At 37.1% G+C, this 72,089-nt stretch overlaps 1 pseudogene; it reads right to left on the bottom strand.

Moving 5' to 3' along the window:
• Nucleotides 1-39,298: 39,298 nt before the first annotated feature.
• LOC118905975 lies at nt 39,299-48,275 on the bottom strand (annotated as a pseudogene).
• Between the last annotated feature and the right edge of the window lie 23,814 nt (nt 48,276-72,089).

Below are 72,089 nucleotides of genomic sequence, written 5' to 3'. Positions count from 1 at the left end.
CCTGTCTTACTTAGGCTGTTTCTTCTGCTCTTCAAGGATGGGAAGCAGACTGTGGTCCTCCATGCATCTGGTTAGAGATGAGCTCTTTGAAGAACCCACTGTCCAAGGCACTTTCCAAAGTCTAGATCTGGGAGAGAAGAAATAGGATTCTGATTCTGATTGTGGGTTAAGCGAAATTTTCTAATCCAGCTTGAACAGGAAGACCTTGTATTTTGGGTGAGGAAGGCAATGCTATATTAATCCACATTTTTCTTCTATGTCTTTTTCTCACTCACTTAGAACCAATAGGAAGAAATATATTTGTCTATTGCTAGCACCTCCAAATTCATAACAGTTATATATTAATTTCCTTCAAGGAAGTTTTCTTTTTTAATGTAAAAATTCTATCCTTATTTCAAAAGGGAGTTCATAAGTCATTAATCTTAGAATAAAACAAAACTCATACTGTCTTACAGATGGCCAAGAGGCACATGAAAAGATGCTCAACATCACTAATTATTAGTGAAATGCAAATCAAAACTACAATGAGTTATCACCTCACACCAGTCAGAATGGCCATCATTAAAAAAATCTACAAACAATAAATGCTGGAGAGGGTGTGGAGAAAAGGGAACACTCAGGCATTGTTGGTGGGAATGTAAATTGATACAGGCACTATGGAGAACAGTATGGAGGTTCCTTAAAAAACTAAAAATAGAGGGACCACAGATTGGGGATTAACCAAGATGGTGGAGTAGAAGGACATGCTCTCACTCCCTCTTGCGAGAGCACCAGAATCACAACTGGCTGCTGGACAATCATCGACAGGAAGACACTGGAACTCACCAAGGAGGATACCCCACATTCAAGGACAGAGGAGAAGCCACAGTGAGACGGTAGGAGGGGCACAATCAGAGTAAAATCAAATCCCATAACTGCTGGGTGGGTGACTCACAGACTGGCGAACACTTATACCACAGAAGTCCACCCACTGGAGTGAAGCTTCTGAGCCCCACGTCAGGCTTCCCAACCTGGGGGTCCGGCAACGGGAGGAGGAATTCCTAGAGAATCAGACTTTGAAGCCTAGTGGGAATTGATTGCAGGATTTTAACAGGACTGGGGGAAACAGAGACCCCACTCTTGGAGGGCACACACAAAGTAGTGTGTGCATCGGGACCCAGGGGAAGGAGCAGTGACCCTGGGGGAGACTGAACCAGACCTACCTGCTGGTGTTGGGGGGTCTCCTGCACAGGCGGGAGGTGGCTCTGTTTCACCGTGGGGACAAGGACACTGGCAGCGGAGGTTCTGGGAAGTGCTCCATGGCGTGAGCCCTCCCAGAGTCTGCCACTAACCCCATCAAAGAGCCCAGGTAGGCTCCAGTGTTGGGTTGCCTCAGGCAAAACAACCAACAGGGAGGGAACCCAGCCCACCCATCAACAGTCAAGTGGATTAAAGTGTTACGGAGCTCTGTCCGCCACAGCAACAGTCAGCTCTACCCACCACCAGAGCCTCCCATCAAGCCTCTTAGATAGCCTCAACCACCAGAGGACAAACAGCAGAAGCAAGAAAAACTACAATCCTGCAGCCTGTGGACCAAAACCCACAGTTACAGAAAGATAGACAAGATGAAAAGGCAGAGGGCTATATATCAGATGAAGGAACAAGAAAAAACCCCAGAAAAACAACTAAATGAAGTGGAGATAGGCAACCTTCCAGAAAAAGAATTCAGAATAATGATAGTGAAGATGATCCAGGACCTCAGAATAAGAATGGAGGCAAAGATTGAGAAGATGCAAGAAATGATTAACAAAGACCTAGAAGAATTAAAGAACAAACAAACAGAGATGACCAATACAATAACTGAAATGAAAACTACACTAGAAGGAATCAATAGCAGAATAACTGAGGCAGAAGAACGGATAAGTGACCTGGAAGACAGAACGGTGGAATTCACTGCTGCGGAACAGACTAAAGAAAAAAGAATGAAAAGAAATGAAGACAGCCTAAGAGACCTCTGGGACAACATTAAACGCAACAACATTCGCATTATAGGGGTCCCAGAAGGAGAAGAGAGAGAGAAAGGGCCAGAGAAAATATTTGAAGAGATTATAGTCGAAAACTTCCCTAACATGGGAAAGGAAATAGCCACCCAAGTCCAGGAAGCGCAGAGAGTCCCATACAGGATAAACCCAAGGAGAAACACACCGAGACACATAGTAATCAAAATGGCAAAAATTAAAGACAAAGAAAAATTATTGAAAGCAGCAAGGGAAAAATGACAAATAACATACAAGGGAACTCCCATAAGGTTAACAGCTGATTTCTCAGCAGAAACTCTACAAGCCAGAAGGGAGTGGCATGATATACTTAAAGTGATGAAAGGGAAGAACCTACAACCAAGATTACTGTACCCGGCAAGGATCTCATTTAGATTTGATGGAGAAATCAAAAGCTTTACAGACAAGCAAAAGCTAAGAGAATTCAGCACCACCAAACCAGCTCTACAACAAATGCTAAAGGAACTTCTCTAAGTGGGAAACACAAGAGAAGAAAAGGACCTACGAAAACAAACCCAAAACAATTAAGAAAATGGTCATAGGAACATACATATCGATAATTACCTTAAACGTGAATGGATTAAATGCTCCAACCAAAAGACACAGGCTTGCTGAATGGATACAAAAACAAGACCCATATATATGCTGTCTACAAGAGACCCACTTTAGACCTAGGGACACATACAGACTGAAAGTGAGGGGATGGAAAAAGGTATTCCATGCAAATGGAAATCAAAAGAAAGCTGGAGTAGCTATACTCATATCAGATAAAATAGACTTTAAAGTAAAGAATGTTACAAGAGACAAAGAAGGACACTACATAATGATCAAGGGATCAATCCAAGAAGAAGATATAACAATTATAAATATATATGTACCCAACATAGGAGCACCTCAATACATAAGGCAACTGCTAACAGCCATAAAAGAGGAAATTGACAGTAACACAGTAATAGTGGGGGACTTTAACACCTCACTTACACCAAGGGACAGATCATCCAAAATGAAAATAAATAAGGAAACAGAAGCTTTAAATGACACAATAGACCAGATAGATTTAATTGATATTTATAGGACATTCCATCCAAAAACAGCAGATTACACGTTCTTCTCAAGTGCGCATGGAACATTCTCCAGGATAGATCACATCTTGGGTCACAAATCAAGCCTCAGTAAATTTAAGAAAATTGAAATCATATCAAGCATCTTTTCTGACCACAATGCTATGAGATTAGAAATGAATTACAGGGAAAAAAACGGAAAAAAGACAAACACATGGAGGCTAAACAATACGCTACTAAATAACCAAGAGATCACTGAAGAAATCAAAGAAGAAATAAAAAAATACCTAGAGACAAATGACAATGAAAACACAACAACCCAAAACCTATGGGATGCAGCAAAAGCAGTTCTAAGAGGGAAGTTTATAGCTATACAAGAAAAGTCTCAAGTAAACAATCTAACCTTATACCTAAAGAAACTAGAGAAAGAAGAACAAACAAAACCCAAAGTTAGCAGAAGGAAAGAAATCATAAAGATCAGAGCAGAAATAAATGAAATAGAAACAAAGAAAACAATAGCAAAGATCAATAAAACTAAAAGCTGGTTCTTTGAGAAGATAAACAAAATTGATAAGCCATTAGCCAGACTCATCAAGAAAAAGAGGGAGAGGACTCAAATCAATAAAATCAGAAATGAAAAAGGAGAAGTTACAACAGACACTGCAGAAATACAAAGCATCCTAAGAGACTACTACAAGCAACTCTATGCCAATAAAATGGACAACCTGGAAGAAATGGACAAATTCTTAGAAAGGTATAACCTTCCAAGACTGAACCAGGAAGAAACAGAAAATATGAACAGGCCAATCACAAGCAATGAAATTGAAACTGTGATTAAAAATCTTCCAACAAACAAAAGTCCAGGACCAGATGGCTTCACAGGTGAATTCTATCAAACATTTAGAGAAGAGCTAACACCTATCCTTCTCAAACTCTTCCAAAAAATTGCAGAGGAAGGAACACTCCCAAACTCATTCTATGAGGCCACCATCACCCTGATACCAAAACCAGACAAAGACACTACAAAGAAAGAAAATTACAGACCAATATCAGTGATGAATATAGATGCAAAAATCCTCAACAAAATACTAGCAAACAGAATCCAACAACACATTAAAAGGATCATACACCATGATCAAGTGGGATTTATCCCAGGGATGCAAGGTTTCTTCAATATACGCAAATCAATCAATGTGATACACCATATTAACAAATTGAAGAAGAAAAACCATATGGTCATCTCAATAGATGCAGAAAAAGCTTTTGACAAAATTCAACACCCATTTATGATAAAAACTCTCCAGAAAGTGGGCATAGAGGGAACCTACCTCAACATAATAAAGGCCATATATGACAAACCCACAGCAAACATCATTCTCAATGGTGAAAAATTGAAAGCATTTCCTCTAAGATCAAGAACGAGACAAGGATGTCCACTCTCACCACTATTATTCAACATAGTTCTGGAAGTCTTAGCCACGGCAATCAGAGAATAAAAAGAAATAAAAGGAATACAAATTGGAAAAGAAGAAGTAAAACTGTCACTGTTTGTGGATGACATGACATTATACATAGAGAATCTTAAAACTGCCACCAGAAAACTGCTAGAGCTAATTAATGAATATGGTAAAGTTGCAGGATACAAAATTAATGCACAGAAATCTCTTGCATTCCTATACACTAATGATGAAAAATCTGAAAGAGAAATTATGGAAACACTCCCATTTACCATTGCAACAAAAAGAATAAAATACCTAGGAATAAACCTACCTAGGGAGACAAAAGACCTGTATGCAGAAAACTATAAGACACTGATGAAAGAAATTAAAGACGATACAAATAGATGGAGAGATATACCATGTTCTTGGATTGGAAGAATCAACATTGTGAAAATGACTATACTACCCAAAGCAATCTACAGATTCAATGCAATCCCTATCAAATTACCAATGGCATTTTTTATGGAACTAGAACAAATCATCTTAAAATTTGTATGGAGACACAAAAGACCCCGAATAGCCAAAGCAGTCTTGAGGGAAAAAAACGGAGCTGGAGGAATCAGACTCCCTGACTTCAGACTATACTACAAAGCTACAGTAATCAAGACAATATGGTACTGGCACAAAAACAGAAACATAGATCAATGGAACAAGATAGAAAGCCCAGAGATAAACCCATGCACCTATGGTCAACTAATCTATGACAAAGGAGGCAAAGATATACAATGGAGAAAAGACAGTCTCTTCAATAAGTGGTGCTGGGAAAACTGGACAGCTACATGTAAAAGAATGAAATTAGAATACTCCCTAACACCATACACAAAAATAAACTCAAAATGGATTCGAGACCTAAATGTAAGACTGGACACTATAAAACTCTTAGAGGAAAACATAGGAAGAACACTCTTTGACATAAATCACAGCAAGATCTTTTTTGATCCACCTCCTAGAGTAATGGAAATAAAAACAAAAATAAACAAATGGGACCTAATGAAACTTCAAAGCTTTTGAACAGCAAAGGAAACCATAAACAAGATGAAAAGACAACCCTCAAAATGGGAGAAAATATTTGCAAACGAATCAACGGACAAAGGATTAATCTCCAAAATATATAAACAGCTCATTCAGCTCAATATTAAAGAAACAAACACCCCAATCCAAAAATGGGCAGAAGATCTAAGTAGACATTTCTCCAAAGAAGACATACAGACAGCCATGAAGCACATGAAAAGATGCTCAACATCACTAATTATTAGAGAAATGCAAATCAAAACTACAATGAGGTATCACCTCACACCAGTTAGAATGGGCATCATCAGAAAATCTACAAACAACAAATGCTGGAGAGGGTGTGGAGAAAAGGGAACCCTCTTGCACTGTTGGTGGGAATGTAAATTGATACAGCCACTATGGAGAACAATATGGAGGTTCCTTAAAAAACTAAAAATAGAATTACCATATGACCCAGCAATCCCACTACTGGGCATATACCCAGAGAAAACCGTAATTCAAAAAGACACATGCACCCGAATGTTCATTGCAGCACTATTTACAATAGCCAGGTCATGGAAGCAACCTAAATGCCCATCAACAGACGAATGGATAAAGAAGTTGTGGTACATATATACAATGGAATATTACTCAGCCATAAAAAGGAATGAAATTGAGTCATTTGTTGAGACGTGGATGGATCTAGAGACTGTCATACAGAGTGAAGTAAGTCAGAAAGAGAAAAACAAATATCGTATATTAACGCATGTATGTGGAACCTAGAAAAATGGTACAGATGAGTCAGTTTGCAGGGTAGAGGTTGAGACACAGATGTAGAGAATGGACATATGGACACCAAGGGGGGAAAACTGCGGTGGGGTGGGGATGGTGTTGTGCTGAATTGGGTGATTGGGATTGACATGTATACACTGATGTGTATAAAATTGATGCCTAATAAGAACCTGCAGTATAAAAAAACAAACAAACAAAACAACTAAAAAAAAAAAAAACAAACTAAAAATAGAAATACCATATGACCCAGAAATCCCACTAACCGGCATATACCCAGAGAAAACGATAATTCAAAAAGACACATGCACCCCAATGTTCATTGCAGCACTATTTACAATAGCCAGGACATGGAAACAACCTAAATATTCATCAACAGAGGAATGGATAAAGAAGATGTGGTACGTATATACAATGAAATATTACTCAGCCATAAAAAGGAATGAAATTGGGTCATTTGTAGAGACATGGATGGACCTAGAAACTGTCGTACAGAGTGAAGTTAAGTCAGAAAGAGAAAAACAAATACCATGTATTAATGCATATATGTGGAATCTGAAAAAATTGGTATATCTTATTTACACAGCAGAAATAGAGACACAGACATAGAGAACAAATGTAATACCAAGGGGGAAAGGGGTGGGATGAATTGGGAGATTGAGACTGATATATATACACTATTGATACTATGTATAAAATGGATAACTAATGAGAGCCTGCTGTATAGCACACAGAACTCTACTCTACTCTATATTAGATATCTCCCAATTTCAGTCAGAGTTGTTCCTGGACACTGTGGAGAGCCAGTAGATGGGACCCAGCTGTGGAGAAAGTTATATAGTATCACCTAAGAGCTGACACAGGTTATTGTGCTTCCCCTTTGCAGTTCTTTCCTAATCTAATCTGACCCAATTTGGAAACTGGGAAGATTCTATAAAACTAAGTACCAGTAATTAACCAAGGAATAGCTCATGGTAAACTGAATTATTTTAGTATTAGTTCATGAAAAAAAATTAATGAGAAATCCAAAGCCAAGTGGGGCATAATCTTGAAATTTTCCAGTAGGATATTTCACCAAGAATAAGAGAAGATTTTCCTTTTGGGCTGCTGGTCCTGCAGATGGAACTAGCTCTTATTTATCTTCTCCGTACCTTTGGATGTTCTCTTCTAAAACAGTGGTCTCATTAATGAGTTGTTCTGGTGTATAAAAACACTTCTGCCAAATTCTCACTAATCACAGTGGGGTCTATAGCATAGCAGAAATGAGTCCAAAGAGTAAATTCTCATCAGTTTTCAATTCTATGTAGGCTTTAGTTACAGTATATGGCAAGATCACAGGAAACACTGACAAAAGTATAAGGTCTACTCTATATAGGCATGTTCAGAAATCTTATTGAACCTTTGAGATCACCAGAGAATCTTTTATTGCAGAATTTTCAACTAGAAAGATGTCCATGTCGCAACCATAAGAACCTATGAATATATTAACTTATATGGCAAAAACGACTTTGTAGGTGAGATAGAGTTAAAGATATTGATATGGGGAGAGTAGCCTGGATTATCCAGTGGGGCTCAATCTAATCACATGGGTTCTTATAAGAAGGAGGCAAGAGGATTAGAATCAGAGAGAGATGTGAGAATGGAAGCAAAGATCAGAGAGGAAAGAGATGTTTTGCTGCTGTCTGTGAAGATGGTAGAAGGGGTCATGAACCAAGGAATGTAAGAGGTCTCTAGAAGCTGAAAAGGCAAGGAACAGATTGTCCCCTAGAGTCTCCAGAAGGAACGCAGCCCTGCTGCCACTGATTTTATCCCAGTGCAACTGATTTTGAACTTTTGAACTCCCAAACTGTAAGATAATAAATTCAAATTGTTTTAAGCCACTAAGTTTGTGGTAATTTATTACAGCAGTAATGGGAACAGAGCCATTAACAGAATGAGAGAGATTTGGAGGGACTGTTGCTGCTGGTTCAAGGAATTCATTGTCTATTTTTTCCAGAGGTAAGACAATGAATCACTGTTTTTAGCCCATTCTCATTTACCCAAAATGCAACAGTAAACAGCAAGGCTTTTTATCTTTTTTATTTTTGCTTTTTCATAATTTCATACTAAGTACCTAATTCTGTTTGGGTTAGGGAAGTAAGGATCAGGAAACAGTACTTGGGGAATTGTTTTAATGGAAATAAACTGAGTTCAGTTTTAGAAATGGGAGTGTGGGGACTTCCCTCGTGGCACAGTGGCTAAGAATCTGTCTGCCAATGCAGGAGACACAGGTTCGAGCCCTGGTCCAGGAAGATCCCACATGCCGCGGAGCAACTAAGCCCATGCGCCACAAGTACTGAGCCTGCACTCTAAAGCCCCGAGCCACAACTACTGAGCCCGCGTGGTACAACTACTGAAGCCCGCCCACCTAGAGCCTGAGCTCCACAACAACGAGAAGCCACTGCAATGAGAAGCTCACGCACCACAACGCAGAGTAGCCCCAGCTCGCGGTAACTAGAGAAAACCCACACGCAGTAACGAAGACCCAACGCAGCCAAAAAAATAAAAATAAAAAATAGGAATGGGAGTGTGATGTGCCTATGGAGCTGTCCAGAAGGCAGGTATAAACATGAAACTGTATCTCAAGAGAGAAGGCTACGCTGGAAGATAAAGATTTGGAAGTCACCAGGTTGTAGCTAAAGATCGAGCCTGAGTGACATCCTCTGTGGAGGGGGTGTAGCTTGATAAGAGAGAGGAGTCAACAAGGGAACCTTGGAGCATCAATCTTTAGGAGATGGGTGGGTGTGAGGAAAAGGTTCACTCACCCGAGAGAACTCATCAGGGTACACCCTATTCTTGTAGGGCTTATACTATTAAAAATTAATTCATTAATTAGGATTCATCTGAAAACAGCTCGTTCTTGAAACACATGTAGTATCACAAAATAAATTAGCATTCATGCGTCAAGATTCTTCTGACTACACCTTGTTCTTGAAACATACTCTTTATAAAAGTGGTCAACATTCATAAGTTGCTTTTGTATAACTTATCTTTAAACATGTGCACTGTTGAGTGAGAATTGCATAAACCCACATGTTTTGTACAGTAAAGGAAGCAACGATTAAAAAGTAACTAAGCTACGATGAAAAAATTATAAATTAAAAAATAAGAGTACTCAGTAATTTGGATGAAATTTTCAGAGCTGCTTAAAAGACTGTGGGAGAACACACAAATGAAAATCCTGCAGAAGATACCAAATCATACCAGGGCAGTGTGGTGGGGGTACTGTGTGATGAAACATACCTGGAGAGACAGGGTTCAGCAGGGAAGGTCCAAGTTTCCACCTTTAGCTATGCTTTCTAACCATCTCTAAGCCTCTGTCTTTTCCCTGCAAAGTTGTTGTTCATTTGTTTATTCAAAAGGTAGATTAACACCAAAAAAAAAAAAAACCCAAAAAACTACTCTTTATCCTCTTACTATATGATCAAGCCAGATAAAAAGTTAAAAATGCTTTGTAATTTGCTATACTAAACTCAGCTATCTACTTTTAATTCTGGAGAAAAATTATTACACATATTACTTTAACATGAGCTTTACTGACCACTGAGATGATTATAAAGTCCAGTGGAAAGAAAAGTAGCTAAGAAAGGATAAAGGAAAACCCACAAAACTAAAGAATTAAGGCTTTTTATTTTTTAAATTAAGGCTTATTCTTTAGTCACTAAAATACAATAACTTTAAACATAACTTAAAAAATCAACTGCCTTAATATATTTTTTCTTTTTTATTGATACTAATGTCTTTCCATACTTAGAAGGTATTAGTTTCCTATCACTGCTGTAACAAATTACCACAGATTTGGTTACCTAACTAATACAGATTTGTTACCTTGTGCCTCTGGAGGTTAGAAGTCTTACTCGGCTAAAACCAAGGTGTGGACAGGTCTGTATTCTTTCTGGAGTTTCTAGGGGAGAATCCTTTTCCTTGCTTTTTCCAGCTTCCAAAGGCTGCCTACATTCCTTGCCCTCATACCTCTTCAAAGCCAGCCGTTGCATTATTGACCTCTGCTGTCTCATCACAAGTCCTCTGATTCTCATACCTCCCTCTTTCCCTTTTGATTACACTGGGACCACTTGGGTGATCCAGGACACTCTCTTCATCTTAAGAGCCTTATCTTAACCACACCTGCACAGTCCCTTTTTCCATGGGAGGTAATACATTCACAGGCTCCGAGGATCAGTTTTTTAAACAGTGGTCTGTAATTATGAGGTTAGTCCTACTCGTGGTGTTCTAAGGTGGTTGTGTATGTATAGTGGAACAAAAAAGCAGCCATGCTATGTAAGCTACTGTGAGAAATATAGGAAGAGCTTAAATTTTGCTGTCATTAAAATTCAGTTTGTCTTTAAGAGACTTTAGTAAATATTTATACTGCTTTGTGATGCTTTTAGCATATATACGGATGTTCCTTCTTTCGTCTACAGTCACACAGGCTGCTCAATCCCCATCCCTCATCCCACTCAACTTTCATACTCTTATTCCATGGTGGTTTTCGATTTTAACAAGGAGACAGGTAGAGTACCATTTAGCTAAATAACAGAGGTTGAGTCTTGGGAAGATGTCACATGGTCAGTCAGTCAGGAGGAGGAGAAAGCATTTGTGGACAGAGAACCCTTCTGGCACCCCCAAAAGGACATCAGTGAGGAAGTCACCTACCCAACACATGGAGAGGGCTGCTCTGAAAACTGAGCTAAAGGATGAGGTCAGCCAGCTTGTAGTTTTGTTTGGTACTTAGGTATCGGTACAGCCTTTGTCTTAATACAATGTAGTTGCTTATTTCCAAATACTGAAAGTTTAGAGTAATTTATGAAAATGTCTGAAATACATTGCACTTTCTTCTGTAGTTGTTTCTTCAAAATAAAAAGGTTCTTTTCAAATGCACTCAAAAGTATTTTTAGTTTCTAATAAACTAAAACCTAAAATATTTTTCCTTTTGACTTTTAGTTTCTATGCTGTAAACATAAGTGTAAAAGAAAAGCTTAATAAAAGTTTCAACTTTCATTCTGAATGAGAATGTGATAGAATTTACTTGGAGGGAAGAAAAGAATAACTTTGAAAATAAAATGATAAAGTAAAATTTTATTTATAAATTCCTAAAAGGGGAATTGAGGTTTGTGAAACCAATTTGGGTACACTTTATGTTGCAAAACATTCTTAAGGCTTAAATAGGATTCCTTTTAATGATAAACTTTCTTTGGGCGTTCATATTACTTCTAGAAGTATGATGTATACCTATTTTTAAGAGATAAATCTATTTGTAAAGTGTATCTAGGTAATATATTTTAGAGCAGTTATAGTAGTACTAAATAATATTGTACATGTGTTACTGACTTAAACATAATGATCCAGGATGAGTAGAAACTATTACATGCTTTTTCTACTCAATGTTCATTCATTTATTTCCATTTACAATGATGAATATATCTAAAGTATGCTAAGCCAGCAGCCAGAAATGCAAGGCCAAAGGATGCCATCTTTATCCAAGAGAGCGGTGACGATGAATGACTGTCCTGACTAGTAATCCAAGACCTCAGGGGCTTGATGATCCACTCTCTCTGGGTCAGGATGGCTCTCCGGGCCCCAGCCCACTTCCCTGGCCCCTGGAGGCAGTACTGGTATGGTGTGCACGGGCCAAAGAGAACCTCCATGGCCAGCTTTGGATCTGAGAGAAACAGGAATAGCAGGTTGGGCTTCACTCCCACCAGGGCAGCGATCTCATCCATGTACTCAATGTGATCCACTTGGATGGTGTGGCGGGGTGTCTTCACATACCTGAAACAAGTGGGAGGACAGAGCTTTGCATCATCTGAAAGCTACCAGTTTACTTCTACTCACCTTAGAGGTGGAAAAACTGAGAACTAGAAAGCTAAATGACAAACCCTGCTCCCCTCAGCCACTGAATAGCAGAGTGTTCACAGAGCTCAAGTTCCCATGCTCTTGTCTCTTCATTTTTCACTGCTCCAGGGAGACTGCACTGCAGATTAGTTTTGGCAGGGATCCGTACCCTCTAAGATATTCATTTTGTAAATGAAGGATTGCAATCCGGTTAACTACTTCCCTGTGTGTTGTGTAGGTGGGATGGAAAACTCTTAACTTATAGCCCCCTGTGTGTGTGCAATCAACTAGGGGATGGATAGTCAATCTGTCACTGAGAACACGGCCCCAGGTGCTTGGTGGCTGCAATGGGATAGGGATGCAGTGGTTGTAGCTGCTTTGCGGAGCACAATGACTGCAGCACTGCTGGGAAATGGCAGCTGTTTCTGCGGCTCTGCCTTGATGCAGCTGCTTGATCCAGCATGATGCATATCCAAGGACTGCAAAACACTAGAGGCCCCCTCATGTGGCAGGTTTGATTTTCATTATACAGTTTTACTTCTCACATCTAGAAGTAAAGAGTCTTGAGCAAGGAGTGATCTTTTCTAATATGTATAAATGTGTTTTATGGAATATCAGTGGCCCTGTGCACACCTGTACAATGTGGCGCAAGGGTACAGTATACTTCCTGGTGCAAGAACACATAAAGCCTCATCTTAAAGATGTGTGAGAGTTGGTACCTCTCTTGCATGAACTGAACATTTGTTCCATGGTGTGGGACCTTCACCATAGCATAAGGTTTGTGGCCTTCACGTCTGAGAACAGAAGACTTGTTTTAGGTACTGTTACATAAGAAGAAACCACAGTGTCTCCATTTTACACCACTCTCCATTGTCATATCGGAAATGCTTAGCAATATGCCTGCTGTAATATGCACAAAATAGATTTCCTTTGAATGAATTAGAGACATTTCACCGCTTCTTCCAAATATTGATAAGAATGGTACTTGAATACTTCAACCAATGGTGTTCTTTGTGTTGCAACTTTTGTAAAACTGAGTATAAAGTGGAGTGGGTTAATGAGAATGAATTTTGTTTCTTTATATGGAGACACATACAACCACATTACAGTCTTTAAAATCCTAAAATGATGTGGCAAAGTAATTAAGATATTAATATGTATATTTTCTGTGTATATTACTGTTCTCCACCATTGTATCAAAGTAGTTGAGCTTTTTGTATTTCCTTTTCTCAGACATTTTTTTTTTAATTACTATTTATTTATTTATTTTTTTAATTTTTGTTTGTGTTGGATCTTCGTTTCTGTGCGAGGGCTTTCTCTAGTTGTGGCAAGCGGGGGCCACTCTTCATCGCGGTGCGTAGGCCTCTCACTATCGCGGCCTCTCTTGTTGCGGAGCACAGGCTCCAGACGCGCAGGCTCAGTAATTGTGGCTCACGGGCCTAGTTGCTCCACGGCATGTGGGATCTTCCCAGACCAGGGCTCGAACCCGTGTCCCCTGCATTGGCAGGCTGATTCTCAACCACTGCGCCACCAGGGAAGCCCCTCAGACATTTTTTGTTACATGGTCAAAGAGATAGCTTCCTTGCAGAATATTTCCACTTTTAGCTTTTGTTTGCTTAAATACTAGGCTCAGGAAGAAAATGTAATATCTTTGAAGGCAACAAGAAGGGAGAGGGGGAGATTTCACACAGTGTGTGAAATAGAAGAGTGGTGTGAAATAGTCTAGGAACCCATGGCAAGATTTCAGAGGGAATAGCTGTGTTGGGTCCCTGGGGAGACTGGAATCTGAGCCCATCTCAGCTGGAGACCCCATCCTCAGCAAAGATCCCTTTACCCTAATTATGGCAGGAAAGTCAAAAGCCTCCACACTTTAAAAGTGTACTTTAGACCTAAGCAATGAGGATGCCGGTAAGGAATGTGATGTGGTGAAAATCAGAGACTATGCCCATGTTTTGGGGAATCACATATGTTTCCTGGATTCTGGTGAGACCCTGGAAGAAATAACCGATAATGACTGAGTTTAAAGACTGAAATTCAGATTTAATATGACTTAAAGAGAATAAATATGATTATTTGTTGCAGAACTGAGTTAGAGGACTAAGATTCATACTTCATTTTGTGTTGCATAATTACTTAGGATATGGAGGAAAAACCCCACAGAATTGAGTGAGATGAGCATGGATTTTGATCCCAGATTAGGGATTCCATGATCCCTATGATGGTTCCCAACTAGTTGTTACTAATTATTTATTTACCGTTTTTCCATAGCTCTTTCCCTCTGGGCAATATCTGCCATCATGTTCTTCACCGAGGGTAATTGGCCTAGTCCTAGAATAGACAATTCAGAGTCTGTCAGGTTTCCAAGTGTTGAAAGAAGAGAACTAGTGGTAAGAAGAAACCCTTTTTATGAATTATATTCATTCTTTTGTTTCCTTAATAATTTAAAACTCATATATTTTTGACATTGTGCTATTGTTCTGAGATTGCTCTATTGTCTTCCATTTGAAATTGTCTTATCTCAAATGTCCTATTATCTTAAATATTTCAGGAACGAATTATACTATTTTTGTGTGTTGATACTGTATCATCTTGGACAATTCTGACTTATGTCATTTGAAATTTTTGATCTCACCTTCAGTAGAGATTTTTTTTCTTCTGGGACTTCCTTGCAGCTTGACGTAAGAGCAATTCCACAATTGCTTTTGCTGTGTACTCTAGCTATATTATGATCTATCAATTTCTTGCTTTAGGAATTTAGACATCTTGTACATTTGGACACCACACCTGTGTATGTCTTAGGCCTGAAGTTTCTATTTCTCATGGGAATCTATTTTCCCAGTCCAGAAACCCGTACAAAATAAATCTTAATGTTTTCCTGTGATAAAGGTAAAAGTTTTTCTAGACTCCATTTCATTCAGAGGGTAGCTCTCTAAGCTCCCTACTATATGCAGGAGTCATACTTTGAAATCTACATGTCATGTGTTCCCTATGCTTAGTTGGGTTTTAAAATTCTAGCCCATAACTCATAGGGTCTCTTTAGCCCAATATTTCCTCTGGCTATCTTGATATCAGCTCATGTACGTACTGCTCTGGCTTTAAGTTCCCTTTTCATTTCTGAGTCCAAGAATTTCCTATTACTTATTTTGAATCCACTTTATATCATTATTGTTATATTTACCTGTAGTGGGAAGAGGTGAATAGTTGTCAATGTTAGCTCAAGCTACCAGATTGTTAGAACCAGAAGTCTCTCAATCCTGTTAATCTTAGAACCCAGAGAATTTTAATAATTTCTACAGAATCCTCTTTTATTATGCACTATTAATTAAGATATATATCAGGTATATTCATATATATTCATATTATATATACATATAAATTCAGATGTATTCATATATGTAGTAACACGTGAATATACCTGATTTTATTAAAAATTCAATCCCATGAAATAATGTGTGTGTGTGTTGGCTCACTACATGGACAGCATCTGTGTTACCTATTTCATTGATCAAGTCTGAGCTGCTTCTTGGCTGTTGTGCATAAGATCAGACTGATTTCTTGGAGATCACAGACAATCCAGACTCTGGGGAAAATGAGATAATTAACCCTTATGAAGGCTCTGAAATCTCTTTTTGTTAGAGAATCATAGAATTTCATGTCTGTTCATGTCATCAATCAGCTCTCATCACATATCTTACCATCTACTATTACATCCTTGAGTAAGGAACACCCATTCTTTCCTTAAACGTTTCTAGAAATGGGGATTGTGTCACTGCCCAAGTTAGCCTGTTCATTTTCAAACAGCTCTGGTTATTAGAACAATCTTCTTTACTTTGAGCTGAAATCTATTTCTCTCTAGTGTCTATTCATTAATTCTAGTTTTGCCTTCTCAGGTGACATAGAATGAGTGCATGTTCTTTATATAACGATTCTCAAATATTTGAAAAAAACCATTATCAATTTTTTGGTGAAATATTCCTCTTTTTAATGATTTTAAATCAGATTACCATCCTAGTTGTTTACTTCTTGACTTGCTCCAGTTTGTTAAGGCTCTTCATAAGATGTTGTTCTCAGTGCATAGTATTCCATATAACAGATGAAAGTATAGTGCAGAACCATGGATGAATTCCTACATTTCTTTTCCTAAAAGAGCTTTTGTTGAAAGTTGGGGCTTTAGTAAGAATCATTAATACACAATACTATGAGATGGTCAGGATTTGTTTCAGATTTTTAAGAGTAATTTGTTAATCTTCATAATTATCATATATAACATAATAACTAAAGACATCTTAAGTTATGACTTTTAGGAAAGCAATTTGGGAAATTGAAGATAGTAAGACATAAAATAGAACAGACATCTTTCTTATGTTAATTACCCATACTTTGCATACCAGTATGTAGTATCAGGGTATCACAACTTGTTTTGTGCTAATCCAAATATTTGTACAAATGGGTCATTAAAAAACAAGAGGTCTCAACAGAAATTAAATTCTCTGTGAGCTTTTCTGGGTCTCAAAATAAAACCACCTTACAGTGGCCAGTTTTGCCTACTAACGTACAGGTGGTCAAATCAATAAAGACTAGCTTACACTTATAAGTTTTCTTAAAGAAGTCTCCTATGGATTCAAAATATTATTGTTTTCTGGTTTCAAGCAAATATTTAGTCAGAAAAAGGCAAAATACATTTAATAATAAAAGTCATACTTATATTCTAGAGGTTATGTCCAATGAGTAGGGCATAAAATTAACGGTTCTAGACTGCCAAGATTCAAATTCTGATGGGATGTGATAAAATAGTTCTAGATGAAAAAACATGCATTTGGAACAATACTGAAGTAGAGAGAAAAGACACCAGCCCCTGGCATTGTGCTGAGACAGCATGTTGACTCCAGTAAGGTGGAATGAAATTTAGATTAGCTTCTACCTCTTACGGGGCACTGAGCAGAGAGTCAAGGCATCCTCATTGCATTCAGTTTGGTAGTCAGTTTTGAGGCATAAATTGATTGGGTTAGGCAGGCATTGAATTAGACTTGGGGTAGAATCATGAATAAAACAACACTCCTTACCTTCAAGCGTCTTGCTATTAGTGGCAAATTTACAAACAAATTTACAAACAAATTTACAAACAAATAATATGCTGTGATAAGGGTATAGGAAGGTGCCCTGCAGAGAGGGAGAGATCATGGAGAGCAGTAGCTTTGGCAGTTGGGGAAAGCAAGCAGTGAGATATATGGATTTAAAACTGTGCTCTGGAATGATTGGAGTTACAGATGTTGCAGGAGAGCAGGATGCAAGGGTGTAAAAGTGTTTATGAGATAATTTGTCTTAGGTAGCCTATGGGTATAAATGGGACTGGGAAGCCTGCAGATGTCTGAAGTTCAACTCAGTTCAAGATGCACAAACAAAACATTCCAGACACCACCTACCGATGGCACTTGGGCTTAATGCACTTCGTCCTGTCAAGGTTGACTGAGGACCTGGGAAAGGCTGCACAATGAGATGAAGGTTTTTAATGACTACCACTGAACAGGGAAGGGAGACAAGAGGCAGGAAATTGCATGTTCAAGTAATTAGGGTAGTTTGAAATGGAGAATTGTCTCTGGCTTTATGAGATTTTTTCAAAATTAATTTTTATTGGAGTATAGTTGCTTTACAATGTTGTATTAGTTTCTACTATACAGCAAAAAGAATCAGCTATACATAGACATATATCCCCTCTTTTTAGGATTTCCTAAATGACCATTTAGGTCACCGCCGTGCATTAAGTAGAGATCCCTGTCCTATATGGTATGTTCTCATTAGTTGTCTATTTTATACATAGTATCAATAGTGTATATGTGTCAATCCCAAGCTCCTAATTCCTCCCAACCCTCCCTTTCCCCTTTGGTATCCATGCATTTGTTCTCTATATCTGTGTCTCTATTTCTGCTTTGCAAATAAGATCATCTATACCATTTTTCCAGAAAGAGAAAAACAAATGTCGTATATTAACACATATATGTATAGTGTGATTTTATGTAGGCTTGGTTAGCAAATCATATGCCAGTTTAGTGATCTTCAAAGAGAAGTCAGTGAGTGAAACCATCCAATGGGGAGCAAGAAGAAAATATTAGACTTTTACTGTATTTTTGTTCTAAATATAAGCACTACATTAAGCCTTATTGTATTTAACATATGTGTTGGTGCTGACATATATCTGCGTTAAAAGGTGGAGGCACATGCCATCTGCGGTGACCCTGAGGGACGCGGAGGGGATGGCAATGGTGCCCCCACTTGGTCTTTTGCTCTCAGTGTCTTGTGGCCTGAGCTGGGTTATGTGGGTTTATAGATTATATCAATCAAGTTCAACCAAACTAACCTCTGCAAAAGAACATGTGGCTTAAAAAGGGTTACTGCCAAGAAACCTTGATTGAAGATAATATTAATAATGTTATTAATGTAATAATAATTGTTAATAATCAATTAACAAGAAAGTCTGAGCTGACACTTCTTTTATTCCAAGTATGAGCTCTTTATCTACTCCATTAGAGGTAAAAAATAATGATGACACCATCAGATTTGTCAACATCTTTTGTTAGGTCAGTGTAGAAAAGCACTCGAGTACCATGTACTAGAATTCCCTACCGTTAACAGACTTCTCCTAAAATCCGTTAGTGACTCTCCTTTTTCATTTACAATATGATTTGATTTGTGAAGGGTGATTTATAACAGGGATTGTCAAACTACGGCCCATGGGCCAAATCCAGCCCACAGAACGGTCTTTACATTTTAAATAGTTGGGGGAAAAAAGAATATTTTATGAGATGTGAAAATTATATGAAATTCAAATTTCAATATCCATAGATAAAGTTGTGTTGTGTTTTATCCACAGATAAAATAAACAACCACGCTTATTATTATTATTGTTATTATTATCATTTTACCTATTATCTATGGCTGCTTTTGCACTACAACAGCAGAGTTGAATAGTTGCAACAGAGACTATATGACTTGCAAAGCCTAAAATATTTATTATCTGGTTCTTTGTAGAAAAAGTTTGACACCTTTTGGATTGTATACACAGATTGTAGAACTCATATGATATGTAAAATAAAAATCTCAATATAAATTTTTTAAAACTTGCATTCAGGATTATTACATGAAATTAATTTCATGAGTAAGTGGCAGACATTGTTCTAGTTGCTTGGAATACATCAGTGAAGAAAATGAAGGTGCCTGCTCTTGTGGAAGTTACATTCTTGTGGGGGTAGACTGCCAAAAATCAATCAACATGATAAATAAGTAAAATATAGAGCATGTTGGAAGATGATAAGTGTTATGGAAAAAGAAAAGGTAGAGAGGATTGAGAATATAGCTGGTGGAATAGGGGGTAGGGGTGCCTTATTCTTTAATTTGTTTCCCTAAACTTAGTAATTTATTATCATTTTCCCCTCCAAACTTCTTTTGAAAATACAGGACCAATAATTTACTTTAAGTATTTTCTGAATCAAGTTATGGGATAGAACACAAAATGAATTATTGGACTATAAGACTTACGTGTTCCTCTGAGTTGCAGGGAAAAAAGAAGAAATACAGATAAAATATTCTACTCCTTGGAACACTTACTTCCAGAAATGGAAACTCAATTGTAAAGATGCTTGAGGAAACTCCTTGGCAGATAATGCACATATCCTCTAAGTTGGACCCTGGGCACAGGTCAATAGTTTTCCAGTAAGATTAAATGGAAATAAGTAATGTTTTTCACAACATCCTGTTGAAGCATCATATCAATAATAATAGCTGACCTACCAGCTAAGCTACTCTTCTGCTTCTCACTATTTGCTTGATTTTAGTTATATGTACGATATGTTTAAGACCATTCTTTAGGAGTCATTCTGCTCTCACTGGTAAACATGGAAACAGGTGAAGTTGACATCGCCACAGTCACCTGTATCCAGTCATCTGTCCAGTGAAGCTGGAAAGGTTTGTTCCACTCAGCTTTGTTTTCTCCTCAGAGTACCTCTCTCTCCTTGTTTCTGAAACCCCTTTGTTCAAGCTTACGGAGTGCCTTCTAAGTATGACAATCTGCTAAGTACCAAAAAGGATACAATAACAAATGAAGAAAATAAAAGAACAAGAAAGAAAATAAAAGCAGAAGATATAATACCAGTGTTTGAAGAATTTGCATTGGGGAAGAAATACTCATAAAAGTAGGTGCTCCCAGCATTTCTGTTCCAGCAATCTTTCTTTAAATTTTTATTTCCTTCATTAAGAAGTATACATAAATTCTATTTATCTTGCCAAGGAAAAAAATGTACTGGGACTATCCTCTAAAAAGATCTTTCACTAGCATGATCCTTGGAAAAAACTAATTATTGTAACCAGTTTTTTTAGATTTAACTCTTTGTTAAAAATTGCATCATAATTGACATATAACATTATATTAATTTCAGGTGTACAATGTAATGGTTAAATATTTGTATATATTGCAAAATGATCACCACAATGTCTAGTTAACAACTGTCACCATACATAGTTATAAAATATTTTTCTTGTGATGAAGACATTTAAGATCTACTCTCTTAACATTCAAATATGCCATGCAGTATTATTAACTATAGTCACCATGCTCTACACTATATCCACAGGACTTAATTATTTTATAACTGGAATTTTGTACCTTTTCGTCCCCTGCACCCATTTCACTCACCTCCTATCCCCTGCCTCTGGCCAGCAGCAATCTGTTCTCTGTATCTGTGAGCACTTTTTTTAACATTTGTATTGGAGTATAATTGTTTTACACTGTTGTGTTAGTTTCTGCTGTATAACAAAGTGATTCAGCTGTATGTATACATATATCCTCATATCTCCTCCCTCTTGTGTCTCCCTCCCACATTCCCTATCACACCCATCTAGTTGGTCACAAAGCACCGAGCTGATCTCCCTGTGCCATGCAGCTGCTTCCCAGTAGCTATCTATTTCACATTTGGTACTGTATATATGTCAATGCTACTCTCTCACTTTGTCCCAGCTTACCCTTACCCCTCCTCATGTCCTCAAGTCCATTCTCTACGCCTGCATCTTTATTCTTGTCCTGCCCCTAAGTTCATTAGAACAATTTTTTTTTTTTTAGATTCCATGTATATGTGTCAGCATATGGTATTTGTTTTTCTCTTTCTGACTTACTTCACTCTGTATGACAGACTCTAGGTCTATCCACCTCACTACAAATAACTCAATTTCATTTCTTTTTATGGCTAATATTCCATAGTATATATGTGACACATCTTCTTCATCCATTCATCTGTCGATTGACACTTATGTTGCTTCCATGTCCTGGCTATTGTAAATAGAGCTGCAATGAATATTGTGGTACATGACTCCTTTTGAATTTTGGTTTTCTCAGGGTATATGTCCAATAGTGGGATTGCTGGGTCATGTGGCAGTTCTATTTTTAGTTTTTTAAGGAACCTCCACACTGTTCTCCATAGCGGCTGTATCAATTTACATTCCCACCAACAGTGCAAGAGGGTTCCCTTTTCTCCACACCCTCTCCAGCACTTATTGTTTGTAGATTTTTTGATGATGGCTATTCTGACTGGTGTGAGGTGATACCTCATTGTAGTTTTGATTTGCATTTCTCTAATGATTAGTGATGTTGAACATCCTTTCATATGTTTGTTGGCAATCTGTATATCTTTTTTGGAGAAATTTCTATTTAGGTCTTCTGCCTATTTTTGGATTGGGTTGTTTGTTTTTTTGATATTGAGCCGCAGGAGCTGCTTGTAAATGTTGGAGATTAATCCTCTGTCAGTTGCTTCATTTGCAAATATTTTCTCCCATTCTGAGGGTTGTCTTTTTGTCTTGTTTATGGTTTCCTTTGCTGTGCAAAAGCTTTTAAGTTTCATTAAGTCCCATTTGTTTATTTTTGTTTTTATTTCCTTTTCTCTAGGAGGTGGGTCAAAAAGGATCTTGCTGTGATTTATGTCATAGAGTGTTCTGCCTATGTTTTACTCTAAGAGGTTTATAGTGTCTGGCCTTACATTTAGGTTTTTAATGCATTTTGAGTTTATTTTTGTGTATGGTGTTAAGGAGTGTTCTAATTTCATTCTTTTACATGTAACTGTCCAGTTTTCCCAGTACCACTTATTGAAGGGGCTGTCTTTTCTGCATTGTATATTCTTGCCTCCTTTATCAAAAATAAGGTGACCATATGTGTTTGGGTTAATCTCTGGGCTTTCTATCCTTTTCCATTGATCTATATTTCTGTTTTTGTGCCAGTACCATACTGTCTTGATTACTGTAGCTTTGTAGTATACTCTGAAGTCTGGGAGCCTGATTCCTCCAGCTCTGTTTTTCATTCTCAAGATTGCTTTGGCTATTCGGGGTCTTTTGTTTTTCCATACAAATTGTGAAATTTTTTGTTCTAGTTCTGTGAAAAATGCCAGTGGTAGTTTGATAGGGATTGCAGTGAATCTGTAGATTGCTTTGGGTAGCAGAGTCATTTTCACAATATTAATTCTTCTAATCCAAGAACATGGTATATCTCTCCACCTGTTTGAATCATCTTTAATTTCTTTCATCAGTGTCTTACAGTTTTCTGCACACAGGTCTTTTGTCTCCTTAGGTAGCTTTATTCCTAGGTATTTAATTCTTTTTCTTGAAATAGTAAATGAGAGTGATTCCTTAATTTCTCTTTTAGATTTTTCATCTTATTGTATAGGAAAGCAAGAGATTTCTGTTCATTAATTTTGTATCCTGCTACTTTACCAAATTCATTGATTAGCTCTAGTAGTTTTCTGGTAGCATCTTTGGGATTCTCTATGTATAGTATCATGTCATCTGCAAACAGTGACAGCTTTACTTCTTCTTTTTCGATTTGGATTCCTTTTATTTCTTTTCCTTCTCTGATTGCTGTGGCTAAAACTTCCAAAGCTATGTTGAATAATATTGGTGAGAGTGGACAACCTTGTCTTGTTCCTGCTCTTAGAGGAAATGGTTTCAGTTTTTCACCATTGAGAATGATGTTGGCTGTGGGTTTGTCATACATGGCCTTTATTATGCTGAGGTAAGTTCCCTCTCTGCCCACTTTCTGGAGGGTTTTTATCATAAATGGGTGTTGAATTTTGTCAAAAGCTTTTTATGCATCTATTGAGGTGATCATTTGGTTTTTCTCCTTCAATTTGTTAATATGGTGTATCACATTGATTGATTTTTGCATATCGAAGAATCCTTGCATTCCTGGGATAAACCCCACTAGATCGTGGTGTATGATCGTTTTAATGTGCTGTTGGATTCTGTTTGCTAGGATTTTGTTGAGGATTTTTGCATCTATGTTCGTCAGTGATATTGGCCTTTAGTTTTATTTTTATGTGACATCTTTGTCTGGTGTTGGTATCAGGGTGATGGTGGCCTCGTAGAATCAGTTTGGGAGTGTTCCTCCCTCTGCTATATTTTGGAAGATTTTGAGAAGGATAGGTGTTAGCTCTTCTCTAAATATTTGATAGAATTTACTTGTGAATCCATTTGGTCCTGGGCTTTTGTTTGTTGGAAGATTTTTAATCACAGTTTCATTTTTAGTCCTTGTGGTTTGTCTGTTTATATTTTCTATTTCTTTCTGGTTCAGTCTAGGAAGCTTGTGCTTTTCTAAGAATTTGTCCATTTCTTCCAATTTGTCCATTTTATTGGAATATAGTTGCTTATAGTAATCTCTCATGATCCTTTGTATTTCTGCAGTGTCAGTTGTTACTTCTCCTTTTTCATTTCTAATTCTGTTGATTTGAGTCTTCTCCCTTTTTTCTTCATAAGTTTGGCTAATGGTTTATCAATTTTGTTTATCTTCTCAAAGAGCCAGCTTTTAGTTTTATTGATCTTTGCTATTGTTTCCTTCATTCCTTTTTCATTTATTTCTGATCTGATCTTTATGATTTCTTTCCTTCTGCTAACTTTGGGGGTTTTTTTGTTCTTCTTTCTCCAATTGCTTTAGGTGTAAGGTTAGGTTGTTTGTTTGAGATGTTTCTTGTTTCTTGAGGTAGGATTGTTTTGCTATAAAGTTCCCTCTTAGAAATGCTTTTGCTGCATCCCATCGGTTTTAGGTGGTCATGTTTTCGTTGTTATTTATTTCTAGGTATTTTTTGATTTCCTCAGTGATCTCTTGGTTATTTAGCAGCATATTGTTTAGCCTGCATGTGTTTGAATTTTTTACAGTTTTTTCCCTGTAATTGGTATCTAGTCTAATAGCATTGTGGTTGGAAAAGATACTTGATATGATTTCAATTTTCTTAAATTTACCAAGGCTTAATTTGTGACCCAAGATATGATCTATCCTGGAGAATGTTCCATGAGCACTTGAGAAGAAAGTGTATTCTGTTGTTTTTGGATGGAATGTCTTATAAATATCAATTAAGTCCATCCTGTTTAATGCATCATTTAAAGCTTGTGTTTCCTTATTTATTTTCATCTTGGATGATCTGTCCATTGGTGAAAGTGGTGTGTTAAAGTCCTCTACTGTTATTGTCTTACTGTCGATTTCCCTTTTATGGCTGTTAGCATTTGCCTTATGTATTGAGGTGCTCCTATGTTAGGTGCATAAATATTTACAATTGCTATATCTTCTTCTTGGATTGATCTCTTGATCATTATGTGTGTCCTTCTTTGTCTCTTCTCATAGTCTTTATTTTAAAGTCTATTTTGTCTGACATGAGAATTACTACTCCAGCTTTCTTCTGATTTCCAGTTGCATGGAATATATTTTTCCATCCCCACACTTTCAGTTTGTATGTGTCTCTAGGTCTGAAGTGGGTCTCTTGTAGACAGCATATATATGGACCTTCTTTTTGTATCCATTCAGGCAGTCTGCGTCTTTTGGTTGGAGCATTTGATCCATTTACATTTAAGGTAATTATCAATATGTTTGTTCCTATTACCATTTTCTTAATTGTTTTGGGTTTGTTTTTGTAGGTCTTTTCCTTGTCTTGTGTTTCTTGCCTAGAGAAGTTCCTTTAGCATCTGTTGTAAAGCTGATTTGGTGGTGCTGAATTCTCTTAGCTTTGGCTTGTCTGTAAAGGTTTTAATTTCTCCATTGAATCTGAATGAGATCCTTGCTGGGTAGAGAAATCTTGGTTGTAGGTTTTTCCCTTTCATCACTTTAAATATGTCCTGCCACTCCATTCTGGCTTGCAGAGTTTCTGCTGAAAGATCAGCTGTTAACCTTATGGGGATTCCCTTGTATGTTGTTTGTTGCTTTTCCCTTGCTGCTTTTAACATTTTTTTCTTTGTATTTAATTTTTGATATTTTGATTAATATGTGTCTTGGCGTGTTTCTCCTTGGATTTATCCTGTTTGGGACTCTCTGTGCTTCCTGGACTTGATTGACTATTTCTTTTCCCATGTTAGGGAAGTTTTCAACTATAATCTCTTCAAATATTTTCTCAGACCCTTTCTTTTTGTCTTTTTCTTCTGGGACCCCTATAATTCGAATGTTGGTGCATTTAATGTTGTCCCAGAGGTCTCTGAGGCTGTCCTCAATTCTTTTCATTCCTTTTTCTTTATTCTGCCTGTGGTAGTTATTTCCACTATTTTATCTCCCAGGTCACTTGTCCGTTCTTCTGCCTCAGTTATTCTGCTATTGATTCCTTCTAGAGAATTTTAAATTTCATTTATTCTGTTGTTCATCAATGTTTGTTTGCTCTTTAGTTCTTCTATGTCCTTGTTAAACATTTCTTGTATTTTCTCCATTGTATTTCCAAGATTTTGGATCAACTTTACTATCATTATTCTGAATTCTTTTTCAGGTAGTCTGCCTATTTCCTCTTCATTTGCTTGGTCTGGTGCATTTTTGCCTTGCTCCTTCACCTGCTGTGTGTTTCTCTCTCTCCTCATTTTGCTTAACTTACTGTGTTTGGGGTCTCCTTTTCACAGGCTGCAGGCTCGTAACTCCCGTTGTTTTTGGTGTCTACCCCCAGTGGGTGAGTTGTTTCAGTGACTTGTGTAGGCTTTCTGGTGGAGGGAACTGGTGCCTGTGTTCTGGTGATTGGAGCTGGATCTTGTCTTTCTGGTTGGCAGGGCCAAGTCCAGTGGTGTGTTTTGGGGTGTCTGTGCACTTAGTATGATTTTAGGCAGCCTTTCTGCCAATGGGTGGGGTTGTGTTCCTCTCTTACTAATTGTTTGGCATAGGGTGTCCAGCACTGGAGCTTGCTGGCCATTGGGTGGAGCTGGGTCTTAGCGTTGAGACAGAGATCTCTGGGAGAGCTATCACCTATTGATATTACATGGGGTCAGGAGGTCTCTGGTGGTTCAATATCCTGAACTTGGCTCTCCCACCTCAGGGGCTCAGACCTGACAGCAGGCCAAGCTGTCCAAGACCCTGTCAGCCACACGGCTCAGGAGGCAAAAAAGAAAGAAAACAAATAAATAAATAAAAATTTAAAATCTATGAGATTTTAAAGAAATTTTTTATTTTTTATAGGTTCCATGTATAACTGAGATCACATGGTATTTGTCTTTCTCTGTCTGACTTACTTCACTTAGTATAATGTCCTCAAGTTTCATTACATTCAACTCAATAATATTTCATTTATCCTTTTAGAAGCACCTCTGTAGATTGAATAATGCATTAGTTGAGTGCCTGTACCATAGTCACCTGTAATGTGATGAGGTTCTCTTCAGGGACTACTAGACAATTTTCCTCCCTGCTGACTTTCACTCTGATTGCTTTATTACTTGAATATAATATGCAATGCCTAAATTTACAGAGGTGTCAAATTATCATATTAATTAACTATTTTAAGGTAATGGTTATATGAAGGGGGAAAAGGTTTTCAGAATTAAGCATATAAAACAATTTTTTAATTTAATTAGTGTTTACCTAATATAAAAATATGCATATTATATGGAGCAGAATCGGATACTTTATTTAATAATCAATACAAAATATATTTATTTCTTCCCTTTTTGTACAAGGCTCAGTTTTTGTCCTTAAAAGATATTTGTTTAGAGTAAAAGCTTGGGTTTTTTGTGTGGAATTACTAGGTTTAAGCAAGTCAGATACAGTCCATGGGGAACAGAAAATTGAAACAAAAAAGCCATTAAGAAATCAGAAGGAAGTTACCAGGTTGAGAGACTAGAGGATGGAATTGAGGAGCAGCAGGCAAAGTCGTTAAGAAATAAGGATGAGAACTCAGAAGCTTAACACTAGGAGGATAAGAAATATAGGGTCACTAGAGGAACAGAAGAAGACAGAGGGGTTTGCCTGGTGGTTAAGTGGCCAATGCAAGGGACATGGGTTCAAGCCCTGGTCTGGGAAGTTCCCACATGCAGCGGAACAACTAAGCCTGTGTGTCACAACTACTGAAGCCCACGTGCCTAGAGCCCACGCTCCACAATAAGAGAAGCCACCACAATGAGAAGACTGTGTACCACAATGAAGAATGGCCTCCACTCTCCGCACCCAGAGAAAAGCCTCCATGCAGCAATGAAGACCCAATACAGCCAAAAAAAAAAAAAAAAAAAAAAAAAAGAAGCAAATCCCAGATTAGAGTGCCCTGGACTTAAAACAGCTGACCCCACCTGGTGGAATCATCTCCCCGCTAGGGAACTTGCAGGGTCTTGACAAGATCAGATTATTCTGACAAACCCTTTATGAAACAGAGTAGGACCTTATGGTCCTTCTCCCTACCCTCCATGTCCTCAGCCTGCCTTTTGTCTGTGGAAAAACTTTAGTCAACGAATACCTTTAATCAGAGAAGTGAGAAAATGCAGAAACAAAGGAAAACAGTCAAAGGAGACCAAATAATAATAGTTTAGTCATTAAGCATAGTCAAGGACCTTTAGTTCCTTCTCAAGGGCTATAGATAATATTTTGAGCCATATCCTGTGAGCTGTTTTATAGATACTGAAACCCCCACCAGGAGGAAGAAGTTAACTACATGATGATCAGAATGTAGCCATGACATAAGCTGCCACAATTCCGAGAACTGGCCTCAGGAAATGGGAACAAACCGACCCTGGAACTAAAGATTAACTGTACTTAAAACAATCAAGATGACACTGATCAGACTACCAATGACCAATTTCAAGATGACTGTGCTGTTTCTACATGTAGCTCCCTCCCTCCATCTATAAAAGTTCTTGCCCACTGATGGGCAGTGGGAGGTAGTCAGCCTTTGGACAGGAGTCTGCCCTCCCCCTCGGTTGCCGGCATCCAAAATAAAGCAAACTTTCCTTTCCATCAACCTGCCTTCTTTATTGGTCTTTTTTTTTTTTTTAATTTTAATTTATTTATTTATGGTTGTGTTGGGTCTTCGTTTCTGTGCGAGGGCTTTCTCTAGTTGTGGCAAGCAGGGGCCACTCTTCATCGCGGTGCGTGTGCCTCTCACTGTCGCGGCCTCTCTTGTTGCGGAGCACAGGTTCCAGATGCGCAGGCTCAGTAATTGTGGCTCACGGGCCCAGCCGCTCCGCGGCATGTGGGATCTTCCCAGACCAGGGCTCGAACCTGTGTCCCCTGCATTGGCAGGCAGATTCTCAACCACTGCGCCACCAGGGAAGCCCTTTATTGGTCTTTGAGTGGTGAGCAGCCAGACCCCACTTTTTTTTCTTTTTTTTGCTTTTATACACATGTATCCATTGACCCTCACAGTGATCCACCCCAGAAGGTGTTATTGCCTCATTTTTTAAATTTTATTTATTTATTTATTTATTTATTTATTTATGGCTGTGTTGGGTCCTCGTTTCTGTGCGAGGGCTTTCTCTAGTTGTGGCAAGCGGGGACCACTCTTCATCGCGGTGCGCGGGCCTCTCACCATCGCGGCCTCTCGTTGCGGAGCACAGGCTCCAGACGTGCAGGCTCAGCAATTGTGGCTCACGGGCCCAGTTGCTCCGCGGCACGTGGGATCCTCCCAGACCAGGGCTCGAACCCGTGTCCCCTGCATTGGCAGGCAGATTCTCAACCACTGCGCCACCAGGGAAGCCGCAGACCCCACTTTTGGTTACATTTTCTCTCTCAAAACTCACAGTAGCAAGTTCCTCTTGACCCTTGAGTAATTTGTTATCTGTCACTCAACTATTGGTTAACATAATACTTCTCTCTCCTTCCAGATGATAAACATATTATGACATATCTGGGAAAGGGTTGAGGAGATTATGTAATTACAAAGATCACTTTCAGGTCATATGAGACTAATATGCTTGGTAAAAGTGCAACTGTGCACCTCAGATTGGGACTTAAACCCATGTGCCAGGACTCGAACCCAGCCAAAACCCAGACTGGGACTTGAACCCACATGGCTGGGACTCAGATCCGGCCAAAACCCACAGTCTTCCAACTGAGATCACCCACCTCGTTTCAGGACTTAATGAAGCTCGGGTTCTTGATATGTATCACAAAGAATTCAGTGAGAGACAAAGTGATCGGTAAGAAATGGATTTATTTAGAGAGAAATACATTCCACAGACGGAGTGTGGGCCATCTCAGAAGGTGAGAAAGGCACCAGGGTATGGGGTTGTCAGTTTTTATAGGAGTGCGTAATTTCATAGGCTAATGAGTGGGAGGAGTATTCCAGCTATTTTAGGAAGGGGCGGGGATTTCCAGAAATTGGGTCACTGACCACTTTTTGATCCTTATGGTCAGTCTTAGAGCTGTCATGGCGCCTGTGGGTGTGTCATTTAGCTTGCTGATGTGAGTGTATACTGAGGCTCAAGGTCTAGTGGAAGTTGACTCATCCACCATCTTGGACCCATTTGGTTCTAATCAGTTTGTGTCATGTTCTCAGGCTATATCATTCTTTCAAAGGTTGTGCCCTGCCTCCATCCCTCCTGTTTCAAAATGGAATGGCAGTCATGCAAAAAAATGTCATGTCTGACTCCAGTGGAGCAAAATAGACAACATGCAACTCAGGGCAATGATTGGAATTCACTGCGCCTGTCACCAGAGGGAATGTTGGCCAAGTTTTGGTGGCTAAGCTGAATGACACTTCCACAAAGGTGTGCATTTTGTCCTCTTTTCTCATGGAGTCGTGCAAAAAGATGAAACTGGAAAGAAGGTGGAGACATAGTCGGTAGAGACAGAAAAAACACAGCCGCCACTCTGCTGAGCCTTTTCCCCATATGCATGTACAGTACAACTCTCAGTAACCCGAGGGAGCAGTGCATGCAATAAAGATGGCCCTAGTAGAATGTTTCAGGGACCTACCGTGATGGGCTTCCTGGAGAATGTGTCATAGATGAATCTCAGGACAGCATATCTGTTCCACATCAGTGACCATGAGGCCAAGTTTGCCTTACTACACTTGCCAGGTCTTTCTGCTCTTTCCACATGAAACATCTGGATATACTTCTTTTCTCTATATGTTTTGTGTTAATTCAGTTTAGCTCTATAATCCTGTGTTTGCATGCTACTTGAAATCACAGGTTTTTTAGCCTTATCCACCTCTATATTTTCAGTGTCTGGCACACAGTCGGTGTGATGCTTAATTTTATGCATCAGTTTAGTTAGGCTATGGTGTCCATGGTCAAACACCAGTCTAGATGTTGCTGTGAAGGTATTTTTTAGATGTGATTAACATTTAAATCAGTAGACTTTGAATAAATCAGATTAATCTTCATTGTGTGAATGGGCCTCATCCAATCAGTTGATAAGCCTTATGAGAAAAGACTAAGATCCCCTGAGAAGGAAGGAATTCTGCCTCCAGACTCAAGACTGCAACATTAACTCTTCCCTTGGTCTCCAGTCTGCTGGCTTGTCCTGCAGATTTCAGAATTGCTAGCCTTCATAATCACAGAGGCAATGCCTTACAACAGATTTCTCTCTTTCTTTCCCTTTCTCCCTCTCTCTGTCTCTATATCTCACTCTCTCTATGCATAGAAATCTACCTATATCTATCTATTTATCTCTCTCTCTCTATATATATATATCCTATTGGTTCTGTTTCTCTGGAGAACCCTGGCTAACACACACAGTGGACATTCAATAAATATTTGTGAGATGAATGAATAGGAGGGAGAGTGGGGTTGTGGCACCTGCTTGTTCCAAATAAACATATTGTCCAGGAGTGTTGGGGCAGGATATTCCACATTAAGACACTATTTCATGATATTAATTACCTGAAGAACTCATAGATATATACACTGTCTTTCACAGATGTTCAAAAACTAGTCAGTGGATTAAAATATATGCAATGTATATGTGGGCTCTTTGTTTTGATGACTCAGAAGTGTTAAAGGAACTGGTTTCTTCTAGAGTAGGACTGTCTTGGATCTTGGCATGTAGCCCATGCCAGCTCCAGTGGAGAATTCTTTTTAACTAGAACAGAGCCCTCCAAGACATTAAAAGAGAGGAGCATATATTGCAAATAGGAGATTCATGGTGTTTTCAGATTGCAGTTTAAAAAATTTTATCCAGTATAAGAATAAAGATAGAAAAAAAAAAAAAAAGAATAAAGATAGAGAAACGTTGCATTTGCCTTATTAAAAAAACATTTTATCCAAAGCATCTTGGTTTAATGAAGTTGTTAAAATTCTTTTGTATGTTGTAAATGTATGCTATACAAATTTCCTATAACTCTTCATATGTTTAACAAAAAGTCATCTCTGCATTGTCAAACACAGTGCCCAAAGTCTTGTGTTGCTGGGTTCATTAACCCTTCTCTGAAAAGAGGTAAATTAGAGATTGAAGATTTGGTTTAGATAGAAAGAAAGACTATTATTTAACCTTTATTGAATGTAAAGGAAGAACTATGATTTGGGAAATTAAATAAGTCTCTACATAAAGGAGATTATAGTGTAGTTTAAAAAGAAATTGAAAAGTGTGGGGTGTTCTACTCTGAGCTCATTTTCTCTTTTAACACTCAGGGATTTTCCAGACTCTTAATGAAGGTTGACATTTTATTCCACTTTATTAATAATATTATAACAATTGATTTATCCCTATTTGTCTTACATATATTAATCTATCCTTTATTGTCTAACCTAAGGGTCAGTAAACTGTTTTTTTAAAGAGGCAAATAAATATTTTAGGCTTTGTGGGCCATACGGTCTCTGTGGCAACTAGTCAACAGAAAACAGCCACAGATAATATATATACAGATGGGCATGGCTGTGCTCCAATAAAAGTTTATTTACAAAAATAGGCAGTGGACTGGCCTGGATTCGGCCTGTGGGTCATAGTTTTCTGTCCCTTGTTCTAACTTTTGGTGTCACTTTATTGTGTCTTCTATAGTTAGACTTTGTGTCTTATTCAGCCAACTTGAGAGTTTAACACATTTACATTTACATATTTTCAGGAGTGATACCTTTGGACTTTATTTCTATTACTGTGTTTTATGGCTTTCATTTTTTAAGGTATCCATATATTTTCCTTAGCTATATGCACAATGCTTTCTTTGCTTGTCTCTTCTCTGGCATTTAGAAAGTTGTATATATTGTTGTTGTTGTTTTTTAGTTTTATTGGTTAAACTTTCCAGCTGTATTCTCTAACCTATCTCTGTGTCCTAGACATCAGGGCTGCTCAAAAATGTTCCAGTTCTTGGTTTTCCTGCGAAAACATTTTATCTAATGGTGGTAGGATTGTACTTCTCTTCTTCTTTGAAGTTAGGTGTGGCTTACTTTGGCCAATAATATGTGAATGAAGTTACATGATGTACTTTGGCCAATAATATGTGAATGGTGGTGACATGTGTCACTTTCAGGAGGTGACTGAAGAGTGAGTACACAATTTACCATGTTTGCTTTTTCATGTCTCAACAATTTTGGAAACATGAGTAGAGATGCAGCTTCTGCCCGGGTCCCTGATTGACTATGACGTGTGGAGACCTCCTGCTGACCTGCCACAAGTAGAAATAAACATTTGTGATTCTGAGTGATGAGGCTTGAGGGCTGTTTGAACCACAGCAAAATCTACCTTATCCTGAGTGATGGAGAAACTGATACCTTGAAGTGGGATGCTGCCAAAAATCTAGAAAAAGGAATAAAGAGAATCCAAAATTTGGGGGCTTACAGAATTGGAAGAGGCAACTGATTCTTAATCCAATTAAAAAATATATAAAACTGGGAAGATCTTTGAATGACAAACGTTGATTAAAACTCAGCCTCGGAATCAGCGTCTAATTAAAGGTGCAGCCATCCCACCCACTGTTATAGCCTCTGAGTGGATTAAGGTATCAAGGTCCAGCCAGGGCACTAGTGCCCAGTAAATCCATTCAGTTGAGCAAAGAATCTCAGGGTGTTGCTCTCCCATTGATATCTGCAGGGCCAAGGAATTTGTAATTCACTCAAGACAGGGGTGGGGAAGAAAGAGAAGGAGAGAAACAGAAGAGGTGGGAATGTGTATGGGTGTGGGTGGGGCAGGGGAAGAAGTATAGCTGGGAGAAGGCAAGGAAATACAGCAGTATAGAAAGTACATACAGAGAAGGCTGTGGTCATGGCTACTGATACTTGGAGCTGACTGGAACTGAACAGACAGGAAGCTAAATTTTTGATAGAGTCGTACTGCCAGAAGAACCATCTGTCTAGACTAAAATAGACTGTAAAAGTTTAGACTGAAAGTGATCCTTGGGCTCCCAAACATCAATGGATGTAGACAACACACAGGAAAAACCGCTTAGTCAGGAGGGAGGGCAGAGTCCCTAAAGCACATTTCAGGTGTGGCCACGGAGGATAACTGAACAAACAGAACTGCCAGGGGGTGGAGCTAGGGGCACAGAACACCAAACTTCCAGAAAGTGGAATCAGAACCAAATCAGAAACATTACCCACGCCCAGTGGTATCTCAGAATTACCACAGTGTGGTCATAAGTAAATGGCATATTTTCAATACCCCTTATTAAGACTGGGCGTTTACCACAAGTTTAGTCTCCTTTCATCTCCATCCCAACTTGTCTTGACATAATTTGAGATTTTTAGACCAGGTTTCCTTGTTATTTTTAAAAACCAGGGTCATTATGTAACTTTTTTTCCCCAGAAAATAATATTGGCATTTGTGTTCAGTATTGTACTCAGAATTGAAATAATTATTAGATATTTCTATGTTTAGTTGGCTTCAGAGAATAATTCCAGTCTTATGATTTCTCTATTTTTTTTTTAAATGGCAACTTATTTATTTATTTATTTTAGTTTTGGCTGTGTTGGGTCTTCGTTTCTGTGCGAGGGCTTTCTCTAGTTGCGGTGAGCCGGGGCCACTCCTCATTGCGGTGCGTGGGCCTCTCATTGTCGCGGCCTTTCTGGTGCGGAGCACAGGCTCCAGACGCGCAGGCTCAGTAGCTGTGGCTCACGGGCCCAGTTGCTCTGCGGCATGTGGGATCTTCCCAGACCAGGGCTCGAACTCGTGTCCCCTGCATTGGCAGGCAGATTCTCAACCACTGCGCCACCAGGGAAGCCCCTGATTTCTCTATTTTTGAGCTCTTAATTTTCTTCAATTCATTTAGTAATTTCTTCAAGAAAAGTGAAGGAACTGTGACTGGGCAGCTGTATTGTTTCAGGCACAACATGTAGCTCTTAAGATTTCCTGGGTATTTAATCTCCACACCCTGCAGTGACTCAGTGTGCAGCCTTAGGCCAGACAGCTTAACATATATGCTTCATTTCTGGAGGGGGAAAGGATATTAACACTTTCTGAGCTCTGAAGGATTTTGTACAAAGTATTATCTGATGTCAAAAATTATAATATACATGCAATTATTGTTTCTTTGAAAAAGACACCACCGAAGATCCAGGATGAGTATATAGCAAGAAACAAATTTCAAAACTACTTTCCACTTGCCCTGAATCCTGCCAGCATATTTGGGTTCAATGGAACTTGATAATTCTGGTATAAGTATTTGTTGTGAGTTCCACTGATGTGAGCTCTGTGGGAGGTGTTTTGTGTATAGACGCTGATAGAGTTGGGGGATCTGTTGCCATTGATGGGCCCAAACAGTACAAAGAGGGAAGTTTAAAATCTAAAAAAAAAAAGAAAAGAAAAAAATGGTTCTGATGAACCTAGGGGCAGGACAGGAATAAAGATACAGACATAGAGAATGAACTTGAGGACACGGGGAGGGGGAAGGGTACGTTGGGACTAAGTGAGAGAGTAGCACTGACATATATACACTACCAAATGTAAAATAGATAGCTAGTGGGAAGCAGCTGCATAGCACAGGGAAATCAGCTCAGTGCCTTGTGACCACCTAGAGGGGTGGGATAAGGAGGGTGGGAGGGAGATGCAAGAGGGGAGGGGATATGGGGATATATGTATACATATAGCTGATTCACTTTGTTATACGGCAGAAACTAATACAACATTGTAAAGCAATTATACTCCAATAAAGATGTTAAAAAAATAAAATGATAAATGCCTACATTAAGGAGGAAAAAAATCTCAGATAAACAACCTAACTTTATATCTCAAGGTATAAAGGGAAGAGAAAGCGAAGAGAAGAACAAGCAAAGCCCAAAGTTAGCAGAAGGAAGGAATTAACAAAGATCCGAGCAAAAATAAATGAAATAGAAACGATAAAGACAATAGAAAAGCTCATCAAAACTGAGTTATTTAAAAAGATCAAAAAATTGACAAACCTTTCTAGACTAAGATAAAAGGGAGAATACTCAAAAAATAAATCAGAAATGAAAGAGGAGACATTACAACTGATACCACAGAAATGCAAAGGATCACAAGAGACTACTAACAATTACATGCCAACAAAGAAAATCCAGACCAGATGACTTCACTGGTGAATTCAATGAAACATTTAAAGAAGAATTAATACGAATCTTTCTCAAACTCTTCCAAAAATTGAAGAGGATGGGATACTTTCAAACTCATTTTACAAGACCAGCATTAACCTGATACCAAGGCCAGACAAGGACACTCTAAGAAAAGAAAATTACAGGCCTATAACCTTGATGAACACAGATGTAAAATTCTTCAACAAAAGTCTAGCAAACTGAATTAAACAGCACATTAAAAGGATCATACACCATGATAAAGTTATATTTATCCTTTGGGTGCAAGAATGGTTCAATATACACAAATGAACCAAAGTGATACACCGTATTAACAGAATGACAGATAAAAATCATATGATCATCTCAATACACACAGAAAAAGCATCTGACATAATTCAATAGCCTTTCATGATAAAAATTCCCAACAAACTGGGTGTAGAGGGAATATATCTCAACATAATTAAGTTCACATATGTTCAGGAACAATATAAGGATACCCACTCTTACCACTTCTATTCAACATAGTACTAAAAGTCCTAGCTAGAGCAATTAGATAAGAAATAGAAATAAAAGTCATCCAAATCAGAAAGGAAAAAGTAAAAGTCTCTGTTTGCAGATGATTTGATATTATATACAGAAAACCCTAAAGACTACACCAAAAACTGTTAGAGCTAATAAATGAATTCAGTAAAGTTGTAGATTCAAAATCAACACACAAAATCAGTTTCATTTCTATATACTATCAACAAACCATCTGAAAAGAAATTAAGAAAACAAAATCTCATCACAATAACATCAAAAAGAATAAAAGAGTGAGGAATAAATTTAGCCAAGGAAGTAAAATATCTGTACACTAAAACTCACAAATCTTTGATGAAAGAAATTGAAGAAGACACACAAAAATGGAAAGATATCCTGTGTTCATGGATTGGAATAATTAATATTGCCAAAATATCCATGATACCTAAAGCAATCTACATATTCAATGCAATTCTTATCAAAATTCCAATGGTATTTTTTAGAGAAATAGAAAAACAACCCCAAAATTTGTATGGAACCACAAAAGACCTTGAGTAGATAAAGCAATCTCAAGCTAGAAGAACAAAACTGGAGACATTGTACTCCTTGATTTCAAAATATACTGCAAAGCTATCATGATCAAAATGGTATGGTACTGGCATAAAAACAAACACATATACCAATGGAACAGAATATATAGCCTAGAAATAAACTCACCCATATACAGTTAACTAATCTTTGACAAAGATACCAAGGATACATAACAGGGAAAAGATAACCTTTTCAATAAATGATACTGAGAAAACTGGATGCCCCTGTGCAAAAGGATGAAATTGGACTGTTATCCTATGCTATATGCAAAAATCAACTCAAGTGAGTTAAAGACTTAAATGTGAGATCTGAAACCATAATAGTCCTAGAAGAAAACATAGGGATAAAGCTCCTTGACATCGGTATTGGCAATTGTTTTTTCATATGACACAAAAAACACAGGCAATAAAAGCAAAAATAAACAGGTGGGACTATATCAAACTAAAAATTTTCTATGCAGCAAATGACACAATCAACAAAATTAAGAGGCAATCTATGGAATGGGAGAAAATATATGCAAACCATATATTCAGTTAGTGATTAATGTCCAAAATATATCAGGAAGTCATACTCAATGGAAAAAAAATAATTTAAAAATGGGCAAAGGGCTTGATTAGACATTTTTCCAAAGACATAAATGGCCAACAGGTACGTGAAAAGATGTTCAACAACACTAATCATTAGGGAAATGCAAATATAAAATGAGGTATCCCCTCACACATGTTAAGATGCCTATTATAAAAAAGTTAACAGATAAGTATTGGTGAAGATGTGGAGAAAATGGAGTACTTGTACACTGTTGGTGGAAATGTAAACTGGTACAGCCACTTAGGTAAATAGTATGGTGGTTCCTCAAAAAATGAAAAATAGAGCTACCATATAGTCCAGCAATCCCACTTCTGGGTATATATTCAAAGGAAATGAGAACAGGATCTGGAAGAGATATCTACACTCTCATGTTCAATGCAGTGTTAATCACAAGTTATGGAAGCAACCTAAGTGTCCATCAGAGGATGAAGAGATAAAGAAAATGTGATACATATACACAATGGAATTTTATTCAGTCTTAGAAGGATATTCTGCCATTTGAGTATAATGGATGAAACTGGAGGACATTATGCTAAGTGAAATAAGCCAAACATGAAAAGGCAAATACTGCATGGTTTAACTTATATGTGGAATTTTGCAAAGTTTAACTCTTATTAACTGAGAGCAGAGGAGTTGTTACCGGGGTCTGGTGGGGAAATAGAGAGATGTTGGTCAAAAGGAACAGACATTCAGTTATAAGATGAATAATTTCTGGAGACCTAATGTACAGTGTGGTGACTATAATTAATAGTACTGTATTGTATACTCGATATTTGCTAGGAGGACAGATCTTAAGTATTCTCACCACACACACACACAAAGGTAACTATGAGGTAATTAATATGTTAATTAGCTTCATTGTGGTAATAATTTCTCTTTGTGTATGTATATCAAAACACCACATTGTACACTTTAAAAATATACAATTTTTTATTATCAATCATATCTTAAGAAATTTGGGGGAGAAATCTGTTTTACAGAATATCAGGACTAAGCTCAGACATAGCCTGTAATATAAGTGACTGACCCAGGGACTAAAATATTTCATCTCTTTGGTTAATTGTAAAAGTTTCTGTAAATGTTGTAAATAGTTGCTCTTTCTCCCTGTTTCTTCTTTCCCTGACTTCCATTAGTCCCTCTTTTTCTCTCCTTGGCACACCCCATATCCTGAAAATACCCTCGATAAAACCTGAAATAACCTGCTACCTCAATATCCATGATTCTATGAATGTGACCCTAGTGGAAAGAGTTTCTGGTGAAGACGTTTGTTCATTGTTAACTTTTCTAAATCATTGAAGAGATACTTTTTCCTAGCCTGTGTTTTACATATAAAACAAAGAATTTGCCAATTCATATAAAAGGAGGCTAGGAGAACTTGGTAACTTAGAACATTTGTCATATTATAGAAATTAAATATACTTTTCCAGGGCAAGATTTCATATAAACCATTTCATTAGAAATCGCCAATTTTCAGGTCGGCTTTAGCTCAAGTTGTTACTCTGTCCCTTTGGACTTCTGAAATTTCCAATTTTGCCAAATACTCATACATGAGTAATTTTGGAATTATTAGACAATTCACTGCACTGATCTAATCTGAACTGAGGGATAAACACTTGCACATGCCCAGTTTCTTAATTAGTGTGTGTCACTGTTAATCTCTAATATCGTAATGATTGTAGGAGGATTATCCTTTAATAATGACTAAAGTGAGAACAAAGAGGCGAAGGGCTACACAGACACTTTTAAGCCAAAATGGCACAGAGTACGGAGCCTGGTCCCCGTTGAGGATGCGAGTCCTCAGGTGCTTGATGATCTGCTCTCTCTGAGTCAGGATGGCTCCCCGGGTCCCAGCCCACTTCCCTGGCCCTTGTAGGTGGTACTGGTAAGGTGTGCATGGCCCAAAGAAAATTTCCAGAGCCAGCTTTGGATCCCACAGGAAAAGTGAGAACAGGTTGGGTTTCACTCCTATTTCAGAGGCAATTTCATCCACGTAATCCTTACACTGCACTCTGCGTGTATCACAGGGATTATTCAGGAATCTGAAACCAGAAGGGGAAAGTATCAGAACTTCCATCTCTCCAAGCACAATTTCCTCTAAACATTGGTTGATGATTTCTCCAAAAACTGAGAGATAAAATGAGTTTTCTTGTTTTCATTGACTATGGTCTCAGTGGTTTCTAACAAAATATTCATGCAGTGTATTTTTCCCCATTAAATCCTTCCAAGGATCTTGGATAGTAATAGGTGGGTTTTGGAAGATTTTTGTCTTTTCCTAAATCCTGTACTTTGGCCATGAAATTAATTCTCAATTAGGATCTAGTCTCATTTTGGTAAATCGGTGGTGAGGAATATGCTATGTGAATTGTACAGGCAAGTTATTTAGATATGTATGACATTAATTTGATTTTAAATATTAATGAATTGCAATTCTTGGCCCAGCTTCTGAAACCAAAGTTACTGGATAATTGACTGTTCTTAGGATAAAGGCTTTGGCTCATAGAGAACATGCTGTGACCTTCACATTGTAGATTCTCAATAGATATATGCTGAATAGAAATAAATTACATTCCCAGCCCCAGTGGTTGAGAAGAATTTTCCATTAAGAAGATTTGGTGCAACCCACAAGCTTCTGACCTCACATCAGAATTTTAATTGGATTCTGTAATGATTTGCTATCTCATTTCTCACATTGGTTTATCTTCTCAACACCTTAAAAGGGTGAAACAATCCTTCCATTTCATCACACATATATTCACATGCTTTACATCTCTAAGGCTATGGTAAGACATAAATTTATAATTGTATGTTGTATTTAGTGTTCCATGAACTTTAAACAAAATTCTGAATTTTCCAGGTTAGACCATTCTCTATCCATTCCATTCCATAAATATTCCATATATGATATTTATGCTTGGTTAAGAGGAAATTAAAAAGTTGATAATTTGAGATCTCATTCAGGCAAATAGACTCAGATTCTATCATGAGAAAAATATAACGAATACTTGAAAGACAAACAGCTCCACCTAAACACTTCCAATTGACTTTCATCAAGAAGCCAGCTTCTTACTCTTTTTCAAATTTTTTTTCTCTTCTTTCTTATGTCAGCCATCATGCCACTCCCTGAGGATAATTTGTTCAATCCTAGGAAAGAAATTTCAAATGTGAACATGGTTTTCTTCTTGAAAAGACGTGGTTTCAGGAAGAAATGGGTACTATGAGAGTCAATTTGGTAGAGAACATCATGAGTGAGGTAACACAGGAGTGGGGGAGATGGATTCAGGAGTTGCTTTGCAATGCCCTCCATCCATTGTTTTATCAGGTGCACGTGCCTTACAGATGCAAAGACGTGTGTTTAATGAGTTCACTAGCAGACCTCAAAGCTCACGAAGAAGGATGGACTGAAGGGAGTTGCATCCCATGACAAGACACAAGATAATGTGTGTGTAGTCCCATTACTAGAGTATTCACTCTAGCTCTCCTTTAAATAGTGAGTTACACTTGTTCAGTTATGTTATCCCTTAGTTTTCTAATACATATTGTATTATAGCTACTAATGGTGACTCAGTATCTCCTGATTGTTTTCATTGGATAGAGATTTCTTCTTAATTTTCCATCTTAACTCATGGAAGACACTTTCCTATATCTTCATTTCTTTGATGGATGACATCCTACATTTTGAGAAACAGAATATTCTAGGAAAATATGTGAAACGTTTTAAAGGAGAAGCAAACAAATGAGCAGAATTATTATAATGTGATTGACATCATTTCATTAAGGTAGGTTTGAATCTGTCTTCATCACTTTATTCTCAGCCTTAGAATTAATGATATAATAAAGAATTTCAACCACAGTGGCTAATCTTCATTCATTCAATCAATATTTATTGAATGCCTACAAAAGTCAGGTGCTTAATTGTTAGTTCTTATCACTCTGCAAAGTGCATATAAGTATTCCCATTTTTATAAGTGAGGGAATTGTGGGGTCAAGTAATATGTCAAGACCATGCAGTCAGTACATGGAGGAACTGGGTTTTAATCCCGAGTTCATTTGATTACAAAGCTCTTGCTCTTTTAATTGTGTTGTAGTGCTATTACAGTTACTTTATGACTCTGCCACAATTTTCATAATTCACAGTTCATAATTCTGTGACTCTGCTTGTCTTTTTTATATTTTGAACTTGAGAGAATAACATTCCAGGCAGAAGAAATACCAAGTCCAAAGGCAGGAATGAGCATGACTTATTCCTGGGAGTTGATAGTTCCACTCTTTTAATTCACATACCTATATAATAATGAACACACAGAAGGGGCTCAGAAAATATTTGTTGACTCATTACTCTTGACACTGTTGACCATTCTCTTCTTGAAATTTTCCCCTTCTTATTCCCTGTCCTTACTACGGATTCTCCTACTTCTTCACTTGTAATTTCTTTCTCAGTGCTTTTAATGGCTACTCTTCTTCAGATTCCTCTTTAATATTTGGGATTCCTTAGCTTCTGGCCTAGAACCTCTCCCCCAGAACCACACTCAATCCAGATTATTGTTTCTTAAGGCAGCACGAGAAGAAGGGCATGTGTGCACGTGCACGCAAAGGAGAATAACAGAAGTACCTGTTCAAACTTTGCCAGTCTCCTTCTTCCTAATCCTGACAATCACATACTCCACCACTGAGACTCTGATATACATCTTCAGGGCTGATGACTCCAAGCCTAACCTCTACTTTGATTTTCAGAATCATCTATCCTAATGCTTGCCATGTATCTCTGTTGGGATACCTCACAAGTATCCCAAACAGTTTTCTAAACCTTAAGTCATCAGCAAGCCTCCTAAGATCTTCCAAAGTTGCTTTCCTCCTGAATTACTTACCTTTGTAGGATGGTACACTCTCTACTCAATCATTCAAGCTAGAAACTGGATGTCAGCGTATAATCGTGCTTTTATTTTCTATATTTTATGATGTTTTGACATCTTAAAAAGCTTGTTGGCCAGGGAGAGGGCTAGCCTGTTTTAAAGATAGCAAAGAGCTCTGCCAGGAGCATGTCTTTCATATGCGAACCAGCCAAGCCCAAGTCTATAGCCCCAAACAATTCTCCCAAGTCTGTAGCCCCAACCAACTACTTATCTAACTCTCATACCCCAACCCAATATTTCTCCTGCCCTAAATCATCCCAGGGCTAGGAACCAGGCAGATCTCTATAGATTAAAGCCCATGGGAATTATTCAAACTAGCCAATCCTAAACTGTTTACCATGCCCTGCTTTCCTTGTCCCACAGAAACCCCAATAAAGGCTCTGGCCTCAGCTTTTCTCTTGTTCCTGTTTCTGTCTGAACAAACCCAGTGCTCCCATGTGGCCCTGCGTGGCCTGGCATGTCTCTTTCTCTTAGGAAATGTAAGTAATACATTCTTCCTTCAATGGCATTGACCTCTCCGTGTTGTCGCTCAATCATCTCCAAAAACTAAAATCCCATGAGTATAATTTTAATATAGTAGAAAATTAATAATATAATAAAACAACAGAAAATTGTTGAGCATTTACTATGTGCTGGGGACTAGTATAAATTATACATGTATTTTCCTCTTTAATGTGCAGAACAACCCTCTGAATTGGTGCTAATGTTATTGCCATTTTATATATAAGGAAGGTGAGGCACAAATAGTTAACTAAATCTGATCAATATCACACAGCTAGAAAGTGGTGAAGCCAGGATCCAAACCACAGCTGTCTGGATTCAGAGTTCTATTCAAGACAAAGAAAGAATGTGTTGAATTTCAAAGGACTCTCCCCAAAGTCTCCCATCTTATTGCTGGAATCTTACCAGATTCCTGATTCTTTCTTTTGGCTTGGAAAAATGGAGTTAATTTTTATGACATAATATACCATTTGCTTGTCCACCATCTAAGGTCTCAGAGCCTTTCTCACTTCTTCAGATATGTCTCATTTGGCTCATGAGAAGAAATGGATAAGAACTCTCTTGTCATTTTAGCTTGAAGAGTTCTTCTTTCTCAAGACAGGAAGACCAACAGATAGTCACACACATTCCCACATACAGAAACATCTAACTTGTTGCTTATAGCTCCAGAGATCTCCTCAAGCTTTCCTCTGGACCTCACCCACTATCCCTTTTGAACCTTCTCCAAGGCAGTCTTTGATGCCTGCAATCTCTTAAATTCCAAATTCTGGAAAAACACAATGACGCAAAAAGACTAGAGATCAACAAATTGACACAAAAGATCCCATCCATCTGTTAATTACTGCATTGTAGTATCTAGAACACTTAGTTAATCTGTATCCCTATTGAAGGAATTGGAGTTGGAAGACGGTGTCAAGTGTCATGTCAATGAAAAATATTAAGGGATTTTAAAAATGGTTTTCTGGTAAGTTCATTTTTGTAACTCTTAGCTGAGCTGGTAAAGCCTCCACACTCTGTTAAAAATAAACATTATGGAAGTCACTAAAGTTTGAAATATTTATTTGTATTCCATTCTCTATTTTTTTTGGAATGGATTAACAAGATGTCTATTGAGGAAACTGGTGTGAGAAGGTAATTAATCAGTATTGAAGCAGTGTATGAATACACATATTTCATGCAATGATCACGTCTCAGAAGGTAGTAGGCAGGTTGCATCTCAGGGAAGAGAATTTAGGCACCAAACCGGTGCAGCTACATGACTGAGCTCAATCGCCAAATCACCTCCAGAATTTCCAATGCCGATCACAATGATTTTCTTGCCGTGAAATTTCTCTGGACTCTTGTATTCCCAACTGTGGACACACTGACCTTTGAAACTTGTGATTCCTGAATTGCTCAAGTATTGACCATTATTTTATTTTATTTTTTAACTGCTGGCCTATTCTAAAGCTTATTGCTAAACTCAAATGCTATGCTCTTTAAACCTCTCATTTTCTGGTCTACGGTTCCTGGTCTGTGAACTGTGCTTGCCGAACATTATCAGACAGAATTAATTCTCCTACAGTTTTGTTCTGGACCAAAAATTTTATGATCTCAGGTTTACTAGAAACTCAGATATTTTATTTCTGCCTCCTTTTTACTTACCTGTACCCTGCCAAGACTTCAAAGAAGAGCTTGGCTCCTCATTAAGTAATATATCTTCTTTATCCATCATCTTTGTTATTTACAAATACTGCTCTGACCCAATTCCCTGTCTTGCTTTCCCAAACCGTGCTTCATCCCTGTCTAGCTTGTTTCCATCTCTTTCTAGGCCCAGTACACCCTTCCTTCTAACACTGGCAGTGTTCACTCTGCTCTCCTACTAGGGACAAGTGCTCACAGACCCTGAAGCTGAGAGGACATAAGAGCTTATTATTTTTGTTTAAAAATATGCTCTGACTTAAACAAAAACCTCATATGGCAAAGCCATAATAGCTGGTTGATATTTTAGTCTTTCATCTTTTGAACAACATTGGGGCATGCACATGTGGCCTTCATTGCTCCTCCTGTGACATTGAACAGCCCTACTCCATCTTAATTGTGGTTCATTCCTTGCCCTGTTCCTTTTTCCCTAGAGAATATGCTCCCAAACTTCAGCTTTCCCCTGGAAGCAGTTCTTTGATCACCTAGTGAACTCCTGGCACAGATCTAAATGTTTCTGAACTCAATCATTGTCAAGTTCAATTTTCCATTCAATTTCTGACTGCAGCTCTTTCAATTATTTCCCTTCCCCTTGGCCCTACTGAAATTCCTCTCACTCTCTGAAGATAACTTTTCTTCTCCTTTGTTATGAAACAATAAAAATCTGAGGTGCGTCCCTCAACACCTAAAAGCTACTATGTTTTCATCTATTCTTCCTCTGTCTCCTTTCCCCAAGATAAAATGTTTCTCTTCTATTCCAAAATGAACCCTTTGCCCTGTGGCTCAATATGGGAGGAGACCTTGAAATCAATCAAACAAATCAAATCAAACAAACATAAGCCACAGTCCAAACAATGGCCTTTAAGGTCCTTCTTGATCTGGCATAACATTCACTCTCTGACATCATCTCTTTCTACTCTTTCTTCTACTTCCGCCACACTGGACCTGTCAGGTACACACCCACCTCAAGTCCTTTGCACTTTTTTCTTCCTTCTGTACGATCTGCTTTCCTCATATATCTGCATCACTTCCTCAACTCCTTGGGGTATTTGTTCAAATGCCCCTTTCTCACTGAAGTCTTGCCTGGCCATCTTATCTAATCTTGCATCACAAGCCTTTCTCCCCAACCACCCACCCCTTTGCCCTGCCCTGGCAATTGTTTCTCGTCACAGTCATCACCTTCCACGTATTTATTTCTTTCTGTGTCTCTCTCCATCTACTGCTATGTACACTCCTTGGCGACAGAGATTTTTTCTGTTTTATTCTCTGCTAAGTCTCTGGTACACAGTTGGTGCTCAGTAGATATTTCTTGAATGAATGCTGAATGAATGAATACAGGAATATTTAAACATCTAGTAAGCTAATAACTAACTAACTAATAGACCTCTTTTGACCAATTTTAACTTTATCATCTCATGCACTGGGAAACAGACATTCAGAGCAATGGAAGTGGAGGGAATCTGGCATCTCCTTAGACCCCAAATGAGTCTCAGGTCCAGCCCTCTTTGAAAAGACCAAGTATATATCCTGCTTCTAGAGATAAAGAAGGAGATCTTGTGCAGGTAAATCATTCCTGTACCATTCCTTATATTCAGGGTGCTTAAGCTTCCAAATAGTAAACAATAGCACTGCAGTCTTTTCTAAGATGTATAGTGACACTAGCACAGAGCTATTTATATTCATCATGCTATGCATATAGATACACATTCAGGAATAAAGCTAATTATTAATATATTTTCTGTATCTTTGATCTTACTATTTACTCCAAACTACTACCAACACAAAACAATTCCCACATTTTGCCTTCCAACTGTGGTAAAATGTAGCACTTTCCTCTTAAAATAGCCCAGAACTGGTGGTTGTATTAGTAATTTTTATTTTCAATTTTATAATATGTATTATTTGAATGGAACTTGAAAGAACATGCATTTCTTTATAATCAGAAAATATCATATTTATTTTGAAACTAAGATGACTTTCAGAATTATAAACTTTCTCCCAAAATAACAATAGCCACTATGATAAAACCCCATAACACCAGTGCCTTAGCATTCGGTAGGACATACCTGGAAAGTTATGGAGTGGCATGAAGGGATCGGTTTCAAGGTCACTACACACCATAATCCCACAAAGACATAGGATTCCTGCTTCCCTTCGGTCTGGACGACAACATCTCACTGTCCTGTGCAAGAGAAGTCAGAGCGCTTCCTCACGTTGCACAGCTTCGACTGGGAATGAGACTAACTCAGACTTGTGACCACTCTTCCCAGCTGCCCTCCTGCCCAAGAACTCTTTGCCTCAATGAATAAGGTTGGTTACAGCTACCCTCCTCTGGGCTTTCATTAAAGAGTTCATTTATAACTGGTCTCCCTACCAAGGCATTTTTAAGTAGAGATGTATCTCAGTTTGTTCCAACTGCAGCCCTGAATGTAGTTAGGGGTGAGCCAACACCAGGCGTACAGTCTGGCATTTCAGCCAGTCCACCATACTTTTTTTCCTGAGGAAAGTGAGGAGAGAAGCTCTCGCCGACTTCTCTGGAGATTTATGTAAAGCTCACCTCCAAGACTGAATGGATGCTTTACTGCATTTTGCTCTGGCCTGGCTCTTGGCTCTAGCAAGAGGGTTCCATGCATGCTGAGTGGTCTCTGCCCCACTTACCAGAAATCGGATGTGCTTCAAAAGGTGAAAGGGTTTGACATACATCTGGAGATACTCCATGATTTTGGAATTGTGCAAGTAGTTGGGAAAATGATAAGAGAAAGGATAATCACTTCAAAGCGTTGCTGGTGGCAGATTTATAGACACTGGGCCTGCCACCTTCAGTCTTCTCCTACCAAGAAAATAAAGGACACCTTGATACCTGAAGCCAAGGAGGGATAAGGAAGTATCCTAAGGAACCTGCAAAAAGTTAAAAGACTGGAAGAGTGAGAATAGAACTATAATCAGCAACATTTAGAGGCCAAGTAGAAAAATACTGAGAAGGAAAATCAGAAAGAAAACAGAGTGAAATCACAGAAGCTAGTGACAAGTGTTTCAAAAAGGAGCTGGTTTTTAACATCATTGGATCCCCTTGAGAAGGCAATAAAATTCTTGGCAGAAAGTCCATTCAATTTGTCAACTTTTATTGGTAATGGCAGTGACAGCAGTTTTGGGGAAGTGCTGGGATGACCATCATGTAGTGATGGTGGAGATGAAGGAAGAGGAAGCACACAGTTCTCCTTCAAGGAGCTAGACCCTGAAAGGAAGAAAGATTAATTGAATATCATCCTTGGGAGGAAGGAAGGATTGGGATTCAAAGCACATGTGTAGGTACTGATAAAGATAGCAACTATTATGCTGGTAGTTGAAGGATAAATCAGTGCTGTAATCCTTGCATTCTTATTTCCCAGATAAGAAAAAATGTCATTACACATATAGAAGCATAAGTCTATTCAAACTTATATCTCCACATCCCTCCAATGTCACTGCTTCCTTCAAAACAGATGGGCTCCAGTCCTTCCTCCAGGCAGACCTTAATGGCGCTTAATCCACTGACCCAGCACCAATCACCGCAATTCTTTCTCTTGACATTGTGTCTTGTATCTGGAAACATATTAGTATAAAATCAGATTTTTATTGCCATGTAATTTTTTTCTATCACGCAAGATTAGTTTTTTTTTTCTAAAATTGCTAGTTAATGCATTTAAAGAATATCCTACGCAAAGCTGTTATGCCTTTCAAAGGCACGTCAAATGACAGAAAATCCTAGCTCACGTGGGCTTTCTTATTTTTTTTAATTAATTTATTTTTTTAAATTAATTTATTTTTATTTATTTATGGCTGTGCTGGGTCTTTGTTTCTGTGCGAGGGCTTTCTCTAGTTGTGGCAAGCGGGGGCCACTCTTCATCGCGGTGCGCGGGCCTCTCATTATCGCGGCCTCTCTAGTTGCGGAGCACAGGTTCCAGACGCGCAGGCTCAGTAATTGTGGCTCACGGGCCCAGCTGCTCCGCGGCATGTGGGATCTTCCCAGACCAGGGCGCGAACCCGTGTGCCTTGCATTAGCAGGCAGATTCTCAACCACTGTGCCACCAGGGAAGCCCGGCTTTCTTATTTTTAAGTACGAAGGAGATTGTTTTTGAAAAAGGGTTGACTCCTAAAATTTTCCTGGTCATATGACTTCACATTTTTACATTTCTTTTTTTGATAGTTTCCTTCTACCTAATACGTTTACGTACACGTGCGTGCGCACGCACACACACACACACGATGAAAAACCTCTTTATACGCAGATTTTGCCCAACTGACTTTTTTTTTCCCATTATGGTTTATTGCATGATATTGAATATAGTTCCCTGTGCTATACAGTAGGACCTTGTTGTTTATCCATTCTATATGTAATAGTTTGTGTCTGCTAGTCCTAAACTCCCCACCCAACCATCCCCTCCCTGCTTTTGGCAACTAGAAGTCTGTTCTCTGTGTCTGTGAGTCTGTTTCTGTCTTGTAGATAAGTTCATTTGTGTCATATTTTAGATTCCACTTATCTAAATTCCATATTTAGATAAGTTATATCATATGGTATTTGTTTTTCTTTTTCTGACTTACTTCACTTAGTATAATAATCTCTAGGTCCCTCCATGTCGCTGCAAATGGCATTATTTCATTCTATTTTATGGCTGAGTAATATTGCATTGTGTATATATACCACATCTTCTTTATCCATGCTTCTGTCAATGGACATTTAGGTTGCTCCAATGTCTTAGCTATTGTAAATAGTGCTGCTGTGAACATAGGGGTGCATGTGTCTTTTTGAATTATAGTCCAAACTGACTTTTAATTCCTTTCACTACTACTATCTGCTTATAGAAACATTTATGTTGGGTACTTTTGCACAGTTTACTTTATTTAGGTCAGAGAATCCCTACTTTTGTCTCATGATAGGGTTTGAAGTAGGAGGAAAAACGAAAACCCCAACAGAGATTTCATCATATAAGTATCATTCGTTACATTCCCCTTGGGGCAGAGTGAGCACTACGTAAGAGTGAGGGGTCTTTAGAAAACTAGTCCAACTGCCTTCACACCAGAGATTAATATTCTGCCATTCATTCATCCAATAAATATTTATTGGGTACCTTCTATGTACCAGACACTACCTTAGTGGGGCAGATACACCAGTGAAAATATCAGACACAGTTCTTTGAAAACATTCTAATGAGGTAGAGACCAAACAAATAGGCAAATAAGTAGTAAGCCAGATGATGACACATTCTTTGGAGAAAAACAAAGCAGGGTAGGGTCTATAGGAAATAGAGGAGCGAGGATATTATTTTATACAATATGGTCAGAGAAGGACTCATGGATGACATTTAAGCAGGAAATGAGGAATCAAGACGTGTATATCTGAAAGAGAATTTCAAGCAGAGAGTCTAAGGCAGGCACTTGTTGGACTTTATTTGAAGAAAAGTAAGGGAAGTTTTATGACTGGACCAAAAGGACATAAGGGGTACAATGAGGTTGGACAGGAAGTGCTAGGCACCAGTATCAGAGGCAGTATCAACATCAGGGGTCAGATTAGGCGGGGTACTTTTTCAAAGGATGGAGCAAAGAAAATATATGGTATTCAGAAATGCCACTTACCTGTAAGTGCCTCTGAGGACACTACTTCTATTCTCATCCTCTCTACTCTACAACATTATGCTTTATCCTCTACCACTTAACTGAACCACAAAGTAATAGAATTTTCTTAAGGGATGTTTCCTTAACTTATGATGTGGTGATTTTCTCTCTGTATCTTTGCTCTCTTCTCTGAATTGATGGAGAAACTGAATGGTACTCTGTACTGCATTTCAATAAGTTTTTGTTATAGTGGATTAGAGCAGCTATTAAAATATGACCATTTTCCAATCTAGATTCCTTGGTAAGTTCTTTTCATTTAAGGCTTATTAACATTACCCTGTACCACTGATGTTTTGTTACTACTTGAAAATGTATCCAGAGACTATAAGCAATGAGTTTAGCCAATGACAACAGCAAGCACCTAAATAATCCCCCCTGAGTACACCAGTTAATGCATAGCATAGGTATTCCAAGTATTTAGCAGAAATATAATGTCAGCCTCACGCTGGACCACACAATAGCAGAATGAGCCTATTATTAACAAGGAAAATGAATCACAGAAATACATGGATAAAGAACATTGCATTTATTAATTTCAAAAGTCGACCCAAATACTCACTGTCCATTTTTAAATGCCAAGGCTATTACATTTCCACTAAGATATATAAATTTGTTTGAAAAATCACCTTTTAAATGTCAAAAATGTCTAGTCAAATACTTTTTTTTCAGGGTATTTAGATTCCTTGGCTGTTGAAATGAAAAGCTATTAGCACATATGATTTGTGTTTAGTATATTATAGGTGTGTCCTTGATCATTTATATCCCCTCAGGACTCCGGCAGCTCCCCTTAAACTCTAGTTTCTGATCATGTCTGTCCATTTATCCTCTCATCCGAAACAAGCCCAAATAAATTCTCAGCAGGCCAAATCCCTCTCCATACATGCAGCAGATGCTATTCCCAACCCTTCTTCTACCCTGCTGGAAATGGTAATAAGTTGCTCTTTTGATGAATTCTTGGTCTATTTTTTCCTTCCCTTGTGAATATTCCATACTAATTAGCCTTTTTCTTTCTATTGCCTATATAGAACACAATGATATTTTTCTAATTATGCAATTATATGCCATAAAATAAAAATTTTGAAATATCTGTTAAGCTCCAAGTTCTTCGAGGAAATAAAGGTCATAGAACTAACCTGTAGCAAGAAGAAAAATAAGAGCAGATTTGCTCTTGAAGTCTCCAGGCGCTGTGGTAAGAAATGGGCTCCAGAATGCTTGTCTTCTAAGGAGACCACTGGTTTCTTCTTTGCTCTTTTCTGTGATGAGGTAGCCCACCAGGTGTTTTATAAGATGGCTATTTTGCAAAACTCCTCCCCATGTCTCCCTCCTTTTCACCTAGCTTTCAAAATTGGGGTCCAGGTAAAGAAACTGGCATGTTATCAAATTTTTCTAAACAGTAATTGTGTTGATCTCACAAAGTCTAATTAAATCAAAGGTATGATGAAGCCCAGAGGGCACAGCTAGGGAATTGATCTATAGTGAAACTCGGAAAATACGGGGTAACATTTTATCTCCTGGGGTGATAAAAATGAATGTAAATGCATTGCAATTGATAGAGCATTATCACCAAAGCTAGAATAGGGAACAGGAGGACTGACCAAAAACACCCTGTACACAACATTTTGTATATTTCTATTTTTTTATGGTAAATTCCTACAACTGCAATGGCTGAGTCAAAAGGCATTTGAGGAACAATTTTTCACATCTTCAATACATCATCTCCTATAAAGATTAAAGCAGTTTCATTATGATTTAAAACATTTGAAGATACCTTTTCCTTCTCCTTGCTAATTACAAAATATTCAATTTTCTTAATGGAATCTGCAGTTCTTTGAATATCAATAAGTCTAAGCTCTGTACGTGTATTTTTGTCCATTTGTATTTCTTCTTTGGTGAATTTGATGAATATCACTTCTACATTTTTCTATTCTTTTTGTTTAAAGGAATCTTTTAATGTTATTAATAGACACCATTTTTCCTCTCATACATTTTTCAAATATTTTCTCTCATTTTGTCATTAGTTTTTAAAAATTACAGATTTTTCTTCCATTTTGATCAAGTGATATATATTTTTTCCTTTATAGTTAATGGCTATTGTATCATACTTGTAGTCTTCTCTATCTCAAGATTGTGAAATTATTCATGTATATTAGTTTTCTTCTTATGGTTTTATGTTTTTATTTAACTCTTTGGTATTTCTAGAGTTCAGTTTTGACATATGGTGTAAGTCAATACTTCAACTTGATCCTGTTTTTCAACAGTTCATCGGGTGCCTCTGACAATTTCATTGAACAAATCATCCTTTCCCTACCATACTGGAAATGACAACTTTATAATATATTCAATATTTATACTTTTGGTTTTATTGTAAATCTTTATTTCCTGCTCCACGAATGCTTCTTTACATTCAGATATCAAAACCACACTAGTTATTGTTGCTTTAAAGGATTTATGATATTGCCCTGTGCAGTCTCCAATTGTTACTCTTCTTCTTCGATATTTCCTTGACTTTTCTATCATTTATTTTTCTCAGTGAAACTTGGATTAATTTTTCATAGCTCCAACAGAAAAATTTTATTAAATTTATCAGCTAATTATGGGATAATTGACATCTTTATAACATGGAACTTCTCTGTTTATTCACATTTTTTGTATCCTATTGTAAACATTTTTTTACATGGGCTCACAAATTTTGTTGTTGATTTCTAGTTGCATATCTGATTATTATTGGCAATGTTAATTTTTCCATTGTATTTTTTAAACTTACTGCTGGCATATTAGTTAATAGTTATATACATATATCATTTACTTATATATTATACAGAAAACTATACATATGTTATCTTTTAATAGTTCATACATACACATATAATTTCAATTATTTCAAACTCATTCATTCTAAGTATTGCATAGATTCTCATGTCAGTCCACATTAAAAAAAAATCAAAGAATCAAAATGATAATATAATTTATTTTCTCCATTTCTGATAAGTATTCCTATGTTTTCCCTCTCATTTACTGAGTTGTCTAGAATTTTCAGAACAATTTCCAATAAACGTTCTTACTGAATATGTTCTCTTGTGTGTTTCACCCTTAAGTATGATGCTGGCTCTTGGTCTGAGGAACATACTCTATATCATATTAAGGAAATATTTTTTCTCTTTCTAGCTAACTCTGTTTGTGGGTGCATGTGTGCACCCATGTGTGTCTGATCAGGAAACAGTATTGATTTTATTGAATGTATGCCTGAATCTATTGATAATTATATAGTTTTTTTCATTTTCATCTGTTGCTGTAATGGATTATATTAATAGATTTCACCATTTGATTCATATTTTAATCTCTACATTAAATCTTACTTGGTCTTGATATACTAGTATTCAAAAATGTTGTATTCTATTTCTTAGAACTTTGTTAAGAGTTTTTGCATTTAAAATTATACCTAAGATTGGTCTGTTGCTACTTTTTTGTGCTTTGTCAAGGCTGTTATCTTTGTTACCAGGGTTACAAAAAAGCTTTCATAGTTGCTTTATACTTTGCACAGTTTACATGGTATGGTAATCATCTATATATTGAAGGCTAATACCCATTTTCCTGGGTAACTGTATGAGCCCAGTTATTTTCTTTTACTTCTTTAAACTCTTCATTTTATAGGTTTTATATTTTTTCATGTATCCGTTCAGTTAATTACTCTTTTCATTGAAGATTATTCATTTATATGAGTTTCAAAAGTTTCATCTGCTATTATGTATAATCTTATGACTTTTAGATTTCTATTGATTTGTAACTGTCTCTATGTTCTTTATTAATTTTGTATATTGTGCATTACCTTAATTTTATTGGACTAATAGCAGGGCTTGTCCAATCAGTTCACAGTGAGATAAGAGGCTTGTATCAGGATGTAAATCAATGCACAGCTTCAAGAGAAGCTAGCAATGACACCAAAAAGTTAGTGAGCATCAGCAGTGTCTTTAGTGATTTAGTCAATTTACATTTTTGCACAAACCCCTTGTCTCATAGTAGATAAATTGCAGTCAATTTGAGAATACAACCACGCTGAGCTAGAGCTGGAGCCTTGTTTATTTTATTTTACTTTGCACTCCCTAAAAAATCAGCTTTTCAGTTTACCCATGAAGTCTACAGATTTTGCTTTATTAATTCATGAATTTATGCTTTTATTTGTATTTATTTTCTTATGCTTTCCTTAGGTTTGATTTCTTGTTTTCTTTTTTATTTACCTATTTATTTATGCATTTTATTATCTTTTAATCTTCTGTATGGTTATAAATATTCCTTCAATTACTATTTTGGCCATGTCCCCTCTTAAGTTTTTAAGATATAGTATTCTTATGCTCATTATTTTCTAAAATGTTCTATAATTATGGTCAAATTTCTCTCCTTTAACTTGAATTATTTGCCAGATCTTTTTTGAAATTTTGTTTCATTTTATGTTGTACTTTTGCTCTTGATTTCAAATTGTACTTGTGCGATTGTCGATTGTCAAAAAATATTGCCTAAATGATTTCAATTGACAGATATTTATTGATACTTTCTTTGATACATAACATATTATACATTTTATGTACCTATAAGCTCTGGAAGAGAAGGTAGTTTTTTTCTAGGGTATGGAGTTCAGTATAAATTTATTATCTTTAGTGTCCTTATTTAAATTATCTTGATTATCTGTTAAGAAATAAAATCATTATTGGAGTGTTATCAGTATATTTTTATTCAGAGATTTTGCCTCACATATTTTGATTCTGTTATTTAGCACACAATTCTGATATATCTCCATTGTGGATCAAGCTCTTTTTATATATTATTGTGTATAAAATGACTTGTGAATCCTTTATACTATTTCATGCATTTTACTTTGCTTATTATTTTGAAATTCTTTTTTTAATTGGGGTATAGTTGCTTTACAATGTTGTGTTAGCTTCTGCTGTACAATGAAGTGAATCAACTATATGTATACATATATCCCCTCCTTCTTGGACCTCCCTCCCACTCCCTCCCTCCCATTCCACCCATCTAGATCACCACAGAGCACCGAGCTGAGCTCCCTGTGCTATACAGCATGTTCTCACGAGCTACTTATTTGACACATGGTAGTGTATATATGTCAATCCTAATCTCCCAATTCATCCCACCTCCTCTTCCCCCCGTGTCCTCACATCTGTTTTCTACATCTGCATCTCTATTCCTGCCATGCAAATTGGTTCATCTGTATCACTTTCTTAGATTCCACACATATGCATTAATATACGATATTTGTTTTTCTCTTTCTGACTTACTTCACTCTGTATGAAAGACTCTAGGTCCATCCACATCTTTACAAATGACTCAATTTCGTTCCTTTTTATGGCTGAGTAATATTCCAATGTATGTATGTACCACATCTTCTCTATCCATTCCTCTGTTGATGGACATTTAGTTTGCTTCCATGTCCTGGGTATTGTAAATAATGCTGCAGTGAACATTGGGGTACATGTGTCTTTTTGAATTATGGTTTTCTCAGAATATATGCCTAGTAGTGGGATTGCTGAGTCATATGGTAGTTCTACCTTTAGTTTTTTAAGGAACCTCCATACCGTTCGCCATAGTGGCTGTCTCAATTTACATTCCTATGAAATTCATTTTGTTTATATTTGTTCATATATTTTGTCCAAGTCTTTATTTATACCTTTCCTGAGTCATTTTATTATGGTATATCTCTTGTAAGCAATATACAGCTAGATGTTTTTTTAAGTATATTGTTTTTAAAAACCTCAAAAGCAAAGCAAAATAAAACATAATCTATAATTCTTTATTGACCTTCCCGACTAGGCAGGATGAGTCTATTCAGCATAATTTCACTTTTTTGAACCTTCCCCTGCTTCTCCCAGTACTTGTTTGGAGTTTTAAAATTTTTGGACTAGTTTTTTAAACAAATTATAATTCCTTTAGAAAAGGAATTATTCTGCATAAAAGAATTCTTAATGCCATTTTCATGTTTTGGGGGACTGTACTGAGAACAATTATTAAGACTGGAACATTTGGGGCTTCCCTGGTGGCGCAGTGGTTGAGAGTCTGCCTGCCAATGCAGGGGACACGGGTTCGAGCCCTGGTCTGGGAAGATCCCACATGCCGCAGAGCAACTAGGCCCGTGAGCCACAACTACTGAGCCTGCGCGTCTGGAACCTGTGCTCCGCAACAGGAGAGGCCGCGATGGTGAGAGGCCCGCGCACCGCGATGAGGAGTGGCCCCCACTTGCCGCTGCTAGAGGAAGCCCTCCCACAGAAACGAAGACCCAACACAGCCAATAAATAAATAAATAAATGAGTAAATAAATAAATAAAATTAAAAAAAAAAAAAGACTGGAACATTTGAATTGTTTTACTATTTGCTATTAATTCATCTGTACCATGATTTCCCTGTTCTTTTGTTCTTTATTTCTGCTAATATACGTTTTGAAATTAGTTTTGTTTTAAATGAAATAATACCCACACAGAAGAGTGCTGAAAGTATACATATTACAGCACAATGAATTATCCCAAAGCAAATACCCGTATAATCACTATCTAGGTCAAGGAATAAAATATTTCCAGATAGCAGAAGCTCCTTTCATGACCTCTCAATCACTACCCACTTTTTCCCCCAACAATGACCATATCTTAGTCTCTACAACTATGGTCTAATAATAAATGAAATTAAATGATATGCATTATTTTATGTGGGGCTTCTTTCATTCAATATTATGTGTTGAGATATGAATCTATGGTGTATTCCTTTTCACTTCTGTATAGTGTTTCAATATATGAGTATGCCACAATTTGTTTATACATTCTACTGTTTGAGGAGTTTCCAGTTTGCAACTTCTATGAATAATGATCGCATAACTATGCTTATATATACCTATAGTGAGGATAAGCATTCATTCCTGATTAGTATACATCTCAGTATAGATTTCCTTTTTACTTTCTTGACTTTGCCTTTTGAAATGCAAAGTTTAACTTACTAATTTTTTCCTTTATTGTAAGTGCTTTTGGTATTATATCTAAGAAATTACTGCCCAACCCACAATATGAATATTCATTCCTATATTTTTTTAAGAGTTGTAATTTTAGGTCTGTGATGCATTTCGAATTAATTGTTGTGTATGGTATGAAGTAGGGACTGAAATTCATATTTTTGCATGTGAGTATCCAATTGTCCCATAGTTTTTTGTTGAAAAGACTATTTCTTTTTCATTGAATGATGTTGGCAACTTTGTTGAAAATCAGTCGACTATAAATGTAAGGGCTTATTTCTGGACTTTCATTTTTATTCCATCAATTTATATGTTCTTACCTATGCTAGCAAGACACTGATACTGACTTCATTACTGTAGCTTTGTTGTAAGCTTTGAAATTGGGAAGTGTAAGTCCTCCAACGTTTTTCTTTTTCAAGATTGTTTTGGTAATTCTGGATCCCTTGCCTATCTATATGAATTTTAGCAATTTCTGCAAAAGAGCCACCAGGGATTTTGACTGGGATTATGTTGAATCTTTACAATAATTTAGGGAATATAGTTATCTTGAAAATATTAAGTCTTCTAATCCAATTAAGTTCATTCAAACATGGGATGTTTTTCATTTATTTATGTCTTCTTTAATTTCTTTCAGCAATGCTTTATGGTTTTCAATGTACAAGTCTTGCACTTCCTTCATTAAATTTGTTCCTAAGTATTTTCTTTTTCTTAATGCAATTGTTAATAGAGTTGTTTTCTTAATCTCATTTTCAGTATATTTATTCCTAGTGTATAAAAATATAATTAAACTTTGTATGTTGATCTTATTTTCTACAATCTCACCAAATTTTTAATTAATTCTAGTAGTTTTAATGTCTTTTATTTATTTTTCTTGTCTAATTGACCCAACTATATCCTCCAGTACAGTGTTGAGTAAGTGGTGAGAGCAGACATTCTTATCTTGTTCCTTATCTTAGAGGAAAAACATTCGGTTTTTCTGCATTAAGTATGATGATGTTGATTGTAGATTTTTCATAGAAGACCTTTATCAGGTTGAAGAATTTTACTTATAGTCTTATAAGGTTTTATCATGGGGTGTTGGATTTTGTTAAATGATTTTTCTGCATCAATAAATATTATGTAGTTCTGTCCATAATTCTACTAATACAATGGATTACATTCATTTTGAGAAATTAAAACAAACTTTCATGCCTATGAAAAATTCCACTTGTTCAAGATGTATAATTTTTTTTAAATATGTTGTTGGATTCAATTTTCTAGTATTTTGTTGAGGATTTTTGTCTATATTCATAAGAGACATTAGTCTGTAGTTTCATTATGATGTCTTTGTTTTTGATATTAGGGTAGTGAATGAATGGTGAATGAATTAGAAGTCTTCCTATTTTCTGCAAGAGTTTGCTAATAATTACTATTAATTCTTCTTTAAATGTTTGGTATTAGCCAGTGAAGCCATCTGGGCCTGGGATTATCTTTATGGAACGATTTTTATGGCTAATTTCATCTTTTTGTGTGTTATAGTTCTATTAAGATTTTCAATTTTTTCTTGAGTCAATTTTGGTAATTTATTTTTTTCTGGGAATTTTTCCGTTTCATATAGTTATCAAATTTGTATACAGTTGCTTATAGTATTCTTTTATAAATATTTTAAAAATCCTGTGAGGTTGGTAGTAATGTTCCCTCTTTCATTCCTGATTTTACTAATTTGAATCTTTGCTCTTTTTTTCTAAGTCTACCTAAAGGTATGTTAATTATGTTGATCTTTTCAAAAAACCAACTTTTGGCTTTGTTGATTTTCTCTATTTTTAAAAATTTTCTATTACATTTATTTCTACTCTAATCTTTATTATTCCCATACTTCTGCTTTCTTTGAGTTTACTTTGCCCTTCTTTTTCCAATTTCTTAAGTTGGGAGGTTAGATTATTTAATTTCTTTATTTCTACCATGGACTTTATGGCTATAAATTTTCCTTTAAACATTGCTTTTCCAATGTTTATCACAATGTATATCCCAAACATTTTGGAATGTTATATTTTCAATTTCATTCATCTCAAAATATTTTCTGATTTCTTCTTTGATCCATTGGTTATTTAAGAATGTGTTTTTAAATTTCCACATGTTTATGAATTTCCCAAATTTCTGTTTGTTATTGATTTCTAATTTAATTACATTGTGGTCTGAAAACATACTTTGAATGATTTCAATTATTTTAAAACTGTTGCGACTTCTTTTATGGCCAGCTTATGGTCTATACTGAAGAACATTCCTTGTGTTCTTGAGATTATATGTTCTGTTGTTGAGTGGAGGGTTCTATAGGTATCAGTTATGTCTGATTTCTTAATAGTGTTGTTGAAGTCTTCTATATCCTTGCTGATTTACTCTCTAGTTGTTCTGTTCTACTCTATTCTTTTCTACTCTAGTCTATTCTAAATGGTATATTGATGTCTGCAACTATTATTGTTGAATTTTCTAGTTCTCCCTTCAGTTCTGTCAGTTTTTGCGTAATATATCTTGAGGACCTGTTGTTAGATACATATATATTTATAATTGTTATATCATCCTGATAAATAGACCCCTTTATCATTAAAAATAGTCCCTTTTATCTCTATTAACATTTTCATCTTAAATTCTATTTTGTTTGATATGATATCAGTATGTCTACTCTAGCTTTCTTATGGTTGTTATTTTCATGGTATATCTTATACATTTTTTCATCTTTTAGACAATTATATTTTTTAATATAAAGTGTGCTTCTTATAGACAGCACATAGTTGAATCTTGTTTTTTTTTTTAAATCAATTCTGACAACCTCTTTCTTTTGATCAAATTCTTTAATTCATACACATTTAATGTTATTTTGCTATAGGTGATTTTATGTTTGTCATTTTACTTTTTGTCTTCTATATGTCTCATTTAATGTTCCTCTGTTCCTCCTTTACTGACTTCTTTCCTAGTAAGTGGATATTTTCTAATACACATTTTAACTCATTTTTTGTTTATTAACTATATTTTTGAGTTATTTCCTTAATGGGTGCTATAAGTTTACAATAAAAAACTTATTAGAGGCTACTTGGGCTTCCCTGGTGGCGCAGTGGTTGAGAGTCTGCCTGCCAATGCAGGGGACACGGGTTCGAGCCCTGGTCTGGGAGGATCCCACATGCCGCGGAGCAGCTACGCCCGTGAGCCGCAATTACTGAGCCTGCACGTCTGGAGCCTGTGCTCCGCAACAAGAGAGGCCGCGATAGTGAGAGGCCCGTGCACCGCGATGAGGAGTGGCCCCCGCTTGCCACAACTAGAGAAAGCCCTCGCACAGAAATGAAGACCTAACACAGCCATAAATAAATAAATTAATTAAAAAAAAAAAAAAAAAACAACTTATTAGAGGCTACTTCATATTTTATACTTACTTAATTCCAGTGAGATATAGAAAATATGTCCTACTATAGCTCCATTCCTTGTCTCCTTCTTTGTGCTCTTACTGTCATATATAGTATGTCTATATGTATTCCAAACCCAACAATACAATGTTATAATTGTTGTTTTATATAATCATATGTCTTTGAAGAAACTAAGAAAAAATATCTTTATAAAGTTTTTATATTGATTTTCTTATTTATCATTTCCAGTTCTCTTTATTTTTTGTGTGGATTCAAGTTATTATTGATGTCACTTCATTGCTCTACTATAGTGTTATTCTCTCCAATTTTTAAATATATGGTCTTTTATTATTTTTACATAATTTCCTATAGAGGCAGTCTTTGTTTTTTCATGTAGATTCAAAATACTATCTGGTGTCCCTTCCTTTCAGTTTGAAGAAATTCCTTTAGTATTTCTTGTAAGGTGATTTTCCTGCTAGCAATTTTCTCAGCCCTTGTTTGAGAATGTCTTTATTTCACCTTCTCTTCTGAAACATAGTTTTACTGAACATAGGATTCTTGGTGGACAGTTTTTTGTTTTTTTTTAATTTAAGCACTTTGAATATATTATCTCACTGCCTCCACACTTGATTATTTCTGATGAAAACTAAGCTAGTAATCTTATTGGTGTTCTCTTGTTGTGATAAGTCAGTCTTCCTCTGCTGCTTTCAACATTTTCTCTTTGGCTTTCACTTTCAACATTTTAATAATAATGTGTCTATGCATGGGCCTCTTTGTGTTTATCTTACTTAGAATTTGTTGAGCTTCGTGGCAGTGTAGATTAATATGTTTTCACAATATTTGGTAAGTTTTCAACCATTTATTAAAATATTTTTTCTGCCCCCTTCTCATTCTCCATTCCTTTTGATACTTTCATTACACATATGTTGGCGCACTAAATGAGGTCTCTGAGGCTTTGTTTATTTTCCTTTATTTTTTTCATTCTGTCCTTTAGGTTATATAGTTTCTAGTGATCTCTCTTCAAGTTCACAAGTTCTGTATTCAGCCAGCCCAAGTATACTATTGAGCCCTCTAGTGAATTTTTCACTTCAGGTATTGTACTTTCAACTACAGAATTATTATTTCGTTCATTTTTATAATTTCTGTCTCAATGATATTTTTTATTTGATGAGTCATTGTCATCATACTTACTTTTAATTCTTTAAATATGGTTTCATTTAGTTCTTTGAATGCATTTATCATTGCTGCACTGAAGTCTTTGTCTGCTATGTCTAACATCTGGGTCCCCTCAAAGGTAGTTTTATTGCCTGCTATTTTTTTTTCCCATACAAAGATCACACTATCTTGTTTCTCGAAATGTCTCATGATTTCTTGTTGAAAACTTGACATTTAAGTTATTGTAGTAAGTCTGGATTCTGATTAGTTCCCCTCTCCCATTCCGGGGCTTTTTAATGTTGCTGGGGGGTTTTGTTAGTTTATTTGCTTGGTGGCTTGCATGGACAAATTCTGTGAAGTATATTTTCCCTGTGGTGTGTAACCTCTGATGTCACTGCTCAGATTTTTTCCCCTTCTTTTATATATATATTTTAAATTATTTATTTATTTATTTGGCTGCACCAAGTCTTACTTGCGGCACTCAGGATCTTCATTGCCACGTGCGGGATCTTTAGTTGCAGCATGCGGGATCTTTTAGTTGCAGCATGCCAGCTCTTGGGCATATGCTGTGATATTCCATTGGAGGTGGAGACAAGGGTAATGGGGTGGCCTACCTTTTGTAGAGTAATACCACACCCTACCAATTGGAGATGTAAGAGGGTGGCAGCCCTATTTTTCGGTATTTCCCCTTATGGCATGGAAACTCTGCCCTACAAGCAGGAGCTGGGAATGGAAACAATCTGAGCTCCAGTGTCCTGGGCTTTTTGCACCTGGAGTAGACCCTCTTTGCTACAATGAGTTAGATGGAGCTTTGGAAAAAGGGTCTTGTTTAGACCATGCTTCTACAATCTGTGGAGCTCTCTTCTTTACTATACTCCACAGCTACATCTGGTGTAGACATGGAGTAATATGCCTTCTGTAGGGGCTTCTCAGATTTCTCAACTCACTTTCTTATGGTACAGGTTTGGGAGCCCAGGTGATGCTTTAGAGTTGAATAGTCATAAACCTTTGAAAACAATGTTTGTGTTTCCTTCAGTGTTATAATCTCTTCAAAGACTTCCTAGGATTTTAGGTTATTAGCTCCTGGCTTGTTTTATGTCCAGAAAAATATAAATAACCAAAATCAAAGTGCTTCCATAGACAACATTCTTAAACCTGTTGACTCTCCTCTTATTCATTGGTCTTTGTGCCTTACCCATCTCTCTTTCACTGAGTTCAGTGGTGCCTATCTTGAAGTCACCTGAAACAACAGGCTTGGGTGGGAAGACAACACCCTTAGTTTGATACTGCTCCTGGGCTGGTTCCCTTTGTCTTACAGAGAAGACTAGAACGAGGCACTTGAGAAAAACACAGTCTTTTGCCCTAAGTTGGTGGGAGAGAAAAATTGTTTTTTTTCAAAGCTGTCATCCCAGGGTATTTAAATTTCTGGTTCAAGGAAGAATGAGCCTCCCTTAACAGAGCTGTATATCTTTTCCCTTTGCTTGAAAAATAACTAATTCTTGCCTGAGTTCTCTGTTGAAGAATTTTTAACATAAAGGCCAAAAAATATCCAGTAAACTCCTATATTTTCCAATGACTTTTTCTAGAACTAAAGGCTGAGTAAGAACATGATCATCCTTCTAAGGTATCATAGATGATACCTCTAACAAATATTTTGCTCTTATTTGTATAATAAGGGTCATATGCTTTTCAGCCACAATATCTATGTTTTCACTGCTCCCTGACCAATCACCTAGACAATGCCTTCAAATTTTAGGTGTTTGCAATTGTAGTGCCTACCTTATATATTAATTAAAGTTCAATTTAACCTGCTTTGAAAATGAGACTCCAAAATAGGATGGCTTAAGTAGGTAGAATTTTATCTCTTTCATACAACAGTGAAGAAGCAGGCAATCCATGGTAGGGCACCTCTACCATCCTCAACACACAGATTTCGTCTTTGGCTCTAGGGTATTTTGTATAGCTCTCATAAACTTATCTGCATCTCAGCTGGTAAGAAGGGAGGAATTGAGGTCAATTTGCTCATTCTCTTTAAGGATACAGCCAGGAAGGATACACCCATCACTTTCACTGACATCCTATTGGACAGAACTTAATCTCATGGCTATATCTAGCTGCAAGGGAGGCTGGGAAATGGAATCTTTGGTTAGGTAATCACTTACCCATCTAAAACTTGGGAATAATATTGAAAGATGAACCAGTAAATGGATTTTGATTAATAACTACATATCTCTGCCACACCAAGTATTGGATTATAATTAGGTAGACATGTCTTCTGCCTAAGATTTTTTTTTTTTTCTTTGTCAGTCTAGAGTTTATCAAGTTCATTGTGCTTTTCAAAGAACTAGCTTTTGGTCTGAGGGGATGGATTTTGTGGATTTTTCTGTTTTTTTCTTTTCTTTTTATTTATTATTTATTTATTTTTGGCTGCATTGAGTCTTCATTGCTGAGGGTGAGCTTTGTCTAGTTGCAGCAAGCAGGGACTACTCTTGGTTGCAGTGTGCAGGCTTCTCACTGTGGTGGCTTCTCTTATTGCCGAGCATGGGTTCTAGGCACGTGAGCTTCAGTAGTTGCAACACACAGGCTCAGTAGTTGTGGGTTGTGGTCTCTAGAGCGCATGCTCAGTAGTTGTGGCGCATGGGCTTAGTTGTTCTGAAGCATGTGGGATCTTACCGGACCAGGGCTCGAACCCGTGTCCCCTGCATTGGCAGGCAGATTCTTAACCACTGCATCACCAAGGATGTCCCTGTCTAAGATTTTGAAGGGAAAATATCTGAATTCTTACAACTCAGACCAAGAAAGAAGGATAAAGAATACATAAAAAAAAAAACACACAATCATTTCAGTGATCCTTCGTCTGAGTTGGAGTGGGAAGAGAACCGGAATTGGAAAGTCCCAGCTTTGTCTCCTCATCATTTCTTCTCTGTGATGTTCAAGAAGTTACTCCTCATAAGTTCTGGCTTTCACTTTGCTTGGTTCTTGCACCAAGAACAGGCGGAGGCTGCATTCAGTTTCCTTCTTTCTCTAGGTGCATGCCATGCAAACTTTTGCTCACTTTAGTAAGCAGAACTTTGGAACACCAAATAACCCTCATGGTGTTTCTCTTGTTTGCAATATGCAGACAGAATTTTGTGATCTCCACAGAGGTGAGAATTTCTAGGCCATACACAGTAAGATGTCCAAAATTTTCATTGTCCACCTTTCCTCTTAGCTTGGAGAAAATTGTTAATTAAAAAGAAGTAACTGGAAAGAAGACAAAAAAAAAGAAGTGAATGGTACCATTCACTGTCAATTAATGCAGAAAGCTTAGCAATATAGCTCAAAATAAGAAGGAAAGAGACTCTCAATATTAAAAGGCAAGGTCACTAGTTCATTAAAACAATGGTTCAATGTTATGTTAATAAGGGGAATACATACCTCTTATAAGGGTCAGATGAGATTAGGTGAAAAGGAAATTCATCATTGTGGTTTTTGAAAAGTGTTTTGGAAACCTCTAGGAGAAAACTGCCTTTAATAACACACACTTTAATAACACACTACCACTACAGTCTCCACCATCATTTCTACGTTCACCATCTAGTCTCATCCAAAGGACCAAAACTGAGTCTTCACTCATCCGTAAATTAGTAGCTCACAAATACAATCATCTTCCCTTTGTGAAATAGCAGTAATTGGGCAGAGAAGAAAAGTCACTGATATCAATAGTTAGTCTGTGCCTAATATGGTTAAATTATCAAGATGTAAGGAAGGGCTTGTTGAGGTTGAGAATTGATTCTAGGATGAGGGGCAGCAGATCTTGGAGGAAAACATAAGTTGGAGGAAAGTACTAAAGAGAGAAAGCTGCAGGGAGGAAAGGATGAGGAGGCAGGGAACAAAGGCATAACCATGAAACCCAGCCTTTATTCCTCACCAGAATCCAAGGCAAATGACCTTGGCAGTGGTCATTTAATAAAGGAGCAGTCACTCTAATGGATATAAGGTCTTTCCTTTTTCCACCTCTGTACAACTTGAAAACAACTATGGTAACTCTTTATTAAAAAACTGTTTGAAACTTCATCAGGGCCTCTTAAGTGTGTGTTTGATTCAGGAAAATGTAAGCTGGTCCTTATCTCCAGTGGGTGTGTATGGGGGTGGGGAGGTGGTATTCTTCTCTTGCTGATTGTCTTACAGGCTTTCTAGCATCCAGTGGTGGATAAAGGTTACAAATGTACAGACTATACCTCCTATCTTTCCTTCACCATCACTTCCACACAATCCAACAGCCAGTTCTTTCTGCTCTACCTTCAAATTTGTTTCCCAATCCAAACACTTTTTGCCTTCTTCATCTCTCCCTCTCCAGTTAAAACACTATCATCCCTCACCTGCCTACTGAAATAGCGTTCTAACTGGCCACCTGCTTCTACTCTTGCTTCTTCAATTAGGAGCCAGAGTCATCCTTAAAAACATAAGTCAGATCAACATAAGCCAGCATGGCAGGCTTGAAATTCTCCAATGGCTTGTAAAACCCCTGGGATATAACCCTCACACCCTTCAGTCCAGGCAATCTCCTGCCACTCTCTCCATTGCTCACTCTGCACCAGCCTCACTGGCCTTCTTTCATCAAGCCAAACTTCATTTCTGCTGAAGGATCTTAGCCTTGCACTTCCTGTTCTCTCTGCCTGGCATGCGTGGGGGAGATTTTCTTTCTTTTTAATTTTCTGTTTACTTTTGCAAGCTCCTTGTACCTAGACAAAGCCTGCATGTAGTAAACCCTGAATGTGTAACCTATGGTAAGGGGTTTGGAGTGCTCACTGAAGTGGCCCACATTTTTAAAAAGGTAATAATCAATGGGTTGAAGATTATATTGTTGGCAGAAGTATGTAAGCATACTATTAAGATACATAATTCAACTTCTAGGAATCTTTTTTAAGATAGAGTAATCCAAAATATGAAGAAGTGCATAAATATGTTTATTGACGTGTTTTTTATAGTAGCACAATTTGGAAAAAAACTAAAATATCCAAAATAGCATAACAGTTAAGTAAATTTAACAACTCAGTAGAATACAATTGTTTCAGTCAGGATTCTCTACATAAAAAGAACCAACAGGAGATAGTTATAGTATATATATCTTGTTGAAGATATAGAGAGAGGAGAGAGAGAGAGAGAAAGAAAGAGAGAGAAAAATTTATTTAAGGAATTGGCTAATGCAGTTGTGGCAGCTGGCAACTCTGAAATCTGTAGGGCAGGCTGTAAATTCAAGTAAGAGTTGATGATGCTGCAGTCTTGAATCCAAAATCTATAGAGCAGGCCAGTAGGCTGGAAACTCAGACAGGATTTCTATCTTGCAGTCTTGAAGCAGTATTTCTTCCTTTTGGGAAATCTCAGTCTTTACTCTTAAGGCCTTCAACTGATTGGGTGAGACCAACCCACATTATGGAAAGTAAACTTCTTTATTTAAATCCACCAATTGTAAATGTTAATCACAATAAAAAGAATACCTTCACAGCAACTCTAGACAAGTGTTCGACCAAACAACTAGGCACCATAGCCTTTCCAAGTTGACACATAAAATTAACTGTCATGATAATGCTGTCATTTAAAGGAATGGTTAAGTGGGTTATGTGATCATGTGAAAAAATGTTTAGACATGATGTTAAGAAAAAAGCAGAATGCAAAACTCCATGTATCCCTTGGTTATGGCGAGGTTAAAAATGTGTAAGAAAAAAGACTGAAATAAAAACACCAAAATGCTAGTAATTTTGAGTTAGAGAGGTAAGATTATGTGTGATATTTTTCTCACATGCCTAAAAATTTTATAATGTGATTATATTATTTTTATGATGGAAACATAAAATTTTAATAGGAAATTCTCCCTTGATGCTTATGTTTATAATGGAAAAAATAAAACTTTAATAGAAAATTATTCCTCAATGGTTAAATTATTTTTAAAAAAAAGAGGCAAGACAACAACTTCGTGACAGTAAAGACATTAAATACTCAGGCTTTTTAGTGACAGGAGAATTACCACATATGCAGAGTCTTAATATTTTAAAGACTGTCTGAACTATAACTTGGCAATCAGGCCTATTTCTGGAGAGGTCAAAAATTCCTGAAGACCCTAACCCAGCATAAGCAGAGGTATTTATGAAGATTTGGAAGTACCTTTGAGATCTGAAGACACATTTCCTCTACTTCTTCCCCTAGAACTTTTGGCCACAGAAGATAAAATGAGCTTCCTAATTGCCACTCATGCTCAAACTGAAAGAACAAACTAGGGTCAGTCCCATACAAAACTTCTGCCAACAATAAAATCTTCAACCCATTGGTTATTATCTTTTTTAAAAGTGTGGGCTACTTCAGTAAGCAAATCTAGACTTCTCAGCATAGGTGGCACATTCAGTGCTTGCTATGTGCCAAAGAGTAGGTAAAGTTTTGGTGATTTGGGCATCCTGTATTTTATCTAGCAAACCTATTTCCAATGATTAATTAATCAGTCTCTATTATTTTCCTAACATCCATCCAGCAGCTTCTCTTTTTGTATATGACCTAGCTTCTCTCCTCACTGGTAAGATGTAAAAAAAATAAACACAAGATTGATATTTGTGACCATGAATTTACAACAGAATTTATCTTGTTGGTTGTATGACTTTCAACAGCGATGCTTTTGCCCAAGTGACAGTAGAGAAAAGACAAAGATTTGGGTTGAAGTGGCAAAGACTAGAGGAGCAAATATAGTATATTTTTAAGAAATTATAAATTATACACCATGGACTCTAGAATAGATGAAGGGAGTGAAGGCAGAGTAGAGATGGCAGAAAGAGAAAGTGAAGTATTATTCTATGGACTAGAAGGGCCAAAGAGTTTCAGAAAGTCACAGAAGGGAATTTTAAGAAAACAAACTGGAAGAGTAAGTGGTTTTATTGAGGAAGGGAAATACCTGAATTAATTATTTTGGAGTTTAGAAAGCTATAGGTAATTCACAGAGTGGCTATGGAAGTCAGTGAGCAAAATGAAATACAAAACATCATTGTACCTGAGAAGGTCAAGGAATAGAGAAACCTGGGTGTTATATAGATCATCCACTTAGCTACAGAAGTCATCCCAAATTTGGGATGCAAAGGAAAGGTATAATGCAGGTGCCAAAGTCTGCAGTGAATGAGTGAAGTGCCAAGATGCTAGAAGGTTAATAGACGATAGCATAGAATAGGAAGAGTGGGTGGTAGAGTTACATGGCATAAATGGCAGAAAGGATGGATTTTTAAAATGGTGGAGAAAACTTGAGACTATAATCATCTTATATTCATTTAAAACCTTTAGCACAAGTTTCTATTTTCTTACAGTAATTACCATCAACCCCCTTACCAACTGGTATTAACACTTCTTGAAACTTGAGTTGTGCCCTCTAGCTTCCACTACACAAGGCTAAGTGTGACACCTCCTCATTTTCCATCTCTGGGTAATGTAAGTTTACACTAATTTCCAATGATGGTCATCTCATAGGGTTTATGTCCAATCCAGGATTCTCCAGCGAAGTGCTGTTTAATAGAAGTTTCTGCAAAGACAAAAATATTCTCTACCTATGCTTCCAACATGGTAGCCAAATCATTCCCAGGGCCATTTTCAGAACCAAAAGCTTAAATAGAAAATTGTCCTTCATCTTCTTGTTGTGGCTCTTCCTTCTCTGTCCCTTCCCCTATTTCCTTTGGTCCAAAACTCTTCTCTGGGATTCAGAAAACAATATACAGAAATGCCTGTGTCTGTGGTTCTAAATCTGAAACCCAAGGCTATCCAAGGTGTCATGGATGGGTGTCAGGAGTCCATGAACTTCCTGGGGATGTTTGCAAAGGTCATGCACATGTGAATGTGCATTTTTCTGGGAAAATTATCCAAAGTGTTTATCTTTCTTAAAGGTATATGAAACCCAAAAAAGTTAAAAAGTTCTTGTCTATAGAGAACATATAAAAATCTTAGAATCCTAGATGACCAAATTAAATTATCAAAAAAAGAAGCTGAAAGAAGATCAAGGCATTAGAGAGCAGGTTTTCCCACCTAGCAGTGCCTGGGATAGTGCTACCACATAAGAGATGGTAATGAATATTTATTGACTATTTAGTCAGTTAACATTGATAATCGATGGAGACATAAAAGTGATGAAAGATAAAGTGTACTCAGGGAAGGGCAGTGTACCTTGATGAGCTCCAATGTTCTTGAGGGAACAGGAGGCCATTAGGACTTCCCACTGAACTTAGGAGCTGTGGATCAAGGATCTTCACCATGAGACCTGAGTAAACTTTCTTAATCTCCTGTACTTGTGTTGTTGCTGCTACTCCCTGACCATTTCCCAGAATGGAAGATCTCAAAACAAACAAAAAATCACCTAGTTTACTTATTTAATGACTCCATATCTCACTCCACGGTCAACGAACCCCCAGAAATAAAATGAGTATTAACAGGTCTAAAGCAGAAAGCAAAGGAAGCAAATCCTTGGGTGGAAAGAAAGAAGTAGGCAGAGGGCTGACCTAGGGCTGTTTTGATATTCAACCGAGTGGAGACCCACTCGGCATCAAATGTATAGTGGAAGCATATCAAGAGCGTTTAGAAATCAAAAGTTTCAGGACACACAATGAATAAATATACTAATAAGGGTGTTGAAATTTATGGAAACTCCTCCAGCTGTCTTGTTTCCAGCATCTCATCTTGGCTTGTTTTCTTAGTCAAAAGCACAAACTTCTGAAATGACTAATGGTATACCTAATTATGGGAGAGGTTCTAAGAACTGAATCCATCCCAAGTTCTACATTCATGTTCTCAAGTGCTGACTCAAGTTTTGCTTTATAGGTGATGAAAAAATAGATTGAAGCTTATATAATAAAGTTTTTCTATTTCATGATAATGAACTGTAACATTATGACACATCTTAATAACTTTTATTAAATCTATTAGCCCCTTAAAATCATTGCCAATATTTCTTCAGTTAATTAAAACCAGTGAGTCTGTTTAATGGATATTGTGATTATTATAATTAATTAAGAATAGACAAGGTAAAAAGACACTGAACTAGGGGAATTTTTTAGTCATTTCATGGAATATGAAGAAGGTGAAGTCCCTAAAATCAACACCTTCCATTCCTTTGAGACCTCCTGAAGTGAGTGTAGAAAGGTAAAAACTGGAAGTTAATTTTCTTGTTACATCCAAAACAAGTAATTTACATACACAGTGTATATAGACATATTATGACTATAATATTAACTATCATTTATAGATAATTGACAGTCATATGTTGCCTCTTTCCTTAAAGACAGCTAAATCCATCTGTTTCAACAGAAAGTAAATATTCAAAATGAAGCAGTTAGAAATATTGTGCAGAGAAAAAGCATTGAACTATAGGTCAGAAGAATTTCTCATCTCTCTATTTTTTGCTATTACCTGTGTGAATTAGAGCAATGCCTCTTTCTTAAAAAATCTATAAAGTAAGAATGATAATATATGAATACCAACCTCACAGAATTATGATATGGTTTGGATAACAAGCTATACTTAAAGATACTTTCAAAAGTGGAACATAAGCTACACATTTGGTTTTTATTACTTTAGAAGTTTATTTTGGTGGTTTTCAAACCTAGCTGAGCATTAGAATCACTAAGGAACTCAAAATAAGTACATGGTGAATTCTCTCTGGGCTTCACCTTATACTTACTAAATCAGGATGCCCTAAGGAGGAATCCCAAGTCAATATTTTTATTAAGCTACCTAGGTACTACAGACCTATATCACTAATAAAAGAATAGCTATTATTTGTCAGATACTATGGTATAGATACTTTGAAAGGTAGGCACTTTTTCCATACTTGATATGTCATTTAGACTTCACAAGAGTTCTGGAAGTAGGTATTATTATGCCCATTTTACATATGATGAAAGATTAAATAACATGTCCAAGATCCCCAAGGTCACACAACTCTCAAGTGGTGGAAACCTCATTAGAAACTTAAGACTGTCAAATTGCCATTGGTTTTCAACTTTTGGGTGTTTGTAGCATATTTTAGGGTCAGAATTTCTAGCAGTGTATATGGAAGGATTACAAGACTCAATAAGAGAACAAGCCATGGCCAGAGTATAACGGTGCCCTTCTAAACAGGTTGGTGTCACTTAGCTGCCCATTTACAGTGTGATGCTGTTGGAGCAGAATGTTACTGCCTGACTGAACCCTCACGCT

This window comes from Balaenoptera musculus, chromosome 1 (assembly GCF_009873245.2).
Source record: "Balaenoptera musculus isolate JJ_BM4_2016_0621 chromosome 1, mBalMus1.pri.v3, whole genome shotgun sequence".
Taxonomy (NCBI): domain Eukaryota; kingdom Metazoa; phylum Chordata; class Mammalia; order Artiodactyla; family Balaenopteridae; genus Balaenoptera; species Balaenoptera musculus.
The sequence above is the reverse complement of the archived record's forward strand: the minus strand, read 5'-3'. Positions and strand labels throughout refer to the sequence as shown.